This window comes from Gymnoscopelus microlampas, assembly GCF_963454915.1.
Source record: "Gymnoscopelus microlampas genome assembly, chromosome: 12".
In the NCBI taxonomy this organism is placed as follows: domain Eukaryota; kingdom Metazoa; phylum Chordata; class Actinopteri; order Myctophiformes; family Myctophidae; genus Gymnoscopelus; species Gymnoscopelus microlampas.
In genome coordinates this window covers 17,711,665-17,772,713 of record NC_139949.1, presented here as the reverse complement: position 1 = coordinate 17,772,713, position 61,049 = coordinate 17,711,665, and the positions used below count along the sequence as shown (strand labels likewise).

The 61,049-nt window shown below is 41.5% G+C and overlaps 5 protein-coding genes across 6 annotated transcripts in view; 2 read left to right on the top strand and 3 right to left on the bottom strand.

The window, feature by feature from the left end:
- Positions 1-2,638: 2,638 nt before the first annotated feature.
- On the bottom strand, positions 2,639-5,965 carry snrnp35 (small nuclear ribonucleoprotein 35 (U11/U12)). The gene is made up of 3 exons (XM_084074670.1): positions 5,523-5,965; positions 4,320-4,566; positions 2,639-4,052 (listed from the first exon to the last, which is right to left on the bottom strand). Exons 1-3 carry the CDS (start codon positions 5,826-5,828, stop codon positions 3,832-3,834), a joined length of 774 nt encoding a protein of 257 aa, XP_083930796.1. The 5' UTR covers positions 5,829-5,965; the 3' UTR covers positions 2,639-3,831.
- A 978-nt stretch (positions 5,966-6,943) lies between these two features.
- Positions 6,944-15,312, bottom strand: bud13 (BUD13 homolog). 2 transcript variants are annotated; one of them, XM_084073873.1, is made up of 11 exons: positions 15,168-15,312; positions 14,542-14,635; positions 13,335-13,419; positions 12,155-12,523; positions 11,521-11,632; positions 11,307-11,469; positions 10,452-10,560; positions 9,460-9,598; positions 8,779-8,969; positions 7,677-7,758; positions 6,944-7,430 (listed from the first exon to the last, which is right to left on the bottom strand). In XM_084073873.1, the coding sequence occupies exons 1-11, from the start codon at positions 15,302-15,304 to the stop codon at positions 7,337-7,339; spliced, it is 1,575 nt and encodes a 524-aa protein (XP_083929999.1). In that variant the 5' UTR covers positions 15,305-15,312; the 3' UTR covers positions 6,944-7,336. The 2 variants fall into 2 exon arrangements, with proteins under 2 accessions (XP_083929999.1, XP_083929998.1); XM_084073872.1 differs by having other exon boundaries at positions 11,307-11,632.
- Positions 15,313-17,473: 2,161 nt separating this feature from the next.
- On the bottom strand, positions 17,474-20,750 carry LOC311057606 (uncharacterized protein). Its single transcript, XM_084074601.1, has 4 exons — positions 20,643-20,750; positions 18,478-18,535; positions 17,993-18,340; positions 17,474-17,606 (listed from the first exon to the last, which is right to left on the bottom strand). Exons 2-4 carry the CDS (start codon positions 18,515-18,517, stop codon positions 17,509-17,511), a joined length of 486 nt encoding a protein of 161 aa, XP_083930727.1. The 5' UTR covers positions 18,518-18,535; positions 20,643-20,750; the 3' UTR covers positions 17,474-17,508.
- A 5,187-nt stretch (positions 20,751-25,937) lies between these two features.
- LOC311056680 (nectin 1a-like) lies at positions 25,938-46,666 on the top strand. Its single transcript, XM_084073487.1, has 10 exons — positions 25,938-26,103; positions 40,115-40,224; positions 41,244-41,502; positions 41,639-41,756; positions 42,609-42,790; positions 43,098-43,215; positions 43,604-43,755; positions 43,933-44,071; positions 44,413-44,476; positions 46,215-46,666. Exons 1-10 carry the CDS (start codon positions 26,049-26,051, stop codon positions 46,545-46,547), a joined length of 1,530 nt encoding a protein of 509 aa, XP_083929613.1. The 5' UTR covers positions 25,938-26,048; the 3' UTR covers positions 46,548-46,666.
- Positions 46,667-52,128: 5,462 nt separating this feature from the next.
- The window catches only part of vsig10l2 (V-set and immunoglobulin domain containing 10 like 2), a gene marked incomplete at both ends in the record, with an annotated part of 9,523 nt that continues 602 nt past the window's right edge, over positions 52,129-61,049 (top strand). The window contains 10 exons of the mRNA XM_084074192.1: positions 52,129-52,210; positions 53,074-53,427; positions 54,173-54,448; positions 54,752-55,033; positions 56,102-56,386; positions 57,317-57,574; positions 57,989-58,282; positions 58,462-58,851; positions 60,082-60,204; positions 60,339-60,363. Of these exons, the coding sequence (XP_083930318.1) occupies positions 52,129-52,210; positions 53,074-53,427; positions 54,173-54,448; positions 54,752-55,033; positions 56,102-56,386; positions 57,317-57,574; positions 57,989-58,282; positions 58,462-58,851; positions 60,082-60,204; positions 60,339-60,363 (2,369 nt within the window). The remainder of the gene's footprint in view (positions 52,211-53,073; positions 53,428-54,172; positions 54,449-54,751; positions 55,034-56,101; positions 56,387-57,316; positions 57,575-57,988; positions 58,283-58,461; positions 58,852-60,081; positions 60,205-60,338; positions 60,364-61,049) is intronic.

Genomic DNA, 61,049 nt, shown 5'->3' with positions numbered 1-61,049 from the left:
GCAGAACCCCCGCCCTCCCACAGCCAGACAATATCGCCATCAACCCTGCCCTCAGGTGAGACCGCTGCTGAATGAGCCGAGCCGGGTTAAATCAGACTCATCATCAGCCCGTTATTGAGGTTAATTTTATTTCTGTAAAGCCTCCTCGAGCTCAGGAAACAATACAACACAAAATTAACACATTGATTAAAAGGACATTATCATGCTTTTGATGTGCATTTCAGTTAACTGTTATCATAGTTTATAGAAACATTTATAATGCATACATTTATGATATAACTCACTATAACTTGACAGAGAAAGCATGGCCTTTCTCGGTTCCTACAATTCCCCGAATTCTGAGGGGAAGCTTAAACATTTTCATTGATTGAATACTTTATTGGCAGTTACAGCATATGGTCTATGTTAAACATTAATTATAGCATCCTGATTCATATTTTCTGGAGTCAAGTAGATTCTATAGACTATTACTAACACAACGAACAAGGACAATGTCACAGCCATCAAGGGTAGACAGACAAGGGTAAAAAACTGTTTAGAATAGCCATTTTCAGCATTTTTGAGTTTAGAACAAAAATATATGTCCCAACATTCAGTGACATTCTCCCAAGGAAATGTATTAGCCTGTTTGCTGGTATCAGGGCTAAGGGATTAGGCCGTGCCATAATTTTTTAATTTGTCATTTATGATTTTTAAGAAGCAAAAGAACGGCAACTTTGTGCATCATGAAACTGAACATAAATTACCTCAACATTTATCTCCTGTGTCATCAAGTCTTATGACTTTATTGTTTTATTGACATCCACTAGTAATTTTGAGCTAGAATGAATGTAAACTAGACGCGTCGCAATTTGCAATTGCAAAGTGTGGTTGCGCCGACGCCGGTCGGGACTCGAGTAATACGCCGGGAGGAATACCGTTGGAGACTGCGGCAATTACATTGTCACGTCACTCCTGAGATCACTTGCGTTTCATTTTGAAGGGACTGACCCCCCCAAAAATCATGTTTTTGCATCAAACGGTGACATTTTGCGCATTCGGGGCGCCCCCTATGGGTCAAAGTGGAAATGCTTTTGGGGACTCGTTGAGTAAATCACCCTCGACATGTGATTCAAATTTGGGATCGATTGGACGTTTCGTTCGTGATTTTTGACATTTTTGGTGAAACGGCCCCTCCCACTAACTTTGGAAACAATTTACGGAAGAACGGTAAGGACTATCACAATGCCGTTTGGATATGTTTATCGCAGGGGTCCATAGATCACGTGTACCGATTTTTGTGTGATTTGGAAAAACAAATTAGGAAAAGGAACAAAAAGTGTGTTTTGAAGAAAATTCAAAATGGCGGAAAATATATCCTGACGCAAATGGGCGTGGCCTATATGGGGAGATGCGTTGTGACCCAAGGAATCCAGGGGAAAAGAAATTTTGATTTTACGACCTATGGTTCAAGAGTTATAGGCCAAAACGTAAAGTGGGCTGTTATAGCGCCACCATGTAGCCGACTGGTGTGATTATTTTTTAAATAATTTTGCAAAAAACTATTAACCTCCCCTCCAAGTCTTGTAACTGTAGCCCTTACGGTTTCCGAGAAAAAAATACTTTAATGGGAGTTTGTGCAATTCCCATGAAGGTGAATGGAGAAATTTAATGCACTAATAAATCAATATCAAAAAATCTATCCATACGCAAATGGTAGTGGCCTATATGGGGAGTTACGTAATGACCCAAGGAATCTAGGGAAAAATAAATTTTGATTTTACGACCTACGGTTCAAGAGTTATAGGCCAAAAGGTAAAGTGGGCTTTTATAGCGCCACCATGAGGCCGAATGGTGTAATATTTGTTTCAATAATTTGGCAATAAACTATGAACCTCCCCTCAAAATCTGGTAACTGTAGCTCTTACGGTTTCTGAGAAAAAAATACTTGAATTTTAGTGTTTTCACTTTTCCATTGAAGTGGATGGGGAAATTTAATGCACTAATAAATCAATATCAATTAAACTATGCAACCGATCTCTTAGCCTTATGCAAGTGCACGATTCCCGGTCAGACCGGTCATTTTGACATATAGCACTAAATTGGGAAAAATAAACTGTGGGAGGAGTAGCGGCCCGAAGTATTGTTTATCTATAAATAAATAAAGTATAAGGAGTACTATAGTCTGGTTAGGGCAACCACACTAATAACTCGGATGCTGTGTGTGTGTGTGTGTGTGTGTGTGTGTGTGTGTGTGTGTGTGTGTGTGTGTGTGTGTGTGTGTGTGTGTGTGTGTGTGTGTGTGTGTTAATTAACAGGACAGACTTCAGAACAGTTCAGATGGAGACTTACCCATGTTGGCCTGTGATCAAACACACACGTCACGGCAGGTCGAGAGCCACTGGGTCTGGAAAACCAAACACCTTCTGAGAGATGGTTCATTACACATAATATCAACAGTCAACAACCACACCTTGATATTGCATAGACCCTGTGTCAGTACCTGATATATCTAATTGTTATTAAGTGGAATATTGATTAATAATTGTCAATACAAACATCTTTTTAAATTATTCTTTGTGATCTCTTTAGAAGTTCTTGACGGCCACATTAGGGTACAGACACATTTGCTGATAACTACTGAAGTATACAAAAATATTTAACCAGACTTTTTATACATTTTTATTTAGATAGCGGAAAGGGAGACATGTGGGGAAAACACAGAACATCTGATGCTTATATTTGAACACTAGGGGGAGACATTTACTAAATATTTTTCTCTCCTCCCTTAGCATAGAGGTGTTGCCTTTGGCCTTCCAACAAAGGTGTACACAACCTTTTCTTCAGAGTCCAGATACAGAACTAGTAAAAAATATATTTATATATTTATGATCCTGTAGCCTGTTGCTGTAGTGTACACACGGGTTCACAACTTAGGAAATAGTATGTCCAGTCCACATTCATCACAAGCAACAGTACAATCGTATGACTTATTTTCACAGTTTTCTAGACAACAATGGAATCCTATGAATTCTGGATATGACAATATCTGGTGGAGGCCAGATAGACCGTACTGGTAAAATAAATGCTTTTCTGGGGGTGTTTTCGTAGGTTAAGAAACACATAATTACTCCAGCCTTATCCTTTAATGTTTGCTGCTCCATGATGGTAGCTCAACACTCACAAATGAATGAAAAATCTGCCATGTCACTGCTTTGCACAATCATATTGACCACTTATGATGACATGATGCAAGATGCCTGGGGTGAGTTGTAGCTGACCAGACTATGTTGCCCACGTAAAGACCCTCTGCTTCCAGTCTCTCTGTCCTGCTTAAATTAAGCAAAAAGTGCAAAAATTTCATGTAATGCTATATTCTACTATATTATCTCATAAACCCCTTAAAACCGTTTGTTTGTTAAATGTGATTGCCATGATAGAAATGTTATAGCCATGATAGAAATGTTCTATTGATTTTTTTATTGTATTTCGGTTTTTAACATTCAAGTACTTCTCTCCACACCTAAATATTTTTTCTTCCTGCATGGTAAGGTCAACTAAGTAACAAGTTGACCCCTACCCCTGAAAAAGGAAGAGGAAAAAAATATTCCATAGGTCAAGTCATGAAAAAACAAATAATAATAAATTCAACGCAATGTCTGTTTCACTTTAGTTTCAGCACCCACTGTAAATCCTCGTAAAATGTGCTAGCACCACAACCAGCATCTTTAATAAGACAACTAGGGCTGTGTGCTACTAAGGCTAGTGCTTCAGCACCACTGTATGTCTGTCAACTAGTTATTTTGACTCTTCATTTATTATAAATCAGTTCCTCTCATGTTGTTGTTGTGTTCATCTCCTCTCCCGGTGTCTGTACTTATCAGCATGTCTTCTATCATCTCTGTCTCTTTCAGAACTCCTGTCCCTCTTGTCTCTGTATGATGAGTCTCCTCTTTCTCTCCCTCTGTCACGGTCGTCTCTCCTTCCTCTGCCTCCCCACTCAGTGTCCCTGTGGCGGTCTTCCTTCTCTCTTCCACCTCTGTCCCAGTCTCTCCCTCCTCCTCCTCCTGGGCCTGTCACAATTATTACAATTGTCATAATCGTTTCCGTGTTGAAAAATGCTCATACATTTGAAAGTATAAAATTATCAAATATGTCAATAATGTCTTTGTATATTCGAGTTATTTGCCCTGTGCACTTTCTGATTACAAAGCCTAAAAGGCAAACAAAAAATACGTTTATTACATGTTACATGTTCAATGCCAATCGCAATCGTTAATCGCAATTATTCGTGTAGACAATTAATCGTCCACTTAAATGTGTAATCGTGACAGCCCTACCTCCTCCACCACCAGCGGCCCATTCTGGCATCATGCAGTTCATTCCGAGGTTGATGGGCTTCCTAAAAGGCCTGTCCTTCCCACCGAAACGCAGCTGGCCGGACTCTTTCTTCCCTCCTTGGCCGCCTCCCAGCCGCCGTGGCACCCATCCTTTGAGAGTCCTCTCCTGCTCGAAGTCCACGAACAGCTCGTGTTGATCCACCACCACCTTGTTGGCTTCCCTCCGAGCCCGAACCACAGCTCTCTCCTTGATTAATTGATTGAATACTTTATTAACAGTTTCCAAAAACAAAGCACCAGTTCTATACAAGGTCTGCTATTAAGGATTAAAACCCCAAGAAAGCTATGGCTTGTTTCCATTCTTCTGCCTACACATACATCATGTCCTAGACTGTATGAGCGAATAGGGGAAGGGGATCAACGTTACGTTTTCTTTATTAGCTATCTTTATTTATAATCTCATGAAATACAATACAATAAGAACAAACACAAACAACATACACAAACAAAGAAGTTATCAATACATCTATATAACATCATCAGAGCCAGGGGGATTTACTAACAGAAAACATTAAAGAGTGAAAATAAAAAGACAGTTCTGGCAGCTTTCTTATTGTTTGAGTCATAAATTGTTTTAATGTACTGCCTGGCTTCAATCTCAAATACAATGAATGAGGGTTTGGAATGACTACATTTGGATTTATGTATATGAAATTTAGCTAGAATAATGAATTCCTCATTTTTCTTCTTATTACCATTATTATTGAAGCCACATTTTGCCAGTAAAGACTAAAATCAGAGTCAACATTATCAACAATATACAGAGATCCAAAACGTGTTGTTAGTCTGGGTAGGGTACAATTCCAAAATTAAGTACAGCATTGTCTCTAGGTACATTTGACACAATGAACAGTTCACACATGCAGATGTCTTTCTTGAACTTAAGAAAATAATGACCTGTAGGATAATACCTAGTAGAACGTCACGTGAGGCCTTTGTTTGGCCCACAGAAGCATCAGCTGTCCCGAATGCGGGCCAAACAAATGTGCTTATTGCTCAAAAACACGGATGTGTAACTCAAAGAATAGCGTATATTCAGTACCGTGTATTCAATTCATCGAAACATTTAATGACAAACAAACATACAATACTATGCATCATACCAACGAGTAGTAATCAAAATGAAAAACATGTACAGTAAACCTCTTTATATTCGATGAACGCGTAGCCCTTAGAGAAGCCCGTCACGATGTCCCTCACCAGCCGCAGCCGGTTGATGTCTCCGTACTTGGAGAAGACCTCGTAGAGCTTGTCGTCCGTCGTCTGGGGGTTGAGGCGGGAGACGAACAGGGTTAGCAGCGGGTCCCCCGCGACGCCCTTGTTGGGCGTGTAGCGGGCGAACATCGCCCTCCACACCGCTCGGTCGTGGGGCTCCACGTCGGTGCCGTCGATGCTGCCCGCTTTGAGCGGGTCGTACACCTTCGCTATTGGATTCCATTCGCTCATCATGATGGTCTCCTCCAACTACAATGGATGAGATTAAACTAACACTTTCCCCTCCAGCTGTTTTACTCTAACAACAAGTTGGCAAAAGGGCGATAGACTACTGTCCGTAGGAGGCGAGTTACTCCATGGAAGTATCGGTACTTAACTCTATGATCGGTACGAAAAAACAAAACATTCAAAAGCGGATGTGAGCGCGTCGAAACAAACGTTCCGCCAGGAAACAAATTGAAAATAAAAGGTTCCTTCTCAAACACGAATTAAAGGGATACGATAGCTCACCCCTAAAATTACATTTTTGTCTCCGCCAGGCCGAAGGCATAGCGAGAGAGTATGTTTTTTTTTCTATCGATTAATCACTCGACTTGAATTCGTGGACATATTTTTGTTTTTGTCACATTCTTAAGCCAATAATTTGATATATTGATATGGCAGCTGTTCCGGTAGGAGACACAAAGAGTGTCCTACCAGAACCGCTGCCTACCGGTCGGTCATCAAATTATTGGGTTAGGAATGTGACAAAAAAATATCCATGAATTCAAGTCTCCGTGGGGTGACTAATCGATAGGAAAAAAATCATTTTGGGGTGAACTATCCCATTAATGATTGGCTAAATTAAATTATGAATTTGAGAAATTGGGGACCTGCTGAAATATGTGACCATATTGTGGACTTCACATGACAACAAAGTAAATCACAGCCTTCTTGTTTTGTTAACAGAGCTCTGAAAACCCAGCCCGAAACCATGGTCTTTCCACAGGTACTGCAGAAAGCCTGGCGACACCTACGTAATCAATGTTGTCTAAATGTGAAATAACGAAACAATACTGTATAAAAGCCAATTAGCGTGACTCAGCATATTTGCTATAGCACCCTTGCAACTTGAAGTTTTGGCAAGTTTCCCAACAGCGAACAGTAAAAAGTATTCAAAGGCACACATTCCGGTTCGATTTGCAGTAAATTAGTTGACAGACAACATAGGTGTCATTAAGCACTTATTGTACTCTTTCAGAGCCAGTAGTATGTTTGTAAGTAAAAGTAAGTAAAGACAGACAGACAGACAGCTGTCAATACAAGCACTACTGGATGTGCTCAAAATGAAACACAGAATGCACTAGTTTACAAAATATATTTAATAACCCAGTGAAAACACAAACATCAATATGGAATTCACATTGAATCCAGCATTACAAAAGGACAGATGTTAATTATAATCTATGTACAGTAGTCATATTGGTATTGAATCAATCCATTACAGTGTACAGTGACATTTACTGCACTACAGAGATAAATGACGTGTTCCCTGTCTCTCCTACTCAAACACACCATATCGTCCAGGATGTGGCGTACTGTATGCCCAGTCTGTGTATTGTTAAACCATTATTAGATTCTGTTTGTCTTAGGCTTCTCTTTTCTTTTGCATCAAGTCGAATCTGATCATTCACACACAAGCATGCATGTACACACACACACACCTCTTCTCTTTCCATCAGTTCTCTCCTCCTGCAGTCTCATTACATATCTTCAACACTCCATTTGTAAGCTTCCTCCTGAACCGCTTGTTTTTCTGATATCCTGGTGTAGCGCTTCTTTTCAAACCCGTTTGACCTGGAACAGACCCATACAAAATTATTCCATGGATGTTTGGAGACCCAGGTTTTAATGTATGCAGTCAAAACTACTCATCCAAGCAATACACAAAAATAGAACAAACAGGGCCATGTTAAACATTGTGTGTCACACTGTCAGACATACAGTTACATCTAACACCAACACACAGACACACATGCATGCAAGCAGAACAAAAAAACACTCTGACAAACACAAAACACAGCAGATATTCGCACACATTACCTGTCCACCCCATCCCAGCGATAGCCGGGTAGGAGGTTGAATCGGTTGGGTGGCGGCATGGGACCTTTGTATCGTGGTCTCTCTGAGAAAACAACACAGGACGTTGCAAAAAGTAAATTGCCGTGATGGCTTGCACACGTTTTCACGTTACAGTCAAGCCCATTTCCAATACTATCAAAGTGAGTAGTCTGTGTTTTGTTTTTAGATACAATTATGGTGTTAAAATGTTAGGATACACTGCAAAATCTTCAGTGGTAGTTTAACTTTTAAAAAATGTACCCTTAAACTAACACTGAGCATACCCACAGTTAAATAAATGGAAAGATTAAATCATTGTTGCAGTACTGACATTCAAGAATGTTCAAGGCTACCTAGTTTGGCTCCAAATATCAGAATACTCAGATTCTAATTCAGTAGGTTTCCATTCAAATAGAATTTCAATATTCTGATGCTTAATTGTTTATAAATTGTAATCATTGCACAGCCAGGTCATGTGTGCATGTGGAACTGACGAGGCTGCCATGTTTTGGCCGATGTATACTTCATCGTACGACAGTATGATGGTACGACATATCCACGGCGTGTTGTGAGCTTATAATATGCTATTTCCGGCCCGTGACAACATCGCATGACGAAGCATACATTGCGCATTAATCTGCTGCTTGTGGGTGTTTCTGTTACTGTTCAGAGGGGGTTGCTGTCTCCTCTGACTACTTGAAGCTAAAAATCTATAAAATCTTCACCAGTAAGTACAACCCGGTTCACAAGAAAAATGTTGGTGTAACTAAAAGATTTACTTAAAAATATATTTTTGTTTTACTTGCAACAACTTTCAAGAGTTAGCATTTCCTGGTTTTACAGACAAGACCCTAGTGCAGATTTGTGTTTGGACAGTGTGATTAGCTCTTGACTTACTGCATTTACATTAAACAACAATCTTGCCGAAAAATAACTTTTATGTAAGATTTATTTATTGGTGAACTATATTAGAATGAGTATTCAGACATTCACTCGGAAATTGCGCACAATATTCAAAGATTGTAAAAATGTATTTGGGACAGCCACATTATTTTGATGCTCAGGGTGTGTGTAGTGCCCTGACCTTTGATGCCCGATGCCTTGGAGGTGCGGTCTTTCTTGCGTCTGAGCATGGCCGCCATCGGGTCTCCCTCCCTCTCCTGCTCTCGCAGCATCCGGTCCAGGTCCTCGTCATCACGGTGACGTGCCAGAGGCTTCTGGGCCTCGTGCACCGCGTCTTCGAGTTTCTGGTGCTGCATTTGTGACTGAACTAACCTACACACAGAAACATGCACACAAACACACAGGGAGGCAGACACACACAGAAAACAAGATATTTGAGATTCGGTCACACAGTAATGGTTTAAAGCCAAAACTAGCTTAGAATAGTGTTTAGAAAAACAGCAGATGACACCAACAGTTTATGGTTCCATGAATTTCACATGGAATGGATGGAATCATTAGAATTACAGAACGCAGCTTGAGGTAATGTAGCAAAGTTGGCTATTTATCCTCTATAAAATTCACCAAAATGAAAAGCTTACACGACTATTTGATAGTATTGACACAATTACATTCACATGAAAGAATGGGAAATAAAGTCACACTGTGGAGAGTATCTGGGGATATAGAAATTACTGACCAATTAGATGGCCAATATTGCTAAATAGATCACTATGCACATACTATACATTGGTAAACTTGAACACATAATACCCCAGCATCTCATTCCACAAATTCACCGAAATATTACGACCTCTCTTACCCTTTACCCCACTGAGCGTATTTCTCATCTTTCACTGCTTTCTCTCCAGCCTTCCTCTTCTGTTCTTCCCTTTCTGTGTCCAGATCCCTTCTTTTGCCGCTCTTGTCTCTGAACACAGTCTGGGCATTGCGGGACTCCTCTGGAGAGGAGGAACAGTGTTAAAATATTGCACCATAGACCAGCTAATTTGACTTCACAAGTCAACATCTTTGTAACATTACACCTTTAGGATTTAGCTGAGAATCAGTGAGCAGGCTGGGGTCCATGAGCTTTTCTCAGAAGCACCTAAACGTGCAGAGGTTCACCCTATCTATGCCCAGACTAAACAGGAATTATTAATTCATTAGAGCCTATAAGTAGAGCCATATGAAATCCGTTTTATTTTTTTCCCAATTCCGTTTTATTTTTTCCCAAATTCTGTTTTTTCCATTTTAATATTTCTGAATTCTGTATTTTGCTTTTTATGCTCATTTTTACCATAAAAAAAGTGTCTGGTAAGTGGAAATGAATAAATGTTCAAGATATAACAGTCCATACATGGCCCTTGTTGTGTTATACGCAAAAATGTTCCCAAAATAATTCGGTCTAATTCGGTCTGAGCATGCGCAAAATGGCGTCGCCCATGTATTATTGTTTCTATCGTCTTTCTAAGACTATTTCTACGTGTGGCCATGCAAAATGGTGGTGTCCCGTGGATTTGTAAAAAATCGCGGTAAAACAAATTTTTTTACCGCGATTTTTTTTTATTTTCCAAATTCTGCAATATTCCGTGTTTTATTCCAATTCCATTTTTATTGGTCATTTCCGCGATTCCGTCCGCGATTCCGTTAACACGGATTTCATATGGCTCTACCTATAAGTGTCCCCGAGGATGGTAGATAAGTGTAACTGAGCCATACAGGATTCATTAGACACAGTGTTGGATAGGGAATACTGTCAACATGTTCAAAAGAAAGTTTCAGTGGAAAAAAGTAAAGAAAAGTTGAGCTAACCAGCGAGTCCATCGTTGTTTTTCTCTCTGCGTCGGTTCTCCTCCTGTTCTTTCCTTAGAATGTCTATGGAAACCAGACCAGCCGCTCCTCCTGAGAGCATCCTCTCGCTCTGGAAACAAAGAAAAATAAAATAGACTCTGATTCCTAGATCACAAACCAAAATCACTATATAAACTAATTTGGGCATTTCCCACAAGTTGTATATATAACATGTCTTTGAGGTCAAAAGCTTCCAACAAAGATGTTCAGAGAGTGGAAAATGCAATGTCACATTAAGGTATTTGTTCCAGTGTATCATACTTTTATATAGGGTTGTCCGATATTGGCTTTTTTACCGATAACCGATATACCGATATTGTCCAACTCTTAATTACCGATACCGATATCAACCGATACCGATATATGCGGGGATTATTGTGATTAGGGTAAGCTCAAATTTCATATCACACACACCATATATATACAGTAAGAACTCCTGTAACTTATTTATAAAGCAAAAAAAAAAAATGTTTTTTTTTTTTCAAAAACCGATACCGATATTTTCCCGATATCAATTTTTATGCTAATATCGGCCGATAATATCGGGAGGCCGATAATATCGGACATCCCTACTTTTATATCTAAGACAAAATTGGTTGTGGGAGGTGCAATAACAAGGTGGTTGAAGATTCTTTAACTGTCTGGTGTTGTGCACTTGAAATCGCTTATTGCCTGCCAGTGCCTACTCAAAAGAAACCACAGCGCTGGGCTTTTCTTGCCGATTGCCCGTTTACTGCCTTCAAAATAGAGGCTACACACCGAAATCAATGATGAATGACACTTCCACCTCCAACTGAATTGGTGTAATTATTTCACCTGTGGTTGCCCAGGTCTGCGAGGAGGAGAGAGGTCATCACCCGGTGCCCGTCCACCCTGCATCCGTCTCCTTGGCGGTGACTGGTCTCCGTCAGAGCCCTGACTGGTCTTCCCCCTTCTACTGGGTGGAGATTCGGCCCTCCTTGGTGGGGATTGGTCAGAGTCCGAACCACCTCCCCTTTGCGTTTTTTTTCTGGGAGGCGATATGTCAGAGCCAGAGTCGTGTCTGTTCTGAGCTCGCCTTGCTGGCGGTGACCGTTGAGAATCAGGTGAATGTTTCTGACCTGCAGATGACACTTTAGGTTTTCTCCTGACAGGTGACAGATCTGCAAAAGAAAAAAAATAAACATAACCAACAGCTCTTTCATGCATTCAGGCTCTGCAATGAAACTTGAAAATGAGAGTCTCAGTTTTGTATCGTAATGCTCAATAAAAATATACTTTAAAGGGGAAGACCACTCATTTTCAACATTGAACTATGTCTTTAATACACCTTAGAGCTGTTGTGTGGAAATAAGAACCCCCCCCCCCCCCCCCCCCCCCCCTTCTGTGTTGCCTTGAACTGGATAATTGATTGAGGTCATGTGATCAGTGACATACGCAGGGTGTACTTTAGGCTCCGCCCCCTCAGCCAAAAGTACACCCTGCGTATGTCACTGATCACATGAGCTCAATCAATGGGGGGGGTGGGGGGGGATTTTCTCTTATTTCCACACAACAGCTCTAAGGTGTATTAAAGACATAGTCCAATGTTGAAAATTTGTGGTCTTCCCCTTTAAGCGTCATTTTAGTTAGGTACCAGGTTCCCCCAGGTTCATCAGCATCACAATATACTTCTCAGTACTCACCTCTGCTATGCCCCTTCTGAGCTCTCCCTGAATGTTTGTTTGGCCGAGGGGGTGAGGAGCTTTGGTCAGGTTTGCTGCGAGACCCAGAGCATGGTCTTGGAGGAGACTGGTCTGGAGAGTTGTGACGACCTCTCCTACGAGGCGATATGTCCGGCGAATCATGACGCACCTTTCTGAGCGACGAGGCCTCTGGTGAGTCATGTCTGGTCCTCTTCACCGATGGGGCCTCTGGTGAATCGTGTCTGGTCCTGCTCATCGATGGAGCCTCTGGCGAGTCATGGCGAGTCCTTCCTTTAGTTGCAGGCTCAGGAGAACGAGATACCCTCAACTCCTCCTCTTCCTCTTCCTCTGTAGCTTTATCTTCATCAGCTAAGAAAGAAAGAAAGAACACCCAACATTACTTATTTCATCAAAAAGCTTAATGTGCAACATTGTTTTCTAACTCAACAGTAAACAAACCAACATACAGTGTAGGTATATACAGGGTATCTGCTGCACATTTCTTAAGTTACAATTTAATGACTTAAGACCTTTTTAAAACCAAATTGGCCAAATTGTCAAATATTACGCAAGAGAGAGGCAAACATTGTGAAAATAGCCGATATACAAGCTCACAACGCCTCGCACTGTTAGGCGTTGTGAGATTGTAGTTCAGCTATTTTCACAATATTTATCTGTGGAACCGAGGCAAGCTAAATGTAATGCCTCAACTCCTACAATTCCAAGTGTTTGTCAGGGTGGGGGGTCCCCAGTTCAAATAAGATTATTTTGTGGGTTCGCGGCCTGAAAAGTTTGGGAAACCCTTGTCCTATCACACAGGTGCAGAACAGAGCAATCAGCTGACCGTCAGCTGTAGTCTGGGCGGTGTGTTCAAAAGCAACTTTTATCGGAGACGTCACCATACTGTAGTAGGGGTTATTATAAAAAAGAATCATTTTCAAATGTAGAATAGCATCAATAACCGATCTACAAACGTATTTATGTGACACTGTTGTATGGCAGATTTGTGTCAATTCGTTGCTATACTTGATGATTAATCTAAAAAGTAATCGATAGAATAATCGCTAAGAAAATAATCGACAGTTGCATCCCTACACCGTAGTCGCCGTTAGTTCTTATAAGTAGGCTTGGTAAGTAGGCTTGGTATGTGATGTATGGGCCTTGATAGATCTCTTATTACCTCCCATCACTCTCCACTTGTTGCTGACCCTGAATGACTCCAGCTGCTTCACCTCCTCTGGCCGATCATCAATCACATCAGCAACCTGAGTAGACAAGAAACAACATGGTACATTTTCAAGGTCGCCGATAGCAATTCATCGACAGGCTAGAATACTCATAGGAGGAAGTAAGCAAAGCAAAGCAAAGTTTGTTGTTTACCCAGGGTGTCGGACTAAGCACGAAGCTTGTTTCCAGCCGGACCCTGCATGGAAGCCTTGCTCAAGGGCTATTCAGCGGTGATTCATGATTGATGTGATGAATTGGGGAATCGAACTAGGGACCTTCCGGTATCAAGGCCGCCCCTCTAACCACTAGGCCACCGCTGCCACCTAGTCTCTTTGGCCGAGCGTAGCATGCACTAGGGCGCTCAAAAATCAACCTGTGCCCGTCACATTCTGATGATAACATGGCCCTGCACCCCATCCAGGGATGCATTGGTCTTGGGACACGGTAACATGCTGTGCAACCCCTTTTTTGAGCAGGAGCACACGCACGCACATGCATAGATTTAAAACAACCTTAAATTCACACCTCAACAAAGCTAACAAAGGCTGCCGACTGCCGGTTGTCACACCAGCATGAATTAACATAGGAATGAGCATATCAATTGTCCATTGTGTGACCTGTAGCGTGGGTGTTAAGCGACGTGCGCGTGACGTCATTAAAATAGCGTCCCACCACCAACAAAATCACCAATACAACACTGACGCCATCTATAGACATCTATCTAGTCTAGCCAATACTTATTTTTTCTTGAATGTGCAAAAAATATTTTAGTCCAAAATGTTTTTATTAAGTATTCCTGCCTCTTGTAAACACACTCACAAAATGAAAACCAAACGAAGCCATAGACTTTATAGGGTATTCTAAATATTTTTAAAGGGTCAGCTGTCTTGGACAGTTTTTTTTTTTTTTTTTTAGCTTCCAACAGTAGCCAGATATATTTTAACTTGGCTATTAAATGCGTATGGCTGGTGCACACTAGCCACTTAAACAAGCCTGGTTTGTTCCTCCTTCTAACGCTATTGACCAGAGCTAGTTTATTCCACACATGACATAGTTGACTGGGTTGTAAATAAACCAGACCACAGAGATCAGTGTCTTATCAGAAAGCTAACTAAATAGCAAAAAGCTAGCTTGATGGCGTTATAGCTCGATCAACTTACCACAGGAGCTTCATCATCTTCCTCCTCCTCAGCCTCCTTGTCCTCCTCGGCAGCCATCTGCCTCCAGTCATCATCATCATCCACTATTTTCATTCTGACATTAGAACACATAAATGAAAAAGAATGGCCTTTAGCAACCTGGGACAAGTTGACTTCAGTGTTGCCATGTTCGCTTATTATAGGCGACTTTGGGATAATGTTTCTGTGAAGTTGCTTGTAAATATTGGTAGTTAAGGGTTGCGTTTTTTTGGCCTCGTTTCTCCAATTTTGTATTATTTTAACCAGTGGTTCGCAAATATTTTCATGTCATGGACCCCCAAATTAATATGCATTTGTCCCTATAATAACCCCCATCTGAAAATATTTGTGGCAGGGTACCAGCCCCGTACCAGATTTCGTACGCGTTGTGAGCTTGTAGATCAGATATTTTCAGTAAAATATATACAGTAAATAGGTTTTAAGTGCTCATAATGGCCTAAGTGCCCTTATAGTTGCTACTTTTGGGCTTGTTGTCCTAGACTTGGTTGCTTATTTCTCTCACAAAATCTGGCAACACTGGTTTAGTTCACCAACAGCCTAGTAGACTGTGTGAATGTTGTCCATAAGCACTTGAATCCGTTACTCACCGCTTTTCAGTAATCTTCTGTCTCTTTTTGGCCTTCTTCTTGGGTTTTTGGACATCTTCGTCAGCGGATAAGTAACGTTTCAAATACTCAGCCTTGGACAACTCTGCTCCTTTGCTGCTGCCCGTAGAAGCCGCCATGCTTTTTCCTGAGAGATTGTTGTCGAAAACTACATGTGGCACTGAGGACCAAAAAGGACCACGTAGCTCCTTTCGCGAACTCGGTGGAAAGTATTCTAATACTATCTAGATTAGAATAGAATAGTGTGTGTGACCGTCACCCTCCCCTTCCCACACACACTTAGGAATTTTCAATAACATTATGATTGAGGTTACAGAAATTATTAGCAAAATGAAAGCAAGAATCCTATAGGAATTCTATTGGAACATCAGAAACAAGGATTTCTTGACTAGGGACTGAGAGTGAGACAATCACCTAAAATCGTGAGCTAGCTTGAAAGCCTCTTATCAAGTTGCATGGAAGGGTTTATATCATCATCATCATCATCATTATCATATGAAAATATAGTATGTAGTGGGGGTCCATGCTAGAGCTGTCAATTAATTGTAGTGTAGTAGAAAGTACAATGTTTGCTCCTGATATTTAGTGGAGTATTAATTATATGTACACAGTATCCACTGTGTACTGTATATATGCTTCTGTCTACAGAAACTAGTATTGGTTCACATGCAACATCCCCCCTGCACTCCTTTCATTGTTATTTCTAAGCTCGTGAGCAACTTTTACAAGATGATCCCCATGGTGATCAATGAAGGAAATCTTAATATCCTATCAATGATTTCTGTTAGTTTGAAATGTCAACATTAGTGTAAACTTGTATCCCTCAAATTGTGGCAGTATGTACCTGCATCATAGGCTTACAAAGGGAGGGTCCGGAGGGACATATTGTAGTAGACACCACTGACTGAAAGCATAATAGCAAAACAATGAGCAGAATATTTTGCATAGATGTTTTTTATTCTTTGTTAAATTGGCAAAATAAAAGCAATTTTTACTTAGAGTGAAGCTTTATTGAAATAGTGTGTGTAATTGTAGGAGCCAGTTGTGTTTATATTGTTGGCATGTGATATTATTTGAGATATATCTTGCATTATTATTTTTGAACACTTGGTGGTGGTCATAAGATGCACAGGTAGAGGGGACACAGGTCATAGTCATTGTAGCGCACAGGTAAAGAATTGGCACACAGTTCTCACCAGACCTAAGATAGATAGCAGTGGTTCTCAACCTTTTCAGGCTGCAACCCCCCAAAATAATCATATTTGAACTGGGGACACCCCAACATAATCATATTTGAACTGGGGACCCCTCACAAGCTCACAACGCCTCGCAACGCGGGGGCATTGTGAGCACAATTTTTGCCTCGTTCTTATATTATTTGACAATTTGGCCAATGTTTGACCAGTTTTTATAGGCTAGGTTGTTGAATACTTTTGATGCTGTAAAGGACTTTTTCTTTTCTTTCTTTTACAATTGTTTTGGTTTTTAAAAAGGTCTTTAAATTCCTTAAATTGGCCCGGACCGCGGGCATAGCAGTCCGGGCACCTAGGCCCCCCTGGGGGTCCCGACCCACAGGTTGAGAATCACTGAGATAGAGCAACACGCTACAACTTACAGAAATTGGACTAAAATAACCTTGTATGTTCAACACGTTGTACTCCTATAATCAACAAACTGCAAATAACGACTGGACAATCTGTTCTACTGAGAAAGGTTGAAAATTACCAATAGGTACACATACAAGTAGATTACTCTGTACTACATAACGATGTAAAGCATGTTCTTTACTTTAATAAAGCCTGATATGATACACCAAATGTGTTATCAGCAGTAATCACACACGCACCCACACACACACACACACACACGCACATTCCAGGCTACTCAGAGAGTAGCCTACATTCAACAGTACATTCAAATATATAGCTATAGTTGTTTAGTTGTTTGTGCTTCTAACAAAAACAATTGTTCTAATGTTGAGCATTAATTTCCAACAACATTTTAAAGACAAAATCCTATTATTTTGGTGCTCACCAGAGAGAGAGAGAGAGAGAGAGAGAGAGAGAGAGAGAGAGAGAGAGAGAGAGAGAGAGAGAGATGGATGGATGCAAACTGTTACAGGTCACAACATTTGACATTGTTATCGGATTCGGTAGCGATATTTATTGACAAGGAAGGATATTATGTTTTGTGTGTGTGTATGTGTGCGCGCGCGTGCACGTGCGTGGGCGTGTGTGTGTGTGTATGTGCGTGTGTGTGTGTGCGTGTGTGTGTGTGTGTGTGTGTGTGTGTGTGTGTGTGTGTGTGTATGTGTGTGCATGTCTCAGCTTTGTGCGTGAGACAGGTAGAGAAGTAATCCGGCAACCCAGATGCAGGATTTCATGAGGAAGACACTGACAGCGGAACAGGGAACCAGGTTATCTGTAGAGAGAGAGAGAGAAGTAAATAAAGTCTGTCTTCCCCTGTCACTCTCTTTAAATGTGCACTCACATAGGACAGTGTAATTATATGAGGAAGTCCCTCGGGGGTCATGACCCCCTATCCTGGGAAAACTATGATCTGTCCCCCCAAATAATATCACTGCATCCTTAATTATGTAATTAGTCAATAATATTAATAATATGGAATGACCAAAAAATGCTCAACGATAATAACACATTTTCAACTGAAAAATGTGATGGGGGGGGGGACTATTTTCGTCAAGCAACACAGTCATACCAAAGTATAAATAGGCCTTTTACACACTCTCTTGCCATGCTCTCTCTCTCATACACAATGTTCAATCAACACACATTCTGTAAGTATACCTCTCTCCACATAGGCTGAGGCGACCTGCTTGGTTATTTTACACATGAAGGTGGTGTTGTGCGGCAGCTTCTCTGTGAAACCCTCGAGGGTCATCCGGTAACCATGTGGTTCCAGCTCTTCCACGTAGCTCTGATCTTTGAACCGGGGCTCGGCAGATGAGCCTGACACATTGGTGTTTATGAGGTTCTCTTTGGAGCCATTGGACCAGGAGAACTCGTAGCTGTTGATCTGGCTGAGTTTGGGCGTGATGCGACAATCCACCCTCAGGTCCTCATCTTCCTCGACGCACACCGTTATCAGCTCGAACTCCTCAGTGTCACTGTCACACCACACCGGGACCAGCAACACTGAGGTGTGGCATGGAGAGAAAAGAGAGGAACCACAGATGAGGTATAGCAAAGAAAGATGAAGTCAGATAATACCATTATAAAATAAAATGAGATGTTCTTCATTTAGAAAGAAGTTACTTGACATATTGTCTCACCTCCCAGTACTCCATACACAAACAGAGACAGATACATCATGGAGCTGCGTGTATCCAGCTGCCGGGGTTTAGACAGAGAGAAAGAAAAACAGGCAGTGGGAGACAGGAAACCATGCATGGCTCTTTTCTTGATGAATTGAATACACAGGACCACAATGGAAACAAGCCCCCAGGGATGTTTGTGTTATCCTTTTAACAATCATTGTAAAATCTTACCTCTGTACCTTTTCTAAACTGTTAATAAAGTATTCAATCAATCAATTCGACTAGTAAGGGTAACCCAGAATCTTCCATAACCTGAAACCTCCTAGAACCCATGAAGTTCTGTGATAGTTTTTAGCCACAAGCTCACAACACGTCATGTCGCGACACGTTGTGAGCTTGAAGATCTCCTATTTAACTATTTTAGAAATATGGGTTCCAATAACTCAGGCTTAGTAGGCCTATCACCGCCTGAGCATTCTGAGAGCCTTCTCTGAAACCCACAGAGAGTGTACTCCCTGTAAACCCACGACTGTGCGGCCAAGAAGCTCAAAACACCATGGTTATGTTTGCTGACGGTGGGCCCTATCCTACAGACCTACGACTGCTGCGTAGGTGGTGAAGTTGGCTGAGTGCACCACATAACTCTGCAGGACATACGTATACAAGAGCAGGTGCTTGAACAGGGTGCTATGAAGGACAAACATCAGCCTAGCAACAAACTGCTTGTGATGATGTGAAATGGGAAGCGCTTGTGTTTTACCGGTGGCTGTCAGAATCCTAAATGAGGACATGGTCAAAAAACAAAAACATCTAAAAATAACTGAATTCAACAGACAAATGACTCTTCTTTCTTATGTAGGTATAAATACATGCCTTGTTTTGCACATTTGATTTGACATTGCTGCTAAAGATAGAAAGATACAGGATATTCTATGCTTGGTGTCCTTTACTGTGGTAGCACTTTTTGACACTGCTGCTAAAGTGACCTGCACATTGTACCTGCACATTTGTGACACTGCTGCTAAAAGATAAGATATTGCACCTGTCTCTAAGACAAGACCCTAGCCCGTCCCACCCTGACTTTTATTTCTATCACATCCAGTATTTGTATCCTTATTTGCATTATTAGAAAATAAATAATCTTAAAGGCATGTAATTGAATTTATCATTTCTGTCTCCCACAATGACTCCCTAATAACCTATGCATTACATCAATCATAACATAATGTTTATTGCCTCCTACAATTTGATCCATACTTTTTTTTTTTTTGAGTGCTTGTTTTTAGTATCACATTGTAAAGCCTTTTGTGATCATGATTTTAAAAGGAGCCATATGAATAAAGTTTCACTTACTTTAGTCTCACGTAGCCAGACCACTATTCCACAATCTCCGAATGCTTAATGCTATATAGACTGGAGCATTATGAAAATTGTGGGAGGCAACAGTCTGGCTCATGAGACAACACTTACTTAGACACTTCTTGTTCTCTCTGTCTGGCTAGATGCCCAACAGATGTGTTGTGGGCCTTTCCCTGTTTAAGCTCCCCTGTGAGCATTTGCACCATTGTTTTCCAATTTTCCAAAATTGTATTGCCAGGCAATATACACGTAAGCTTTTGCCTGTCAGAACATTCTATGGTGCTGTTTCATGCAGTGGTGGTTTCTAGCATATTCCATACACATACTGTACCTTTGTACTTTATTGGTCTCTGATTTAAGAATCAAGACCCAATAGCATAGTGCCACGTCAGGATAAACACAGGACAGGACATTGGGTATAGAGTACGCAGACCAGTGGTAAATGCTTGCAGTAAAATCCATACAGTGCATACAGTATGTACACATAATACAGAGTCTACATATAACGAATATACAGTACATGCACAATAACTGATATGCCTTTTCTGTTTCTGTCTCCAGGACCTTTTGCTGCTTATGTTGTCATTCTGAAACCTTCAGTCAGGGCAGAAGGACATAACAATGCAGGGTCATGTCCTGGGCTGTGTATTTCGGCACACATTAAAAAATAAAGCCATCTTATATATAAATATTCCCTTAATAGTCTGTGCCTTGCTGTTTTATTCATAGAAATCACATTCATAATATATTATATACAATATAATATCTTTGACACAAAACCCAAAACCTGTGCTCTCTAATAGTTCTCTGAAGAGCCTTACCTCTGTGCAGAGCAGGTAGGATGCTGTATAGCAACTGCTATCGTGTGGTGGTATTTATAGCAGGTGCTTGTCCGGGATGGTGTGACTGTGTGTGTGTACTGAATGCATCAGACAGAATGACTGTGGAAGAAAGAGCTCACTGTGTGATAGAGCACTGCAGAGCATCCCACTTCTGATGGAATGATGGGAGAGAGAGAGAAAGAGAGAGAGAGAGAGAGAGGGAGAGAGAGAGAGAGAGAGAGAGAGAGAGAGAGAGAGAGAGAGAGAGAGAGAGAGAGAGAGCAAGAGATGAGAGACCGAGCAGGATGGCGGAGGGAGAAGGGGGAGGAGGGGTGGGGGGACCAGCATGTGCTCACAGTGCTGATTCGTCGCTCCTCTGCAGGGTGTTTGATAGAGGACGTAGCACATATAAGGCTGGCTGGCGGTCTGAGCGTGCAGAAATGTAGAAAACTCAGACCTCAGACAGAATGACGAGGCTGCATCAGTGGCTGCACATTGTGACCTTGCCTGATTACTTCACTCCTTACCCCCTTAACTCTCCTTGACTCTCTTCCACTCTTCCCTCGCCATTCAATTCAATTCAATTCAATTCAAAGCCATTCATGTCTATTTAAAAAATCTGGTTTCATGAATACATGGGAGGCAGGTGATGTTTATCCTTGCCATGACTGTGACTGAATGCCCTTTCGAATATTCCATGCCACACAACCTCTAGTCATAGGCCTATGTCCCATGACTCAATTTCTCTACCCAGTGGAGAAAATAAGTAACTTCATGAAGCACTACTACCAAGTCTACTATATTATCATTAATAATAATAATAATAATAATAATATAATAATATATAATAAAAATAAATAAATATATATATATATATATATATACACACCCCGTGTGTGTGTGTGTGTGTGTGTGTGTGTGTGTGTGTGTGTGTGTGTGTGTGTGTGTGTGTGTGTGTGTGTGTGTGTGTGTGTGTGTGTGTGTGTGTGTGTGTGTGTGTGTGTGTGTGTGTGTGTGTGTGTGTGTGTGTGTGTGTGTGTGTAAGACCCCACCTCCTGCCATCACCAAGCCTTAAAATGCCATGAAGAGAACATGAGCAAGAGTCCCCTCAGCCAGCAGGTCCTGAGACTGACCTCCACCAACCCTCCCCCAACTCAAACAACCAGGACTAACCCAAAAGTATCAAAATGCAACAAGAAATGTATTTTATAAAATGAATTTTAATTTATATCACCTATTGGAAAAACACAACAAAAACCCAAAGTAAATTAGAATGCTATTTGGCCCTAAACCGAGAATACACAGTGGAAGACTTTGACTATGTACAGAGTACAGACTCAGTGACAACCACCTGGCAGTAGAAACAGGCAGACACAAACAGAACTGGCTGCCTAGAGATGACAGACTGTGTTCACTCTGCTCTCAAGGGGAGGTGGTGGAGACAGAGCTACACTTTCTGTTACAATGTGACGAATATAAAGACATTAGAGACATACATCATTCTTCCCTAAAATGAAAGAGAAATTTAAAGAATTTGAATCCACCATGAATCACTTCAATATGTTCAAGGAGAACAGTCTAAACATATTGTTTTGGCTGCACAATACTTATGGAGTTGTCATCAACTGAGGGACAGCCAGTGGACAGAAGAGACGAGCACATCGGACTAAACAAAGTCACTACCTGCTGCATATCACTGTTATCATTGTCTCATTGTTCGTTGTTATTCACTTGTTTTCATTATTACTATATTATTATTAATTGTTATTAATTATTGTTAGGATATATGTTATTCACTTGTTGTTTCTGTGTAATGTTGTGACTTGTTTTATGTTATACGTATGCTTTGGCAATGTAAAACATATGTTGGCATGTATCATGCCAATAAAGCATTTTAAAAAATGGGGGAAAAAGCAATTCAAATTGAGAGAGATGCAACTCTGTCGTAGTCCTATTTGGGGGGGGGCTGAGCTGTGTCTCCTGCCAGTACATAGCCTAGGAGCTGCCAACACCTGCTCTTGCAGTGCCTCCTTGTGGCCACACGTGGTAACTGGGTAGAGGCTACCTTGCAGTCCCAAGCAAGGGAGCAGCAATGGGCCCCGGAAACACCTTTCAGCAATTGTCCCAGCTATGGGCAAAAAGCAGATGGGGATAATTTAGGAGAAGATCAGTGGGTCACTCAGACAAAATACCATGCACTCGCACCCATGGCTCCATGTTGCATTATATGGGAACAGGGAACCTCCAATGCAGACATGCTTCCAGATATTGGGAGCTTGTCTTGAAGAGTGACTGACTCAAGAGATGAGTAGTGACAGTCGAGATAGAGATCTCCAGTGTGTTTTTCTTAATTAGCCATTCACTTATTCCATGTTCCATGTTTGTGAAATTGCTCCAGTCTGTTTATAATTATTTATATAATATTTTCTGTCATCCATGGCATGACTATTCTTTTCAGAATCTTCCTCTTTCATGCAGGTGTCCAACATTGTGGTAATTGTACAGTTGAAGGGCTCCACTGTTTTTGACCCCTCGGCCGTGAGCACGAGACCAGTCTGTCATGGCCATGTAAAGTAACCACGCCACACTGCCTTTACACACAGACTGCAGACTCACTTATTGGCCTTTGGGCATCAGCGAGACACAGGCATCATCTCCGGTTCCCCACTGAGCTAATATCTCTGGAATGTTCAATGTTGTAATGCTGGCCTATTTTGGATATCACAAGTTGTTTCATGGATGGGACCGGGTATGTGTTTTGAAAGGCTTGAATATTGATGCGACTGAAATCACCAGAGAATTACAGTTTACAGTTTACTGTTTAGGCATTTAGCAGACGCTCTTAATCCAGAGCGATTTACAGTAAGCAAGGACACAAGATAATACATCATATGATACACAATAATACACATATATAATACATAGTAAACCAATGATCTAATAATAACTAATACATACGTAAACCAAGAACCTATCATCAGCCTACATTGAAACTATACACACTATAGAATGCCAGGCCAACAATGACCTGGCATCAGTCTACATAACATGCTATCTAAGTTATGTTATCTAAGTTACATTTTAGCCTTTGCATAATCCTGCAAGGTCATCAAGGCTAGGGCAAGTGTTACGGGCTGAGATGGAGTCTGAACAGGTGAGTCTTCAGATTACGGCAGAAGATTGGGAATGAGTCTGCAGTTCTAATTGCAATGGGGAGTTCATTACATAGTTTGGGAGCCATGAGGGAGAGGAGTCTGGGACGTGTGGAGTGTTGTCACAGATATTTTAGCGAAGGTTCTGTCAGCTTCCTTGTGTTAGCTGATCTGAGGGAGTGGGGGGTGTAGGGTTGGATCAATGGAAGGGCTTTAGGTGCTGAAGCAAAGGGCACCAACCTTGGGGGGGCACTAAACGGCGTGGAGAAAGTGAAAAAAGACACAACTATTGCGGAAAAGTGCAGAAATTTAGAAGCAGCAGCTGCTGAAGGAGCACTGAAACTGTGAAACGCACCGGTGAAGTGTCAATTCGCGTTCCTCCCTGCTGACAAAACGGTCGCGGGGGCACGAAACCGGGTCCAAGCACCGGGCACCACGAAAGGCTTAAGCCGGCCCTGCTTGTGGTTGCTTTTGGTGACATCATGTCAACTGAGCTAATTACAGTAGATGGATAACCAGCTTGTTTTAGTCCTCTGTGTTCTCAGAGGGCGGGTGGTATTTCAAACCATCTACCATTAAGGGGACGTGCCTGTCAGCTTAATTGGGTTCTTTATACGCCCAAGCTTAATCTACATCTCCTCTACAATTTCACCCTTTTGTCCTGAAGATCTGACCTTTCGGTGTAGGTATCATACACGGTCAAGTGCTTAGACAATGTTCCCATGACCCAATTACAGTAGTTAATAGTAGTACCAACGGGGGATAGAAAGTTTCCCTATGGAAATTTAGACAAAGGGCAGGCAAATTAGCATGAGTAGGGGATGAAAATGTTAAAGAAAATTGTAAGAATACGAATAAAATAAAAACATAACAAAAAGGACAGAATGCACATTTATGAATGGCAGAACGTTTTTTAGTGCATTTATCAAAAAATAAAAGCTTACCAGAGCTTTCACAGCTTTCCCGCCTTTTTTCAAACCCGGAAGTGAGACAGGGGACCTTAGAAGCTAAAACCTGTTTATGCCTGATTAAATTATGTTTTTGAAGAAATCTGACGGAGTTGACAACGATCTTGGACACAACTTTAAAGGGCAAAAAAAAAAAAGTTGATGGCAAAAGTACATTCTTAGACCTATGTATCTTTTAACAAAAAAATAAATAATGAAAAATTGAAGTTGTGAATCCTTGTCTTAGTCAAGGGTGTTCTGGCAGAGTGCAAGTTCAGATGTAAAAAAAAGAAACCAGACCATTTAAAAAAAAAAAATCTTATGTAATTCATATATAAATCCTTTAAGAATATATTTTCATCAAACTTTTTTCTAAATGATTGTGTTCATAAATAACAATTTTAAATGTTTTGGTAGGACATGATTTGTCCCAATTCTCAATAATGGATATATTAGCCTACTATATCATATAGTTATAAACAGTAGGCCTATATATAGGTCGGCTACTGTGTGTGTGTGTGTGTGTGTGTGTGTGTGTGTGTGTGTGTGTGTGTGTGTGTGTGTGTGTGTGTGTGCGTGCGTGCGTGTGTGTGCGCGCGCGCGCGAATGCGTGCGTGCGCGTGTGTGTGTGTGTTATTCAAACGAATTTAAGTAAAGGCGCGCCATGTGGTGCTGCGCAGCAGCTGCACTATAAGCAACAATTAGCCTACTTATAGAATTGACCAAAGTAGCCTAAAACAACATTAACCTTAATGTTGTGTGTAGGCTATTACATGTAGCTACAGTAGGCCAGGCTACACACGAGAGTAATCTCATACTCAGCCAATGAAAATAAACAGTTGACTGGACGGGGGGTAGCCTATATAGTCTAGCTCTGAAATAATCTTCCCACACGCGTTAATCTGCTTTATCCTTATGGTCAAGCCTCAGTCGCACTATGCAGTTCATTTCAATAAAGAGTCAAACGGAAGTCCGAATTAGAGTAGCCTAGGTTATGGCTTATGAGAATGGGAGTAAACCACCGACAATTTTATCATAATTTAAAGTAACCGTGGGCGTTTGAAGCCTGATCCATAATAATCTGTGTGCCCAGAGGAATCCGACGCCCCGCCTGCGCATAGCGCATGGAGAGGGTCTCCTCTCTGATCGTTGAGGGAAGTTTACACTCCAGCAGCCAGTAGGCTAACCTGCTCTGACGGAATCAACACACTAACGCAAGAGTTACTTTTTTTTAGGGAGGCAGGTGAAATATTCAAAGTTTACGCTGGGTTTTTCATCACTGGGAAACTGGCAGCGGTGATTTGGCCATGGAGAGGACAACGTCGTTCTGGATATTCCTGATAACAGCTTTTGTTGTTCAAGGTAGCTATACCACCCACTTTATTCTGGTTCTTATATTTTGAAGCCCTATTTAAACGATTATTAGTTTTTCTTTTATCTCCGTTATTTTATTCAATTGTATTTTATTTCCTTTAAAATCGATTTGTTTTCATTAAATAATTTCGTTTTAGTTTTAATAGCACATTTTAGAAAACTCTGCGTTTTTATTCCTATAGTAATGGTTACCATTCTTTTGTGTTTGGGCTGTAATTTGTTTTATAAAGCTTACATAGGCCTACAGAATATCATCATAATCATGGATAGTTTAGTTTGAGCTCTAAGGAAATTTAAATAATTTGGATCAACACACTCTGCATAGAAGTCATAGGTTTTTTCTTATAGGACTTTTCTCATCTGTTTCTCCCCCAGTGGGTTAGGATAAGGAGAACATGAAGTATAAAGTAACAGTGTTATCTGATGGTCAAAGGAAAATGCAAGATGTAGATGGGTTGATGGATGCAGGGGATGTGGGGATGCTATTTTTATCAAAAATACTAGATCTATCAATCAATCTTGCATTTGGCATTGCAGTCTGGGCCCAATGTCTGAACGGCCCATATACAATATATATCTAAGGAACATTATATTTTGATCTGTCTATCTGACTGCTGTCTTTTAACACCCAACAGTTAGTAGCTCCCCTAACAGAACCACACTATCTTGGTTGTAACATTGTAACAGGTGCATTGGTGTAATCACTCTATGCTGAGATGTGGCCTTTCCACCACACAGCTGGCAGAACCAACATTGTAGTTTAGTTGTGCGGTTTTGAATGAACACCATAACTCCTTGCCTGATCGTAACAGGTGCAACTGGTGTAATCAGACTAAGCTTTGGCCCTCATTTTCATGGAGGGGGGGGGGGGGGGGGGGCCTTATTGCAATAATAAGAGGGATTGTCATAGCATATGGATGTGTCCTGACATGTGTTGTGATTGCTTTTTTCACTCTACCAGTGATAAAACCCTGCTGCCAATTGAGCCAGTAATTTGTCCCTTCGTGTGTGTGTGTGTGTGTGTGTGTGTGTGTGTGTGTGTGTGTGTGTGTGTGTGTGTGTGTGTGTGTGTGTGTGTGTGTGTGTGTGTGTGTCTTTGTTCAGTATGTGTATGCAAGTGTATTTGCAATGGGTTTGTGTCTAAGCTGGTGCCATGTGTTTAAGGATTGCTATGTTGAGGGATTAGTGCTGCAGTGGGACCTGGCATGGTGTGACATCCTCAGTGAAATATTACTGCCACCACGTCAGCTGTCAGCCGCTAGGCCACTGTGCATGTCCCAGCACATTGTCACTTAGCTCACCGCTGCGTGCCACCAAAGTGATGTGAGTGCTACAGGCATAGGCGCGCGTGTGTCTGTGTGTGTGTGTGTGTGTGTGTGTGTGTGTGTGTGTGTGTGTGTGTGTGTGTGTGTGTGTGTGTGTGCGTGCGTGCGTGCGTGCGTGCGTGCGTGCGTGTGTGTGTGTGTGTGTGTCTCTCTCTCTCTACCTACCTACCTACCTACCCCACCCACCCACCCATCTACAGTATCTATCTATCTCTATCTGTCTGTCTGTCTGTCTGTCTGTCTGTCTGTCTGTCTGTCTGTCTGTCTGTCTGTCTGTCTGTTGTGCAGCACTCCATACCAGAGTTGGTCTAGTTATTAATATCATGTTATTTTGTTGTCCGCTGCACACACATTTGGGTTCCTGTCCCAAAACACAGATACAGATACACAGAACAACATTCTATATCGAACACTCCAAGTACACTGACGGTTCCTTTGCCTTCCCCATGCTGATGCTTTGGTTTCACATAGCGCTGTGTGTTTGGGGCAGGGACTTTATAATTGAGTAATGTAATAGATTACATTACGAGGTGAAGTGGCTTAACCACTTGTCTTGAACCATCCATACTCTGGGGGGAACACCAGCCAAAAATAGCAGATCTACAAGCTCACAACATGTCCCTCTACAAGCTTGCGACGGCTTGTGACCTGTGAGATTGGCTATTTTTGGGAAAGAGATTTGGTATACACAGAACAAAGCTGTCCATGTACAGAGCCAACTGAGGTCCAGTTTACTAAGTCTAGACAAGGTTTAAGTGGTTAAGAAGGCTGGTGCATAAGGGAGGTGGCCTTCATACACTTATGTATTCACATGCAGCTTCCAACAGCACCAGATCACGCACGCACCAGATCACGCACGCACGCACGCACGCACGTGTGCGTGTTGGCAATGTTTGTGTATTGTGCTTACATGTACATGTACTGTATAAGTTCAGGCAAATGGATCAAGATAGGTGAATGTGTGTGTCTGTATGTTTGTGTGAGGATGTGTGTCACAGCCAGAGACAAGCACAGTGGGTAATCCCTGATCAATCACAGATTTGATAGTCTAAAGATTAAAAAGTTAATCTCTTCTCCAATCTCTCTCTCTCTCTCTCTCTCTCTCTCTCTCTCTCTCTCCTCTGCCTCTTTGTCTCTCTCCTACTCTTCCTCCATCTTTCCAACCCTCTCTTCTAGTCCTTTTTATTGATTGATTGATTGATTGAATACTTTATTAGACAGAAATGTAAACATCATGTGGTACAGTCAGACATTTGGGCTAAAAGGATGACACAAAAAAGTCCTGGGGACTTGTTTCCATTGTGGTCCTATGTATTCAATTAATCAACATAGCTTAAAAATAACACCAAAATACAATATTATCAACAAATATAAAACAGAACACTATTATGTCGAAAGAAGAAAAAGGGAAAAAAGAAAGAAAAATAAATGTCGGCAATGAATGCCATCACCTTTCTATGGGAAAAGTGAGTTTACCTTTTGGTCTCCTGAAGATGGATTTTCAGGCCTGTTTTGAAGGAAGCCAGTGATCCACATTCCTAGTGCTTAATTTATACTCTGTCTTACTTATGAAGGTGTCCCGCACCGAAAATAGCAGATCTACGAGCTTGTAAATCATGTGTTTCTGATGTTTAACACCATCGTACAACAAAGTATAAATCATTTCCAAGTCTGTAGTTGGAACGACAGTGTCACTAGACCTATTCCTATACAGGAACAGGTAGAGAGAGACACTATTCAGTGTGGGATCAATGTGGGAACATTACAGATTACTGTTGACGATCAACGACGATTAACGATTTAATCGTGTTTTTGGCATTGAACATTGGAACATATAAATAAAAATTACATTGCTGTTTGACCTTTAGGCTTCGTAAACAAAAATTGCACATGGCAGATATGACAAAATAAATAAAATAGTTGAAATTGCTGATCCACAAGCTCACAACTTGAGCTTGTAGATCTGCTATTTCAACAATTCTTCTGAACATAATTGAAAATGTATGAATCTTTCAACATGGAAATGATTATGAAGATTATGCAAAATATTGCAAATAATTGTGATTAGGCGATTATGTAATAATTGTGACAGGCCTAATTACTGTTGTCATTTAAATGACTGTTTCAGACATACTCGTATGTCAGACTATTTTAAGTCACTTAAAAGGCCTGCCAGGCCTGGAATTCCATCACTGTAAGGGGCAAGGCCACTTGGCCTTTGGTGTCGTTAATGTTTTGAGGGCACAAAGGCCAAATTCCAGGGCACTTGGCCCTTGTTTGAAGATAGGGAGGGAGAGTCAGGGAAAGTTACAGTACAGTGTATGGTTTTGGGGTTCCTTGGACCATATGGTGAATGTTTGGCCTCCTTTTGGTGATGCCAGCTGGTAGCTGCCCATCATTTTGCCACTGCTTCTTGGCTTTGATAATCTGCAGGAGTACAGCCATATGACTTCACTTGATGAGGAGGTCTTCATCAATGATGGACAGAAGTTCACTCAATCACGTCTTTGCAAACACATGTAGGATGAGTTCATTTAATTCTCCTGGTTGGTCGGTAACTCGGTATTTGTGTCAAACTATGTCAAACTATTTCATGTTTTTAAGCGGTACTGTACATACTGTAGGCTACCAGGCTCTAAATATAATCCACCACTGGTTACAGTATGTGTGTGCAGCATCTCACTTGATGTGGTCCAATAAGAATTCAGAATTTCAACAAAAGACAAAAGATTATATTGACGGGAAAAGGGCAGAGGAGAAAAGGGTGCAATCTGCTGAGGAAATGCGGGCAGGTTATCAAAGCCACTGTGGTATCATGGCATATAATGTTTTGAAGAGATAAGGCCAAATTGACCTTGCATAGCGGCCATGGCCCTCATGGCCTCCATGAAATTCCTGCCCCATGACAGCTACTCAGACTGTCCCATTATAAATGACCCAGAGCCAACTTTGACTTATTGTAGCAGTCTCCTTTGGGATCAAAGTGCTGGACGGACCAACCAACAAACTAAACGACATTGACATCCTTAGAGCCCTACATACTACAGGAAATATAAATATAGTAATTCATAAAATAAAGTAACTAATCTACTATATAAAATCTACTATAATATAGTACATTATAGTAGATGTCAATGTCGTTGATATCCTTTTTGTGCATAATCCAGCCACAGCTTGACTTTATATTATAAAGTCAAGCTGTGGCTGGATTATGCACAAAAACAGACATGCATGAGTGTGTCTGAACAAATATGGCCATATATGGACTTGCAATAACCCTGGCAACGCCGATCCGACCAATATGTCCATATATAGGCTTAGATGTTGTCCAGAACCGCAGATCCAACTGATATGCCCATATATGGGCATGCCAATATGTGGGCATATACTGACATATACTGACATCAGGGATCTCTACTGTATATATGGGCATAGAAGGGACAAGGACTGACAGATACAGAGATCTCCATATATGGGCATAAAAGGGACACAGATAGACAGACAGATACAGAGATCTCCATATATGGACACAAAAAGGACAGACAGGGACAACGGGTACTCTGACAAATCCCCCGACACTATGACTTTGCGTATCTTGAGAACGTCAGACTGATCGATTGAGGACCCAAGGGAGTGCAGTGCCTGATGTGAAGTCAGACGGAGCTACGGTTCTCCCAAAAATATCAATGAATCCGTAAATCTCCATGTATGGTTGATCAGTGGCTGGGATCTCCAATATGGGTATAAAAGGACACAGACAGGCGGTTGTCCAGAACTGATAATCTAAACATCTCTATATCTATCTGTCTGTCTGTCTGTCTGTCTGTCTGTCTGTCCGAGTTCCTCTTATGCCCGTATAATTATGGAGATCTCTGTGTCTGTCTGTCTGTGTCCCTTTTATGCCCAAATGATCCCTGATGTCATCAACATCATAGTACTGACGTCATAAACTGGCCTCCAGGTAATACTATGATAATGGGTACTGCACTAATTACTCTGACAACATGTACCACGGGTGCAACAGGTACAATGGGTATTGCATTACCGGAGGGGCTTGCGTTCTCAATGGGCATCATTCCGAATGGGCATCATTTCAAATAGGCATTGTTCCCAATGGGCATTGGCCTTATATATTTAAAAATTAAAAACTACGGAATATGTACAAATATTTTGGACCCTGGAAATGTATTTGAGATATTTAGATACTCTGACATCTCAAAATATCTTTACTCTAAAATATATTTTTGCTATGATGGACAATCAAATATCACTTCAGTCTGTATCTTTATAGCATACAAATGATTATGTATGCATGACCACATGGCCACAGTTATTGGCTTCTACGTTAATGTGTAGTGATGTCAGTCAGCCACTCTCCTCCTTGGGGCTTCAGGGCTTCCCATTTACAGGACTGCCAATATGGGAGTGAACATCCATGTGCCATGTCAAAATGTCCTTGAGCCAGACACATGAACACCCATCTGATCGCTCATTTCAATGCACTCTGGGTAAGTTAGTTAAATGTCAAAAAATGTAAATAGCAAAAATTGTCAACATGTTTTACTCATTTTGTTCCTGTTTACTAAAATGTTTTGATCCTTCCGACTGAGGTCATGTATTCATATTTCAGTGCCTTTGTTTTCATTGTGCTGACTGTATGTTTGTCCACCACTGACAGACACTTCCCCCTAGTCTAAGAATATGCAGTACACAGTTAAATCCTGAGTGTTCATTTAAGAGTGAGAGGCCCATTTGTACACTCTGAGTTAAACAAAGCACCCAGGAGTTTACTGTGACACAGTATTGAATCTGTCAGTGGTGCACAATCACAAATATACACAGTAACTGTGTATATGTCTGATTTTGCACCACTGACAGATTCAATACCGTACCTCCACTTCTGTGTCCCTTCCATTGACTCTCTGATGAACTCCAGCTGTAAGTACAAGATAAGGAAGTGAGTGGTGAGGTAGTCAGTAGAATGTCATTGTAAGATTTCAAATGAGACGAGAGAAGATGGAGGACGTCCTTGACGGATAACAAATAGTGGCTGTCAAAGCTGTTATGATTTGCCCAAGTGCATCTCAGGATCCTGCTGTGCTCTTACTATACTGTCATGTCACACATCCTGCAAGAGGAGGTGTGAAACAATGCCACTACTGTTCTAACGTTTTCCCATGGACTGTTTATGGGGTTGTTGTTGTCGTCTGAGAGACATCTGTGCCAGTGAGGTCATTTCCCAGACTATTTGACAATAGCAGAATATGTGATGAATGCACTCCTCTGCGAGGAGGAAGGTAAGAGTGGGGTCAGAGATATATGGGGCATAGACAGACACAGCACATGTGTGTATTTGTGCATGCGTGTTTGGATGCTTGTGTGCATATAGTCGTGGGTCGTACAGGTATCACTGTCAGGGAGTCTTGTCTGTTCCTCACCTAAAGCCAATAATGAGCTCAGCTGCAGTGTGCAGTTGAAGTCTGTGTTTGTGTGTGTGCGACTGTGCGTGCGCACGCGCGCGCGTGTGCGTGTGTGTGTGTGTGTGTGTGTGCCGGTGTGCCGGTGTGCATATTTGTGTTACTTGGACATGCATGTGAAGTATGTACCATTTATAATTTCTCAAGCACTCCAATTATAGTGATTGTATAAGCTATAGCTGGCCCAGTTGAGAAAGTGATTGGTAGCTCAGGTCATGCATTGTTTGTGTTATGTTTGTTTTCTTTGTGTGTGTGTGTGTGTGTGTGTGTGTGTGTGTGTGTGTGTGTGTGTGTGTGTGTGCCTGTGTGTATGTGTATGTGTAATTAGTAAAAGAAAAAATAGCTGCACACTCCTCCTCATAATTACAGTGACATTTATTATCGCAGCAACATTTTGGTCACCCTGTCACCCTGACAATGTGTCAAACGTTGGCTATTTCTTTGACCGGTTGTGTACGTTCCATAGCCTGGATCTCATTAGGTGTGCGTCCTTTCTGCCGTTTACCTGTGTAAATGTGAATACCAATCCAAGTTAATACAATGAATTGTTTTTCTGAATGTGTGTTCTGCAATGTCCTGTTGAACAGGAGTTGTCTGTAGCTGAGTGACAAAGCAGTCCCCTTGTATGAATCTCACACTTGGCAATAAAGTGTTTCTGATCGTGATTCTGCCAGCAGAGAAACACTTAGAATTGACAGTAGCAACCTAACAAGTTTATCAACTGAAACTGTGCATACTTTGGACCGCATAAAAATGTACTATAGAAAAAGACGCATGCAGAACGCAAATCTGTCAGGAGACATGCCCTACCTCCCTCCATCCTTCAGTCTATCTGTGGCATGTGATCACAATGTTTTGAGGTTGTGTGTGTATATTAAAAGCTGAAGGGTAATGGGAAAAGGGCGTCTGGTCCTCGTCGGGCCCTATAAAATGCCATTTCTGTTGTTGCGATCATGCTGATGATGGCTTAGAGCTGAAATATGTTTGTTTGGATGGATGGATGGATCTGTGAACGCTGATATCCGTTTTTTGTTTTGCAACTTGTCTCAACTGTGCACCCGACCTGGTTTAAGGCATTGTGAGCTGTGCACGCCTCTACTCTTTATCTGATCTGATAAAGGACTGTCATTACATCATTATGACTGTATGGAGACAAATCTTCCAGTGTGCACAACAAATATGATGCTGATCGTAGTTTGTGAGATTAGCTGAAGACAGATACACATAGACGCACACACAAACATGCAATAATCACAATAATCTCATGAAAATATTAACTCTGGTGATAGTTAGTGTATTGTACTAACCAGCTAAATCTGGAGTGATAGTTTAACTGTGCTAGAAGTGTAAAAAGTAAATTTTCAGAATATTCGAAAGTATATACATATTTCAACACAAAGCTAAGCGACCCCTTCTGTAATGGTACACAGAATTCAAAATATGTTTTTGTGACATCCATTTGTAGGAGCAGGTCACATACTGTATGTACAGACACCAGTCACCAACTAGTAAAGTATAATGTTTCTCAGAATTTAATATCCTAAGTGCAGATGTGTGTGACCTTCAAGACCTCCCACATGCATACAATAATACCCCACACACATCATACAGTCAGTGACGCACACACGTACGCACGCGTGCCCGCATGCATGCACGCACGCACACACACACACACACACACACACACACACACACACACACACACACACACACACACACACACACACACACACACACACACACACACACACACACACACACACAGCCATCACACAGGCTTGCAGACAGTAATAGTGGGCATAGTATTATGGGGAACATTTTGGCTCAGTTTCAAGCCATAAAGTGTATTACAGTAACAGCAAGGCAAAGACTGTACATGGATTCATCTCATTACATCTTGTCACAACACTGGCGATAGAAGCATGACAGGGTTCTTACGTTTAGTTGTACAGATGGTTAATGTGACAGGAAAATATACTTTTTTGGCATGCTTTTGTGTGTAAGTGCATTTGTAGATGACAACAAGAACAAAACTAAACCACATTCATTCATTTCTAATGAAGTTCTCCTTTTGATAGAGGTATCAAAAGAAAAGGCAATGTCAATATATGAAAGTAGGTTAATACCCTGTCTCCATCCATACACCCATCTATTGTATAAGATTCATGTTGAACCAAGATATCCCTCAAGCTCTTCCTGAGGCATCCAGCACATGAAGAATAGGCTTTGGTGACCGTGGAGGAAGTCTGTTCAATGCATTAAGAGTTGAGATATCCTGCTTGTCATTGTCCTACATACATACTGAATGAAATAACTGGCATTAAACATAACAACCAGCAAGCTTGTATGCTAATTACAGTTGCAGTGGTTGGAGATGGTCTCCCAGCTCTTCTATTGAGACATTTAGAACCTGTGTAGGAGGAACCTTCAGGCACTACTGATTGACAGGTGGTATTGCCTGAAGCTCAAAGCGCAATATCTCCTGTGCCCAAGTGAGCTTAGCTCATTGGTAGAAAATATTGTCTCCCGCACAGGAGACCTGGGTTGGAATCCCAGGAAGGACATATACATCTAACGTATTAAAGCTTAATACGTTTTAATTAAAGAATGTACAGAGTGCTTTTGCTGGTATAAACAATATCAGGGCAACAGCCACTGACATTCTATGTGGACTTTTCACTACTGACTCATTGTACCACCTCAGATTATCATCTTCTGATTATGTAAAATATCAGCAATAACAGCAACATGGGACCATATCATCTCCCATGATGTTTGCTTGGCTATGGCCAAGCAAACATCATTCGAGGCAAACGGAAATATTCAAACGCTTGCACTACCTCATTATGCAATGAGGTCTTGTTGTGAGTGAGTGCAAAAGGTTTGATAATCACCATATCTGCTAAATACTACTAGGAAAGCGGAGCCAAAAAATGTGGCTCCGCTTTCCTAGTAGTATTTAGCAGATAAGCTCACCTGAAAGCAGTGTTTGCTACATTTAATGTAGCAAACACTGCTTTCAGGTGAGCTTATGTTTTAAGCGGAGGAGCTAAGCTCCCCATAACTCACACTGGGACCTTTGTACAGTATTCAGATGTCAATGTTTCATAGTAATACACTGGTTGTCTCCGCCAGGCCGAAAGGCATGGCGAGAGAGTATGTTTTACCCCCTGTCCGTCCGTCCGTCCGTCCGTGTGTCCGTCCGTCATTCGATCTGTCTGTGTACAGCTAATCTCCGCCACCGTTGGCTTGCTCGCCGTGAAACTGTGCACACACACTCCCTGGATGCCACAGCAGAACCTCTGCCCCAAATTTTTCACATGGGCCTTTTATAGCGCCACCAGGAGGCCGATTTGTGCAAAACATATCTTTTGACAGTACTCCTACAGATTTTGTCCAAAAATCCTGCAAATCGGTACACAATATCTCTATAGTCATTACACGAAACGGGTATTTCAGATTTTTCATATTCCATTCTGATTGGCTAAAAATGGCTTCCAAAGTTTGCAGGAGTACTCCGTTTTGAACAAAATGCCTCAAATCATCAACACAGCATGCAATTTCCTTGAAATTTTGCACGCATATTTCCACTATGCCGAGGACGAATTGCAACTTGACATTTTTCAAATCAGCCTCATGGTGGCGCTATAACAGGCCGATTTGTGTTTTTACCTATAACTGCACCGATCTGTGTAAAACTTTGTAAGCGCACTCCTTAGAGGTCAAGGAAAAACTTTTGCCCTGCATTTTTCACATCTGCCCTTTATAGCGCCACCAAGAGGCCGACATATGTAAATATGTTTTTTTTATATTACTCCTTCCGATTTTATCAAAATTTCACGCACATCGGTACAGATGATCTCTATAGTCATGTGATCAAGACGGATGTGTTTGATTTTTCATATTCCATCCTGATTGGCTAAGATTGACATCTAAAGTTTGCAGTAGTGGCTTGTTTTGAACAAAATGCCGCAAATCATGAACGCAGTGTCCGATTGCGGTCAAACTTTGCACACACATTCACACCATGTTGAGGAGCAAATACCACTCTTTTAACATTGGCCCGTTATAGCGCCACCAGCAGGTCTAATTTAGCAAAACACATCTTTTGAACAAAATGCCTCAAATCATGAATGCAGTGTCCGATTGCCGTGCAAGGCCAAAGAAGAAATGCCACCCTTTTCACATTGGCCTATTATAGCGCCACCAGGAGGCCACAATAACCTACCTGACCTGGCGGAGACCTGTGCTCCGAGGAGCACTTTTTCTAGTTATATTTGAGGTCACAGCAATATGGCTATGCTGAAACGTTGTCAATGATGTTAGTTTTATTGATTTGCAAAAAGCTTTATTATTGACTGACAGAATACAACATGTCAAGCTGATGACCTGAAAAACTTAACCCTGGAAATACTGGTGATTTTGAGACCATGTGACCCACATGTGGGTGCTTTATGTGGAATTCATATTAAGTAAGTCAGTTTAGGGGCAAAAGAAGCAAAAACACTCAACCTTTGACTTAAGCTTTGTCTGACAGTATTGTAGGTTCACAGTAATTTAGGCTCCTGTCTACACAATCCACATGTATAGTCAGGAACCTGACTGTGCATTGTGCAATGTTTTGTACAAGTGATTAGACATATCACATCTGCCCTCTCTGTAGTAATATAATACAGTCTCATACATTAACATGGTTCACTGTACGCTTTGATACACAATACTAGGACTAGTGGACAGGGGCAGAGCAGTGGCAGGGAAAGATTGTGAATGAGACTATTTTGAAACATCTCATTATATACAGTGCATGTATACTTTTATTTTTTCCACACTGTTGAGGAGGCTCTATGGGTCTAAGGACTGTAGAAACACCAAAGAACATGCAGTGTTTATTCTTTGGTCAGGAAATCACACGTCACACAAGTCAAGGTTTTTGGTTCATTTTTCGTATGAGAAGTAATAGGCAGACCATCCTTGACAACTTGAATGCACTAAAGAACAGAGAGATCTCTCTGATCACTGTTTGTTTGACCTTGAATATTTCTCAACGAGTGAAGTTTCAGCACATACAATTTTAATGTGCTACTCCTGTGAAACTTCACATATCTCTTCCTGAAGGAGGACGATCCTCTTCAAAGTCCTGTTTTATGGTTACTCCTTTTGTTGGTTTATTGTTATCAAGTTCAGTGAGTTGGCAATATATACTCATCATTAATTTGACAAAGCTGAAAAACAAAACAAACCTGGGTATGGTTATTAGGGGTCAGTGTCTCTGAGGTCAAGACAATGTGAGATATACAGTATATTGTAGGACAGACGTCAGTCCTGGACTATTATTAGTCCTATAGTAGATGCTACTGGGAAGCTGTACCCTTGACTCGAGGACATTCACATTATTAACTACAATGGTGGTAGATCACACAGTACAAAATAACCAGGATAACATGTAGACATCAAACCTGGCATCTATCTACACACAATACCTAAATATATCAGTCAAGTAAACAACATACATGTAACTTCCATCTAGGCTATCTAAAGTAGTAACACACACACACACACACACACACACACACACACACACACACACACACACACACACACACACACACACACACACACACACACACACACACACACACACACACACACACACACACACACACACACACACACACACACACACACACACACACACACACACACACACACACCAAGGCTGGCATAGGGATGAATCCTGTCCTCTCATTTCTCCCACCTACCCTATCTGTCTCTTATCTTACATTTCATACTGGCTGTCTTAGCATTGACTGATTGATTGAATACTGTAGAACTTTCAGAAATGTAAACAGAAAGTGGTACAGTCAGACATTCAGGCGAAAAGTTCTGGGAACTTGTTTCCATTGTGGTCCTATGTATTCAATTAATCAACATAGCGTAAAAATATCAATAATACATGTCATCAGCAAATACAAAACACTATATGTATAAAGGAGAAAAAGCAGCGAATGACTGGGCTTTTTTTTTGTTGTACTGGCAGATTCGTCTGGTCCCAGGCTAGCGAATGACACCTCCATTCTATGGGAAAGTAAAGAAACATTGCAGAGGGATGGGGTACGGGGGGGTGGGGGGCTGTCTGTTCTCTTTTAAAAAGATCAACTTCCCAAGCTAACAGGAGTGACAGGGCATTCTCTTGACCAACATTATTGTCTTGTCAGAGCGAGGAATAAAGTGGGTCTGGTCTCTTGTGACAAGAAAGGAGCTTATAAGATCATCTTATGAAGTTAAGGAATTACATGAACTATATGAAAGCATCATTATACATTTTTTTCCCGATATGAATGTAACTTTTATCAATGAAAACACAAGTGTTATTATGTACCAGATCTTGAGGAAAAGGTTGAACGATTTCAGTCAATGAGGATCCAGGAATGTTTTGTTTGTTGATGTGAGTTATTAGTGTAGATGCCAGTCCAGAGACAATGAAGTTGATTTGAACAAAACGGTGTAGAACAATAGTTGACCTCATTCTCACACACATGCACACGCACGCACCCCGCATGTCCAACTAACCCAAAAATGCACACCGACACGCGCACACACACACACACACACACAACACACACACACACACACACACACACACACACACACACACACCACACACACACACACACACACACACACACACACACACACACACACACACACACACACACACACACACACACACACACACACACACGTGAGTGGTGTACAATTAAGTTAGTGTGATGAGGGATAGACTCCGCTGGTGACCACTAAGTCAGTGTGCCAGCCAGATCACACCTATTTATACCTTCCTCTAATCTGTGACCTTTCATCACACTGTTGGGGGAAGGGGCAGCAGTTATCATAACACTTTCTATGAAGCCCATGTAAGGCATTATAAACATAGGTAGTGCATTATAATCTGCTTATAACACTCATAATTATAATTACAAAATCTCTTCTGAAAAAAATCTTTATAACAATAATCATAACACATTATAAAACAATGTATTATTCATTAAATATGCTGTTAATGGCCGTGTGTGTGTGTGTGTGTGTGTGTGTGTGTGTGTGTGTGTGTGTGTGTGTCTTTGTCTGCTGTGTGTGCTTACTTCGCTCTGTGTGTCTGTGTGTACAATTATTTAACCCCTGTGTTTCTGTCCCTAATAGTGAATGGCCAGTCTGTTGAAACGGATGATGAGAAATCGGCGCTTGTAGGGTCGAAAGTGGATCTCCGCTGTCAGTTTGTCAACAGCGTCCCACCAGTAAAAATCTCACAGGTAGTCCTCCTCCTGGACACAACTCACACGCACGCACGCACACTATATGTCAGTTATTTTCCATTTTCCTATTTCCAACTTAAATATGCCACGATCATTTATTTACTTCGTAGATCTTTGAGAAAACTGGACCACTATGAGAAGCCGTTTAGGCCAGAATTGAATAGGCAACTTGCACATACATATATACTTCTCTTGCACATACATGCATATCGGTACTTCACTTGCACATAGACCACAGTTCTCACATGTATTCACCAGGAGTCAGGGAGGACATTGCTTTACAAGATGTGCAAGCACGCACAAGCACACCCACACACAGAGGAATCTACATTTTAAGGTGCTAGCAAGGGTGACTGACGTTTCAATGTCACTATTTTGGGAGAAGTATGAGCGAACCCTAAGCTAGCACTGCTGGCTGGAGAGAGAAGACCTCAGGCTCAGCTGCAGACAAATTACAAACTACATTTTCATATTAACAGTTATTTTCCTGCAATGACAGCAGTTGCGTTACGTTGTAAGAATTATCCTCAATTTCCTTTTGGATATGTATACATATACATGATGAATGTGTAATTAAATGAACATTATTCTTTATACTTTTGTACATAATTCTTTGTCTTTTAAATAAAAATTCAATTAGGCTATTTATTTCAATTTAATTTTGTAACTTTTGCGAGTGACAACTGCAGATTGTTTCCATCACTGGGCTTAATACTGTATAATGGTTTAATATAATATAGTATGAAGAAAAACTAATCAATGGCTGTCAAATGTTAGGCCATGACTACAGCTTTGGACATACATGGCCTATGACCTCCTCAGTATTTCTGAATAAAATCCTGACTACAGCCCAGGTAACCATCTTCCAACCCAGTAAATACTTGGTTTCCCATTGGGAAACCAAGTATTTACCCCTCACTCAAAGCGTAATCCCACCCCCGTGGCCAAGGGCGATATTAGGCACACAGCCAGGGCTACTTTGCCGCACTTAATGATCTCATCTCATCTCATCCCAGGTGACATGGCAGAAACTGGTCAACGGTATTAAGCAGAACGTAGCGATCGCCAACCCCTCTCTCGGGGTGTCTGTGGCCCCGCCCTACCAGGACCGCGTCGTCTTTAAAAGTGGGGCGGTGCGTCGGCGAACTCCAGTGCTGGTGGACACCACCATCACCATCTCCTCACTCCGCCTCTCTGACGAGGCCATGTATATCTGTGAATACACCACATTCCCTGCCGGGAACCGAGAGAACACAGTGAACCTCACTATCAACAGTAAGACTTGTAGCTTTGACTCTGATTTAAGTGAAATACAGACCATATTCATGTACAAATTTAACCTATCATTGTTTTTATTTAGTTTTTGTTGTTTTATTTTAAACATTTCCACTTTTATAATGTTGCTGTTCAGCTCGCCCTACCACGAAGATGAGTCTGTCCACACCCACGCTAGTGGCTCGGTCGACCAACCTGAAAACACCAGTGGCCACTTGTACGTGTTCTAATGGGAAACCAGCTTGCGCCATCAGGTGAGATATGAGTGGGTGTGTGCTTGTGTGCGTGTAACGGTGCGTTTTAACAGCGGGCGACTCTCGGGCGATCGCGGGCGACATCGTCCAAAAGATAAAGAAAGTCTATGAGAGCCGGCGATCGGGCGAAGTGGGCGGGGGGGCGATGAAAGATGGATTTTCTTTATCTTTTGGACGAGAGTCGCCCGCTGTTAAAATGCACCGTCTGTGTGCCTGTCTGTGTCTGTGTATGAGTGTGTTCTATCTTAGGTGGTTCCTAAGTGTTATACTCTAAGTGAGCACATCAAAACAAATAATTTTCCTATTCATTCATTTTACAATTAGGTAGTTCACCCAAAAAAGGACTTATTTTCTATCAATTACACACCCCATGAAGCCTTGAATTCATGGAGATTTTTTAGTTTTTGGCGCATTCCTAAGCAAAGAATTTGATGACGGCGGAGTATTTTACAGAGTAAAAGTCTCCTACAGAGTCTCCTACTGACCGATGACCCGGTCATCAAATTATTCAGGAATGCGACAAAAACATAAAACATCTTCATGAATTCAAGGCTTCATGGGGAGTATAATTGATATAAAATAAGTAATTGTTTGGGTGAACTACTCCTTTAACTGCTTTAACCCTGGCATCCCAATTTTTCATGTCATTGTAGGCAGATGTTTTTTTTGGGGGGGAAATAGCCGATCTATAAGCTCACAAAGGAGCACTGTGACATGTTGTGAACTTGTTGATAGGCTATTTTCAAAACTTAGATTTTGTATTGCGGTTAACTGGTAAACTAATCCGACCTCATACTGAGCTAATATACCTGGGAAAAAAACCCTTTGTGACCGTTTGGTTTGGATGACCAGGTGGGATACCAGGGTGGAAGGTGAAGCCGTGACCCAGGAGTCCAGTAACCCGGACGGGACGTTCACCGTGCAGAGTGACTACATCCTGGTGCCCAGCAGAGAGACACACCAGGAAGTCCTCACCTGTGTCACCACATACAACGATGAGGAATTCACAGACAGAGTCACCCTTGATATCCAATGTGAGACATATTTGCTACGTCCTTTCATTGTTTGTTTCTTTTGGTTTGAGGATTCTTTTTCCGTTCTCTTATTCTGTTTATCTGTGATTGTTCCTGAATCTTTCGTTATAATAATAGCCTTCAGAAGGATTTTATTTGGAATTTGAATTCTATGAATTCCAACGGGTCATTACGAATAGAATAAATCCACAATCTCACAACGCGCCTCGCTGCCACGCGTTGTGTCAGCTATTTTCGGCTACCATAACGCTGTGCTAAAATGCAGATGTGCTTAAAGTATGGTAATATAAACGTGTGTGTGCCCCAGATGAGCCGGAAGTGTCAGTGGAGGGGTTTGATGGAAACTGGTACCTGAACAGAGACAACGTCCAGCTGAGTTGCGAAGCTGATGCCAACCCAGCTATCTCCCTCTATCAATGGAGAGTGTGAGTACAGCTGTTTGTGTATGTTTACAGTATGTGTGAATGTACTAGTGAATTCAACCTTAAACTGTCAAAACTGGTACTGCTGAACCAATGCAGAAAGCCAGAAAGCAGAACATACAGTATATTGCGTTTTGAGCTTCATGCAATACCAATTGTCGACCAGTAATGGTTGGACTTGTACCCGACTACAGGATATATACTTCTCAATAGAAGAGCGGGTAGACCAACTACAAATACCGCGGTTGTGGTATTAATATTGCATTAACGTACCCTGCCAAATACAGATTGGTCAACATAACTTTATATTCACACAAAAATGTTATGGATTTCAGCTTTATGTGAAAGCAGAAAGTGGGCAGGTATGTGATATCCTCTCTGCTTTCCTCAGGGTAAACGGCAGCATACCGAGCAACGTGGAGATCAAAGACAACCTCCTGATCTTCAAAGGACCCGTGACCAATGACCTGGAAGGAACTTATGTGTGCGATGCAACCAACAGCATCGGGACGCGATCGGCCTCTGTGGCGATCAGCGTGATAGGTAAGGGACAACACGGGCGGCCTTGGAAACTAGTCCTGAAACTTAATTTATGAAAGGTTCATGCGCACAAATGTTGAGCTTTCGATAAAATCCCAGCAAAATTGTGATTCATGAAAAGTGCCAAATTATTAATAAATTGTTTGTATTTTTCATTGAGACTTTCTTTTTCTTATTTAGAAAAGCCTTTACCCCAGGTAGCAACAGGTGATCTCATCGGTGTGATTGCCTTGTTATTGGCTGCTGGCGCACTACTGGGAATCACCATTACGATTCTAATTCTCAAGATAAGGAGTAACATGAAGAAAGATGAAAACTCGTATGTACATATTATGTTACAGTATCTCTTTACCTTTATCTGACATGCTCTTTTTTCCTGGAATTCCTTTATTTGTTTAACTCTTTAAATAAGTGTTTATATACAGTAGTAGCAATATGTATAATCATGCATTCTCTTATTTGTTGTCTAATTATAGTTTATTGTCTTAAGTGTATGTCCTACCATGACAAGTTGCATTATATGTGGGGGTCTGTGTAGGTACTTTATTGATAGTGCTACATTATTCATTTACTAGGTTGTAATGAAAGCAAACTAAGTGTCATTTTATGAACCTTATATTCTTACATTTCTTATGTTGATTTTCTTTTCCTTTTTTTCAGTAAAGACTCGCCATCACGAAAACCTTCGCAGCCTGTAAGGAAGAAGCCGGGGGATGATATTCAGGTGCTGTTTTATATAGATTAAGATTTAGAAACCAATATAAGACATTAAAGACAATGAAATATTCAAAATGTGAAATATATTGCTTAAACGGATAGTTAACCCCCAAAATGACATTTTTTAAAATCAATTACACACCCCATGGAGACTTGAATTGTTTTTTGTCGCATTCCTAAGCCAATAATTTGATGACCAGCGGCGACATTAGCATCTTTCCACCGGTCATCAAATTATTGGCTTAGGAATGCGACAAAAACAAAAAAATCTCATGAATTCAAGGCTTCATGGGGTGTGTAATTGATAGAAAACAAGTAATTTTTTGGGTGAACTATCCCTTCAAAGCGCACTGGAGTTTTCACTCTGGTGGCCCCATGTGGCAGCAGGGGTAACTGTTTTTATACGCCACTACTAGACCACTGAAATTCAGTGTGTTACTGTAAATGTACAGCATTATAATTGGGGCAATGGGCTGAGCATCCCTTATATTATTTAGACTGATAAAAAGAATTGCACGTAGTGCAGCTTTAAACGTCACCGTTCTCTTTCATTTGGCAATTCTTATAAGTGAGCTGTTTTGTCCCTGGATCCGTCAAAATTGTCAGAATCAGAATCTGTTTATTTGTATGTATTTTCGCATGTAAATAATTGTACTTGTTGCATTTCTCTCAGTCAAAGCATAATTATATACAGCGAGATAAGTATTTAAATAGTATGAGTAAGATATAAAAAAATAAGTGTAGAAGTAAAGAAATGTAATATAAGGAATATTGGGTCAGACCAGGTGTGAGCATTATAAGCACTGTACAGTATTGTGTATATGTATTTTCTGGGATGACATGGTAGGACCTTACAGTGTAAGTCATGTACATGTATCATAATATTGCACAGAACAATTAGAAAGATAGCAGGGATAATATTGCAGGGATTATACTGCACATACTGAATATTGTATTTGTATGTATATATTCATGTATATAAATCTAATATTGAACATGTTTTCCTTTTCATATACCTTTATTCACCCAACATATAAAAAATCATGAAGTGATTGAATTATGTTACAATTGAATTAATACAATTTAATACAAGTTGGTAGTATTTTTTACCACGGTGCCGGCCAGCAAGCCGTGGCCATGGACCAACTGCAGTGGTGCCTGTGCAAATAGGCATTGTTAGGCCCCTAAATCTATCAGTGTTGTTAAGCATGTGCCATAAGGCTTGAATGGCCACGCCACTGTGCCATGGGCTTCAATGTATTTGTGCTTGTTCTTAAAGCTGTCTATAACTTAAGGCCATGGTTGAAATAAAAATTGGCAAAAATGATTGACTATACAACTGATTGACAACACCATTGACAACACCGTTGCAGATAGGACCTTCTATATTTAATTATTCAATCATTCAATCATTTCAGGTAATTATTTTTTTTCTTTTTGAAATGGATACATCCTGTGTACTCTTCCACTGTTGAGCCGACTGTGGTTTACAGGCAGGCAGCGTGTTTAGTAGAAATTGCATGTCTAAGTAGCTTCCATAAACAGCATGCGGCTGGTGCATGTAACCTGGCAAGTTGTGACAGAGCAGAGCATGCACATTTACAGATTAGATCTGTCTGTCTGCATGCACTGTATGCAGGTAACCATGTATGTTGAGTGTTGTATGTTCTATGTGTGTACAGTCAGTATATATGCTTGTTGTGTTCCACACATCCTGACGTGCCTTTTTCTCCACCCATTCACAGTATTCTGGAAAGTTCTATGAGGAGCTTCCCAACACGGCTGACTACGTCAGCTACAGACTGGCCTGTAACAAGGAGGATTACCCAGAGCCCTTCTCCCCTCCCATCAGTCCCCCTCTCTCATTTCTACCTCAGCATCCCTATAACTCCTCACACGCCATCACTGGCCCCACCAGTCCCAACATCACCTCCCCCGCCCTGCCCAAATCTATAAACAACTTCTTGCCCACCAACACCACCACCACTGCCATCTTCAAATACCCATCCATTCAGGGCTTGTCCTCTCCCCCACCAGGAGTAGCCCCATACACTTTTCCCAAAGAACAGTATGTCTGAAGTGACATGCTCCCCTCCTCTGAACCCCTCAAGTACAACTACAAACTCAGTCCTTACCAGTAATCACAAGATGAGCTGCCTCTACTTCAGTGGTTCTCAAACATTTTTATTTATTTCAAGGACCCCCATAACTCTGAGAGTGTACAAATGGAACCAAATGGACCCATACATGTCCATTTGGTTCCACTTGTACACTTTCAGAGTTACAGACCTGTAAGGGTTCATTGGGAACCCCCTCAAGGAACCGTGAGGGTCCCTGAATGCAACTTTGAGAACCACTGCTCTACTTCAATGCTTGACTTTTACCACAAGGTCAGAGTTTGGTGAAAAAAAGTAATGCCTGGATGTGCCCCCCCCCCCCCCCCGCTCCAGTTAACTGACGAGTCATTCCTTTGGAGAGAAGAAGACCATGCCAATTTAAATACTTTCTGTCTCGTAATATTTGTAATGTAATTTTACTGTCTTGTATTGTTTTGTATTATTTATGTTTTTCCATTTATGTTTTATGCATTTTTTTTACTGGTGTTTTTTGTTGGTTAATGTCATTGAAATGTTATTTTTTGTCATTACTGGATTTACTAAAGACTGATCAATAAAACTGATCATTTAAATATCTGTCAACGGTGTACTTGTAGACTGAAACAAACAAACCCAAACTTACCTTCCATATTTTCTAAGGTTTTGTTCTGTATGTGTTAATGATGTTATTTAGTATAAGGGAATGGGATGATGGTCACTTTGTGATCCATTTAAGGGCCAATGTTTATCTGCTTATAACTGTAAACTGTATTGTTATCCAGTGGACAAATTCAATCTGTTCAGTCAGTGTTGTTCGTATCATAATATACCTTCAATATAAATCATGTTACTTCAAGACACACTGCGTTTTTGTTTTAAAATTGCAGAGTTTGTCAGCAAGTGGGTCCAGAGTCCAGACCCAACAATGGTATGCAAAAATATTCTGGCGGGATCAGAATTGCGATTTTTGCCGACTGTTCACCTCAGCATAGGAACATTAGGATTCATGTGATTAAAGACAAGTAAGGACCTAATTTTCGAAACAATACATTGTCATTAGTTACCTGAACTTTTTGCCAGAAGCAGTAACAGTTTATAGTTGTTTAAATCAGTCAATCCACTACCCCAATCCTGTTTAGGTGTCAAATCACAAAGTGAGTTTAGTGTTGTCTGATTGTTGATTGAAAGGGTATGTTTTGATTTTTTTTATGTATCATACATTTTTGTACATTATTTTGATTCACAAACTAGCAGGCATTTATTCTGGAATTCTGTGTATGATACGAATCATATTGTGAATAAAATAATTTTATAATAATCATTGTAAAGGCTCTCTAAATATTCTCAGCTGAAAAAGCCTGGGTAAAAAAATACAAAAATACAGTAGCTATGTGAAATGGTTGGCTACATTATAATTCTCCACATTTACATCTTAGTCTAGTAAATTGGCTGCTAAACTGTCAAGAACAGATTCTGCTCTCCGCTTGAATCTGTTGGGGGGGTTCGTCATATCGCGTACGCACTGGCCTACAAGTGAGCGTGCCTTCAGATCAGGAAGCAGGCCGCGCTTTACCCAATCAAATGTAGTGGGCGGGATTTACGTGTGTGCCGATCCTTCCCCACTAGAAACAAACCGAAACTCATTTGACAATAGTGTCCTCGGAGCAGACAAAACCACAGAAAGATATTCACATTTTAACTTGCTCTTTCATCATAGAAACAAGTGGGCTTATAACCAAAACGATCCATGTTCTCTGGGAGAAGTGGTGTTAGTGTTCCGTGTAGAAATGTTTGTGGGAATTAAAACATAGTCGCACCACCGGAAGTGAAAGGCTGAAGGCAGACCAAAACCCTGGTTTCCTTGCGCACGGGTGCTCCATTTAGCTCCCCCCAGAGCTAAGTGAAAGAGTAAAAAACAGCAGAGGGCGCTGTTTTTCCTTTTTTATTTGGCGATGGGTTCCCAGATTCATTGGCTGCTAACTTCTGAAAATGTTTAAATATGTATAAAAAAAATACAGTAGCTATGTGAAATGTCTTTGTCAAGCAAAACGGTCGCGGAGGTTAGACTGTTGCCCAATGCCCACTTAAATGAGCTTCTGAGCTTACACACCTGGATCGAATGAATGAACGAGCGACATTAAGCAGCACTGACGGCCGGGCAGCGATACACGCTCGTCAGCCGCAGCTGACGCATTCGTTATTGATCCGGTCTAGGCCACGCCTACTGAAAAAAAATAATACTCTTTCCGGATTTTGCCGCTTTGTTTTGGTTTCGCAATCCCTATTTAAATGGAATAGAATTTCCCCGTGGGATAATAAAGGTAGACAGACGCTAAATAGCCTCCGGAAGTATACTCACATTTATATTTAAAAAATAAGCCAAACTACGCCGCATCAAGGATTTTATTAGGTAGGCCCGCAGACGGACCTATTTTGGGGTGAAGTATTTCCGGATTTGCGTTTCCGGCCACCTGATGACACGGATGACGCGCCCAGTGACGTAGGGTTACTTCTGCTCCCGACCGCGTATGATCCCATAGCATGGGAGGACGGCCCGTCTCCCCATTGGCTTAAAGGATTAAAGGACAGCCAATGATGAAAAGGTCACTAGAAAGTGCTGAGAAGGTAACGACTAGTTGATCAGTCTCTTTGTAGACCAGGAGGACGACCCGTCTCCCCATTGGCTTAAAGGATTAAAGTACAGCCAATGATGAAAAGGTCGCTAGAAAGTAATTGAGAAGGTAACGGCTAGTTGATCAGTCTCTTCCGTAGACCAGGCTGCACCTGGTAAAAAAGGGGGGGGGGGGAATAAGTCCTGAAAAGAGACCATTTAACTTTCTGTTAGATTATACGTCCCCCTGTTGGTCAATGACTAAAGCACAATGAAAACCACTTGTCTTTATTCAAGTAGTGCCATGGCTCTTCTTAGGGGAGGCCTCAAAGCTTCATTTTCAATTCAACTATACATATAGTATATAAATACATTAACAGTTACAAAGTATAATTATCTAACATTTTAAATGGCGGTTTGACGCTACATGATTGGTTGACACAATATAGTATTTTAAAAAGAGAATGAATGAGAATGCTGAGACATCAATTTCCGCCCCCAACCGGGAATAATACAAATAAGTACATTTAGATCTTACAAGTGGGACATCCTGCAGCTAAGCTCCCACCGTAAAGAGCTTTATTGCTCATCGGCCATACAAAACACATCAATATATAATTTATTTTGTATGCATTTTTTAACAATACATACAAAGCAGCCAGCTGTATAATTTGTCAGCTATTTCCAGCCCCTTACTTTGCCTTATTACTGTAATGGGTTTAATAAGAATTCCCGCTACCCAGATCCCTACACAACACTTTATTATACAGTACTGCGCTCAATAAAATACAGTTACTTTACATTACAAAACATCCACCTTGCATTGTGGCCCATACTGTAGTGACTTCACTATTCTGCCAAGTCCAGAAAACTGATCACAGTCTTGCATTCATTCATGACCATCTCACATTACACAGGCATGATGACATGACATGACATTTACGGTACTAGTCCTCACTCTATCACTCTGCTCTCCCTCTCTTTATCTCTCTTAAAGGAGGATATACTGTACAGTAGCCCTACAATTACAGCCCGTGAGATTAGAAATATGTTTGATGGGAATGGACATGGGTTCGGTTTAGAAACTTTAGATGGATAGCTCAGGGGCCTATACACATGAATGGAGGGGGTCGCTGCATGCTGTGAGGAACCAAAGGGGTATTGCACCATAATGCCATTTCTAAATCTAATTTAATCCTAATCCCATCAGTGGCATTTATGACCTCACCTCCCCCAAATTATTATCCCCTGCAGCCAAAAGCAGCAGAGCACACAGCACCTGGAGCTTCTTGTCCATATAGTGTCTTGTGCTGTATGCAGCCCACAAATGACGGCTAGAGAGTGGTGCTCACTTGTGTTTTTCATTGAAACCCATTTCGGGCACTGAATAAAAATAAAAAGGCCTGAATTGTGAGTTTCTTTTCTCTCAACTCTGACTTAATATCTAAAACTTTAATCTCACAGTTGAAAGCTTATATTAGGGCTGCACAATATATCAATGTTTATTGTTATTAAATGTTTTAAGGGGAGCAGTGGGAAACTCAATCTTTATTGCTAAAATGGTGGTATATACCGTATATTCATTATGAATTGCAGCTGCAGCCAGGTGCAATGTTTTCAGTAAAACCTGTAGCTCCAAGCTATATCCGGTATTTTTTACATACGATCATGTTCAACTGACCGCGTGTTCACCTTACGTATACATGTATTGAATGTTCATTAACGTGCATCGTCCAGTCCAAATAAACAAATAAAGTAAAGTAAATTAAGTAAAGTATGCTGTTGGAATGGAAATGTACAGTAATCCGTTCCTTCTTTTTTTTTCAGTGTGTGCATATAGGCATTTCATTTCAGTGTGTGCATACAGTAGTAGGCATTTCCTATTCTGGGTTCTATGTTAGCAGTAAACTAAAGGCAGAAAGACATTCAAACTGTATACTTCAATATTGTTTAGTTATCGCGAGTCATATCGTCATCGCAATAGTCAACAGTGATATCGCATATCGCATGTTTTCCTAACATCGTGCAGCCCTACTTTATGTCAGAATAGTGCGTTTTAACAGTGTGGCACGGAAGAGATCATCGGTCTTAAACAACAGTTGTTTAGATGTCCTCTATCTATCTATATGTACTGTACTGTATGTATGCCCCCAAGATTACATGTGTGTGGCCTCAATTCTATGCCCCCAAAACTACATGTGTATGGCCTCAATTCTATGCCCCCAAAATTACATGTGTATGACCTCAATTCACATTTGGGCAAGACTGACATCATTGATAACGTCATCATGTCGTTGAGAAACTGCACACCGAGTAATGTGTTATCCTTAGCTACAGGTTGCAGGAATCCACGTCTTTAGCTACAGGTTGCAGGAATCCACGTCTTATTTGACTCTGTCTTGACTCTGTGTGTGTGTGTGTGTGTGTGTGTGTTGGAATGCTAGACTGTCCATCCATCCGTTCATCTTCTATAATACATGAGCACAGGACCACAATGTCATTCTAGCCCTGCTGGGGAGTGTGTGTGTGTTAATGACTGAGAGAGACAGAGAGAGAGGGAGGGAGGGAGAAATACGGAAAAAGAGAGATAATCAGGAACAAAGAGGGAGCCAGGGAGAGAGAGGGGCACAGAGAGAGAGAGAGAAAACAAGAGAGAGGTAAGCACGTTAATAATTCAGTTCAAATCAGTGGGGTGACCCTCATATTCCTTCCTACTCTCAGTCTAATGAAGACGGTGGCTGGAAGCACATCCAGTCGGATTCCTTCATCATCCAACCGTCATTCACTCAAGAAAATAAAAACATTAAGGGACCTGTAGCAGTTATGGGGGAAAAACTAAACAAACTTGAAAGAGGTTGTTATTCTTAACCAGAAGGTACGTTTTGATATGACATTTTTTATTGTTTAGTTTTTTGATGGAGTGGTTGTGAGACTGAAGATCATCATGGTACCATGGTGGCCCAACTGCTAGGGCTCCCGTCTCTGTGTCTGCTTGCCAGTCTGCTCGCCTCTCCAACAAATGCCGTAACAAACCGTAAGTCTTTAAAACTTAAGCCTTTTTCCTGTTTTAATTGGAAGTAATTTTATTTTTAAAATACTTTAACAATTTTCTTCCATCAAAAACACCAAAAAACTATGTCAAAACTAAATAGAAGGCAAAAAGCCCTGGGGACTTAATGTCAAAATCTATCTTTTTGAAAATATTTTTTATTGCAGATAATATAAGCATACGATCAGTTTGACCCATTAAAGCAATCTTATTTTTCTTTTAACTTGTAATTGACACTTTTATAGCGGTATAAAGAAAAAACATATCTATCTATCTTTCTCTCTCTCACACACATGCGCGCACGCACGCACGCACGCACGCACGCACGCACGCACGCACGCACGCACGCACGCACACACGCACACACACACACACACACACACACACACACACACACACACACACACACACACACACACACGCGCGCACACACACACGCACACACACAGTGTGTAGTGTAGTAGGCCTATGTATGGCAGTAGGCTAACTGTGTAATCCCATATCCATTGCAGTTATCCCATTAACTCTTGGCCAACATTCCGTGTAACCCAAGCTGTAATTCAACACTGTAAGGGGCCAACCTACACCACCATCTCCTTTACACGCACGCGCACATCGTTTTTTGCGTGCCAGTCAGAGTGTGATTGAATAGTTACTTATCAGTTAAGAGTTAGCCGCTTTCAGTTAACTTATAGCCTACGAACTAATAATATAATTATTGTACTGGGAAATTGGTATTTCCTCATGGCCTCAACCTGAAGGGAGGCTCCAGCAAAAACAAAATATCTCATTAAGAGTAGACCATAGACTGCAGGTCTAGACTCAACCTTTCCTTCTCTATTCCCCAGCGGTGAATATCAAATACACCGGTGAGGTGACGTACAATGACCGCCAGGTGTACGGGGTGGTGGGCAGAGCAGTGATTCTGGAGTGTGGCAATGAATTGCCTGACCTATACATCTGGAGTTTCACTAAACCCGGCACACAAAACATCCGGGCCATCGTTTACGACATAAAAAAGGGTCCGAGGATCCAGAAACTGGCGCAGACACTTGGGGACCTGAGTGTCATCTCCCACAGCGCCGCCATCGGCATCGGGAGGTTGCCACTTCGCGCACAGGGACTCTACACATGCCAGGCTTTCTTTGATAGACCTGAGGGAATCAGGGCATACTACTACTATGTCAAGCTAACTGTCCGCGGTAAGATCATTTAGATGCGCCTGCACTGTCATTCATGTCACCTGCAGTCATCTAGATTTGCACATGTACATACAGTAGTGTGTGAAAACCCAATTCTATTATTCAGAAACTGAACCTTTTTAAGATTTGACATGTTTTGTAGCCTAATGCATAGTAAGAAATCAAGTTGGTAAATAATTGATTATTATAACAAATTAGTTAAATAATTATGATTCAGATTTGTTCTAAACATCTAGGATACCATAACATTAACCATCACTGTACCTTGTTAAATATGTTTGCTGGTGAAGTACTGGAGACGTGGTTCTAGTTCTATACTGTGTATAGCTGTAAATATGCATGCTGTATGTATATTGTAGCGCCAGCCAATCTTCCTAAAAGAATGATTCAGGTCCAGACAAAAAATAAGGTTGAGTTGAACTGTATTCCCTATTAATACAGGCTGAAAAAGGTGTGCACTAAACTGTCCTTCAGACAAAAACAACAATACAGTAGCTGTCTTTCCAGCATAAACACCAGCCCCTCTTTCTGCTTGCTTTTTCTTCTTCTCTCTCGCTTTCCACCACCCCCTTTGAACTCTCTAACCAAAGTTAGCCCCAAACTATTCCCTGCACACCTCCCTCCAATAAAATAAAGGGAACCTACTGTGTTTAATTAACTCTCGGCATTACAATATTGTACATCGCAAATAAACCTGATTGTAATTCTAACTGAGATTCTGATTTTGTTTCTCACTTGAGTGTAGTTCCGATCAGCAAGCCTTATATTGTGCAGATCGGTGGTACTCCGGTGGAGGGATTGTCAATGTGGCTGCGCTGCGCCCTGGAAAATGGGACTGGACCCATCAACTACATGTGGCAGCACGAAACCCGCAATGGTGACGTGAGAGACTTTGCTTGGAGCAACAGCAGTATGCTCAACTTGACAGATGTTAGCCGGAACCACTCAGGCTCGTTCCGCTGTAAGGCCAGAAACCCTGTGAACGCAGCGCTCTCTGAGCCCATTTGGCTGAACATCTTCTGTGAGTTGATTATGTAATATTATGTATGATCACTATGTCAGTATTCAACATGTTACATAATGACTGCATGGTGTGAAGCTTGCATTGAGGTTGTAGATTTGCAGAATTATAGTTTTGCTAATTGTAACACTCGGTCCCTGCATCCTTTCAGCCTATACATTAGTAGCCATGGTAAAAGTATTAAAACTGTAGACGATTCTTTCATGTTAGATGCAACTGACAACTTTAATGTAACACAAAACTTGTGAAAATGGTTTGTGTGTGTGTCTGTTCACAACAGCATTAATGCCCTTTTCTCCACAGTTGGGCCGGATATCCCTCATATAGGCGTGACTCCGTACAGTATAACGGAGCGGGGTTTCTCTGCATTGGAACGACAGACAGTTTCTCTGCTCTGTCAAACCCAGTCCAATCCTCCCAGTGAGTACGTATGGTTCTACAACTCATCCCAGGTCTACACTGGACCCCAGTACACCATCACCAAAATCCTCCGCATGCACACGGGAAACTACGCCTGTCTGGCAAAGAACATCTACCTCAACACCATGCACAGCTCGAAAAAAACCATCAGCCTGACTGTCTACTGTGAGTTTGACCCCTTGACCCTTAACATTTGAGCTCACTAGTGTCAACCAGCCTCATCTTCTACAAACCGCAACTGTGTGAGGTCTGTTCTAATCCGGTGTTCTTCCTTCTTGTTGCAACCACTATGCAAGTATGAGCATGCATGAAATCTGAATTCATTTTCACCCCTTCCAATTTTAAATCTAATTATTCAAACCGCTTACAGGACTGAAGAACACAACCGTGGCCTTATAAATACTTGGATCTTCATTCTACATCATTCTACATCTTTTTTACATCTTCAATCAATAACACTCTCCTGTTGACAATGTTAAGCGTAAACCACTTTTCTCTCGCTGCCCTCTCATGTTTTCCTTTCGACATTCTGGCCCCATTCAGTACATCCTCATTCACTTTTCTCTAAGACTCAAAGACATCCAAGTCTGCCATCTCACATATACACACACGCACCCCACCCAAACATACACACAAACATAGACAAACACATGCACAGACACAGACACACACAGCAGAGTTTGGGAGTGCGACAGTCCTAGCCTCCAGTTTGGACCAGCCGGGAAGGTGCTGGAACTCTAACAAGGTTCTGACAGGTACCCTGCTGTGATGTCACAGCCATGGCAAGCACTGGCTGGCCAGAGGGCCACTTCTTGTCATCATATCACTCTCTTGTGTTGTTGTGCTGCTGGCTTCAGATTATTTCTGATGTTATGAAAAGGCAATTATGTATGATTTTAAGCCAGCTATATTTATAGCTATTATTAATACTGACAGATGATTTCTCAACTCCTTTACTAATACACAGGATCTTAAAAGCTATACCATATTCTATTAAAGGACTATGTTGTAACAATTTGCCACTGTAATCTAATGATAATGTACTGCATCATGCAGTGAGCAAGCATGTAGGGGTTCAGTACCTTGCTCAAGGACATGATTTTTGGAACCGGCCACATACAAGGCAAACACAGTTTCTAAGTAGGGATCAAACCATGGACTTTTCTATCATGGGAAACTCTCTCAAAGTACTAGTCGTCCCTCCCTTGTTATGGTTGTATCTTATCCCCGCAGATGCACCCGATGGCATGCCTACATGCAGTGTGGAGCCAGCTCTGAACTACACCTCCGTGAGACTGCCGTGTTCTTGGCCAGGTGGACAGCCCTCTGCCTCCCTCCGATGGACTGGAGGCGTGCTGGGCCTGGGGCAGAATGAGGCCGAACTGGAAACTACCAACAAACTAACCAACAATGCCACCTTGCTGCTGTCAGGAGCCCAGACCAGCAACAACACCTTGCTGACATGCCTGGGCTCCCATCCCGCCCTCAACCATACCACCACTTGCAGCGCACACACATGTGAGAGCAAAGAAAGAAAATAATCATTATATATACACACAGGCAGACTTATCAGCTTGCCTGCCTGGGGTGGCGCAATATGTCGATCGGTGTGTTCATGTTTTGGTGCCCAGCACTGGCCGGGATGGCTCTCCCTCCATCTGTGACGTCAGGCATTTTCCATATTTAAGCATAATCTTTCCAGACAGACACACACAGACCCACAACTTCAACTTTATACAAGACTCTAGTTATATAGTATATTGGCATATACAGAGATACAATATATGCCTCCAGGGGCCACATCAATCAGCATTATTAGGCAATGGTTTCTGTTGTGTCTGACTTCAGTGCACGTTACGTTTGTAACATCTATGATGGGAAATTTTTATATACGATTGCACAATGCAAAGCGTTGCATCATAAGCTTGCCCGGCCGGCATTGTCAGGGTTCTTGTGCTGACAGCACATCACCTGAACAAGCTGTCGATCAGGGTGTTCAGGTTCAGTACCCAGCATTGGGCGGGTTGTTGTGTGGCTTGGTCCATGGGCGTAATTTGTTTATCACAAAGCCTTATTTTATTCACAAAACTAACTTGGTTCTTCTTGTTTACATGTCCTATACTTTTTGAAGTATTTACTGTAACTTCATGTGGCCAGTCATACATACGTCATGACTGGCCACATGAAGTCCGAAATACACGTGAAGCAGCGCCATTATTGGACCCAATCTTGCTTCTTTTTGTATGCGTTTCTCACACACTCACACTCTCTCACACACTCTCTCTCACACACACACACACACACACACACACACACACACACACACACACACACACACACACACACACACACACACACACACACACACACACACACACACACACACACACACACACACACACACACACACACGCTAATAACATTTATTTTTCTTTTGTTATACACCAGATTCTCCACCAGGGGACCCTGTTTGTTTTGCCTATGCTACCCGTAACAACAAGTTACTGATGCTTTCCTGCACCTGGAACGGTGGGATCCCAAGGGCCCTACTGTGGTGGGAGGGCCCGGGTGGCCAGGGCCAACCAGGGGTGGAGAACTCAAATATCCTGGTTCTTCGATATGGCACCGCCCACAGCGGCCTGCCCTATACTTGTCACGCTAAACACCCTCTTCTGCCTCAAATCAAGACCTGCAAACTCACACTTGGTCAGTACACTTAAAGCAGTGGTTCTTATACTGGGTGGTACAAGTCAAATCAAGCGTTAATTTAACTGCAAAACTGTGTAAAACAATAACAAAAAAAAAATAGCATTTTGGGATTTTACTGTGTACATCAGACTGGTAGTCTGGCTCTCCAGAGGGTAACCGGAGCGGTCGCACCAAAACATATTCGCACCCATTTTGTGGAACGCTCCCCCCCCCCCAGCGGCAATATACTTGCCCCACTTGGTGCGGAATGCTCGCCCCCAGCAGGGGAACACTCGGCCCGCTTGGTGAGAGCAGACTACAGACCCTAATATTAAGTCAGGAAGTAGTAAACCACTGCCCAATAGCCAATAGAGAATAAAGCATGTACAGAGTACGTACTTTATGTTCATTCATTGGGTGTTTGGGTTACAGAGGCTCCTGTGTTGATGACGCAGCGAAGCGTTGTGTCTGTGTATGAGGGCAGCGATGTCCAGCTCACCTGCATCCTGAGAGACAACTATCTTCCATCTGATGAAATCATCTGGTTCAACAACCACAGACAGGAAGTGTGGGACACCTCTAAGAAGTACCTGCTGCAGAGGGCCGCGGCATGGGCCAACCTGACCGTGCGAGAGGCAGATGAGATGCAGGATAGCGGCCAGTACTGGTGCTCTGCCTCAAACGCAGTGGGAGGAGCCGAGATCCCCGTCACACTAAGGGTCATGAGTAAGATTTGCTTAACCCATACTTAAGAGGGCATATTTAATTTTGTGTATTGCAATTTTAGCTTCCACAGTTAACAACCATAGTCTATTTGCATATCTCCTCCTATCACACATGGCTTTCAAAGTGACAACAATAACAACAGTGAACACTCTGTTTGGCTGCCTCGTTCTGTCCTTCAGAATATCCTATGCCACCTAACGTAACCCTGGTCAAAGTCATGTACAGCAGCGGTCAGCGCAAAGAGGTGGAGATGGAGTGGCTGATTGAAGGTGAAAACGAAGACAGCGGTCACGTGGAACGCTGGGGGTTCACAGGCTTCATTCTGGAGCAGAGATGGGTGGCAGAGCGGCCTTTGAGGCTGGTCAACAACGATTCCATAGAAAGAGGGAAGAGGGAGGAGAGTGCGGAGAGGAGGAAGGGCTCCTCGGCATGGCTCCGATTTGAGATGCGTGACCCAGGGAGGAGAGCACACATTCTGGGCAGCCTGGCCCCCACCACCAACTACCAGTTCCGTATCAGGGCAGTGAACCACCGCACCATCGGACACCCGTCTGTGGCAAAGACTCCAGGTAAGTGAAACGGTGTGTTGAGGTGTGTATTACATACAGTATGTGGTTGAAGGGCAGAGAGGGTCGCATGAGAGACAAAGAGAAAGTGAGGGAGAAAGTGGAGCCTTAGTGAGGGATAACAGATGGTGTGATAAAAGATGACACACTGCAAAAACACAGTCCTTGAATCACTCAAGCACAATATATTTTGTCGTACAACATAGCGAAAATAGACAATCTATAAGCTCATATTGCATCAAGCTTGTAGATTTTTGAAAAGATGAAAAAAATGAAATATTTGAAAACATTTGAAAAACATATAAACTTCTATGCATACGTTTACATAAAAGCGTATGCCTATATTGTCATAATAAGGACACCAGGTTGAATGAAAGTGGTCAAGCAACAATGCTCAGGTTTGTGCAGTGGGCCTGGGGAGGGTCAAATTAAAATATGAACAAGAAAGCCTAGACATGTTATGTGAATTTGTTAATTCATTGTGCACTGATCCCATGATTAATGTTAATGATTAACAAATGAGAGTCTAACATTTTTGTTTTTTCTGTTTTGTTATCTACTTAGGTGAAAGACACACTCATATACACACACAAGTAGATGAGCACACTTACAGTACTTAACTCCTTACCACAACATGACACACACTTTCTTAAACTTTCCCCCTGGCACCCTAAATTCCTTCCTCATTCCCTCTGTATCCCTGCTCCTCGTTGTTCCTCTACCTGGTCTGTGTGATGTCTGTCTTGGTGTTTTATTGAACAGAATAAGCTAGATTCTCACTACTGCCAATATACCCAGGTCACTCTGTTGTTGAGGCTATAGAGGATCACAGTTTAGGACAGGGTAGGTTAGTGGTTCTCAACCCGAGCACTGTGGCACATATTGAAACTATTTTATTGGGAATAACCCCTTCAGATGTACCATCTCGTTTTCAAGGGGGTCCACATGTGTGGACTAAAGGTCAATTGCTTGGAAATATTGGATCGAATGGAAAGTCAATTTTGTATTAATGCACCTGCAATTGTGGTGGTTTCCCCTGGTTGAAACAATTCTAAACTACCTCTTAATTTGATAACCGGGTGTGCTGTTCAAGTGCTGTAAAACGTTGAGGGCCACTGTTAGATGATAACTGCCTGAAACTACAGCACGCTACCAGAACATACAGTAGTAACTTATATTTTCTTCACTAGTGGAAGTGTACTGCATTGCTATGTTAACTGTGCTGTGTTGCAGCGGACCCGCCATTCAATCAGTACCCAGCTGTCATTGGGGCAGCCATCGGAGGAATGATCTTCGCCGCCCTCTTGACACTGCTACTGCTTCTACTCATAATACGCAACCGCAACAACAACCCACGTGAGTCTCGCATACATACAGTAGCTAACATTGCATCCTCTGAACTTTGTCACCATCCCACTGCATAATAGCCTACAGCATTATATTGTTAAAATAAAACGAAATGGTAACAAATCATTCTGTGTTCCCCACAGGGTTGCATGACCTGCTGTTTGGCAGGTGAGTATATAGCTCTAAAGCTAAAATGTATACATTAAACACTCATACATTCAATTCAACATAGAATCAAGCTTTTCAAAATACATAAAATAGATTTTAAGTCCCACTGTGTAACATCCATTTTAGTATACTTTTTGGAATTACGATTCCCAGAATTCAGTTTCAAAAATGAATGTAGGCTACCGCTCCAAAACAAATGCAGCACGGTCCTCAGAAATGATTAACTTTAAATACACAAATCAATTTCTGGTACATTCCCGACGACTGCATCATTTTGGCCCATGTGTGTTAAGAGAGTTTGACCAAAAAACACATTTATGTGAAATGGTTGTGAAAATTAGACTAGTTTAAGTGAAAATAACTTGTTTAATTGAAAAGGTTACACAGTATGACTATAACATTATACAAAACACAATAAATCAAAACAAGTGTCATCTGTGGGCTGAACCGGCTGCTTCATAGCTGAATTTTTCTGCCATTCATTTCTTGAAGCACCCGTCAGAGATGAGTGTTTTTAATGACATTTTTGTCATTTAGATTTTAGTGCGTTAGCTTTTTAGCTGAGACCAAGCAGCTATTATAAGCCACTGTCGATTGGTCCATCCAAAGAATCAAGCACAAACTGAGAGCTAGGTTGCAGTTTATCAGATAATGTGCTTTTGTTCCTTTTGGTTTATTGTTAATTT

Bases quoted from the DNA above. Each gene is read 5' to 3' on its own strand.
- LOC311057606 (XM_084074601.1), bottom strand. From the start codon at position 18,517: ATGATGTATCTGTCTCTGTTTGTGTATGGAGTACTGGGAG. The intron at 18,341-18,477 runs GTGAGACAATAT...GCCACACCTCAG, and splicing joins TGTGTATGGAGTACTGGGAG to TGTTGCTGGTCCCGGTGTGG. The intron at 17,607-17,992 runs GTATACTTACAG...CTCTCTCTACAG, and splicing joins CTCAGCCTATGTGGAGAGAG to ATAACCTGGTTCCCTGTTCC.
- LOC311056680 (XM_084073487.1), top strand. From the start codon at position 26,049: ATGGAGAGGACAACGTCGTTCTGGATATTCCTGATAACAGCTTTTGTT. The intron at 42,791-43,097 runs GTGAGACATATT...TGTGTGCCCCAG, and splicing joins AGTCACCCTTGATATCCAAT to ATGAGCCGGAAGTGTCAGTG. The intron at 43,216-43,603 runs GTGAGTACAGCT...TGCTTTCCTCAG, and splicing joins TCCCTCTATCAATGGAGAGT to GGTAAACGGCAGCATACCGA.
- bud13 (XM_084073872.1), bottom strand. From the start codon at position 15,304: ATGGCGGCTTCTACGGGCAGCAGCAAAGGAGCAGAGTTGTCCAAGGCT. The intron at 9,599-10,451 runs GTTAGCTCAACT...CCTCCTCTCCAG, and splicing joins AAACAACGATGGACTCGCTG to AGGAGTCCCGCAATGCCCAG. The intron at 7,431-7,676 runs GTAATGTGTGCG...GGTCTGTTCCAG, and splicing joins CGCTGGGATGGGGTGGACAG to GTCAAACGGGTTTGAAAAGA.
- snrnp35 (XM_084074670.1), bottom strand. From the start codon at position 5,828: ATGATGAGCGAATGGAATCCAATAGCGAAGGTGTACGACCCGCTCAAA. The intron at 4,567-5,522 runs GTTTACTGTACA...CAATTAATCAAG, and splicing joins CGTTCATCGAATATAAAGAG to GAGAGAGCTGTGGTTCGGGC. The intron at 4,053-4,319 runs GTAGGGCTGTCA...TAATTGTGACAG, and splicing joins GGCCGCTGGTGGTGGAGGAG to GCCCAGGAGGAGGAGGAGGG.